We start from the raw sequence: 71,101 nt of genomic DNA on the forward strand, positions 1-71,101 counted from the left end.
TGGAAAAGAGGGTCTGCTTTTGTTTCCACAGAGAATGAGAAGCAGTGGATTCCTTCCAGGTTAATATGGTTCCATCAAGGAAGACCCCCTGAGGTCTCCAATTGGATCTATGGCCTAGATGATCCAACATCCAGAACAGCTTCAAGACAACTGGCTGAGATGACACAGCTTCACAAACTAGACCTCAAGACTTGACCATAGGCCGGGCAGTGGTGGCGCACATCTTTAATCCCAGCACTTGGGAAGCAGAGGCAGGTGGATCTCTGGAAGTCCAAGGCCAACCTGGGCTACAGAGTGAGTTCCAGGAAAGGCACAAAGCTACACAGAGAAACCCTGTCTCAAAAAAACCAAAAAAAAAAAAAAAAGACTTGACCATAATTCTAAATTTTCTCAGGATCCCCATAAGATTGCCAGTGCCCCCAATCAGCAGGAAGTATTATGAAAAGCTATGCCCAAATTCCGAAAATACTGTTTATAAATGTTTATTTTTATTTAAAGGGGGTTGATTATAAATGCAATTTCTTTATAAAGAAGAAAAGGGGATACAGATATGATAAGATAGTCCTTAGAGACTGGATCCCCCTGCAGCTAGAAAGGCTAGATTCATTCTTAAGGTGCCTCTGAGTCTTTTTTCCATGAATTTGAGTGAACCCACACCTGGGCTGTGACACATATCTGTGGTCTCCTAAGGACCACAGTACCAAAGAGGGTAGCAGTACTAAAGAAGGATCTTGAACAAGCTGAGCAAGGGAAGAACGTGGCTAGCTTGACAGCAAAGGCCCCTCCCTATCCTCTAGAGAAAGTGCTTGGAACTCCAGCTTTGGGTCAAGGTGAAGAAGAGTTACTCTGACCTTATCCTCACCTTGTTCTATGTTCCTCACAGCTCTACAGTGTCTGCCTTGATTTACAAGTAGTGAATCTCTGTTGTTTCTGAGCCACCCAGTCTGCAAAGTCTGACGCAGCAACAGAAAGGCACACAGAGAGATGCCTAGCACCTACACTGCGTACACCTGCACACTGAGCTAAATAAGGAAGCCAAATGGTACCTGGTGTGTTACTAAAAGTGTTTGAGCAGAGTGTGGTGGTACACACCTTTAATCCCAACAAAGGCAGATGGAATCCCTATGGGTTCCAGATCAGCCTGGTCTACATAGTGAGTTCCAGAACAGCCGGGGTTATGTAGAGAGACCCTGTCTCAAACAAACAAACAAAACAAAAAGATCCACCACCAACAACAACAAAAAAAATATAACAATCAAGCAAATACACAAACAAAACTGTTTGACCTCAGGACACTATGAAGGCTCCTTGGCTCCCAACCCCAGCCACAGTCAGACTCAGTAGCAGATGTGTGTGTGTGAAGAACCTGAAATAAGCTAGCACTGTCACAAGGGGCATGTTTTTACAAGTTAAATTTGGTTTCTTCCATAGTTTTCATCACAAGAGACAAACACACAAATTAAAAAAGTGTTTTTATTTTAAATCAAAGTACCAAGCAGATACTTACTTAACAACATACAAAGTAGAACTCAAAGAACTCAAACTTGCCCTTCCCTGCATGCCTCCTGGGCAGGCGTGGAAAGGAGCTTGCACCCTCTGCAAAACCAAATCCTGTCCTATTTCCTCAGAAAACAAAACTGAAAGCAGCCACAAGCACCCATGTTTGCATGTGAAGGGGAAGACTTTCCTTCCTGGATCCTGAATGGCCCAATGGGCAGGGAACACAGCAACAGAGGAGTCAGTAGGAACCACAAGAGGCAGGTGCAAATAAGTGGTGGGGCAATGATCACACTTCCTCCCCAAGAACTGCAAGTTCCATGCAGATGGGACTACTGGGCCTTCTCTGTCCTGCAGAACCCTCCCCGGCCTGCCAGGAACAGCCTTGGAGGGTGAGCTTATGGACAGCCTCTGGGGACAGTGGGAATGCATGGTGTGAACTAATTCTGAAGCTGATTTGAGGATTATTCTTGTATGTCTCTGAAATGAACTTCACCTTCCACCAGTACCTCCATGCTCTAAGGGGCAAGGGCTAAAAGGTTTCAACCTTGCTCTTATGAAGAAAGGAAACTGGCCCACATCCCAAAAAGCAGATGGCACCTGGGACTTGTGCCAAGGAAAGGCTCTTGGTTCCCAGGGCAAGAAGGTTTTATTTGTGATGCTTATACAGTCTTAGCTTGTAGAGCAGGGACTTCTGGGCAGTACCCACCCTGCTGGTCCTCCCAATGCCTCTAGAGTCACACAGCTGCATTTAACAGGACTTGTAACTCAAGCAAAGTAAGTTTTCAAAAAGGAGTATATACATAAACAGGTAAACATCTGCCAAAACCAGTCGATTCATGACCACAGTGAACAATGATGTAACAGAAGGAAAACAAGAGCTAGAACCTCAGTAGCTTGACACGGTGTGAGAGTAGGGGCAGGCAAGGTCCCAGTCTCCGCAAAGGTGAAGGGATCTGTGCACTCAAGGGGATGGATGGATGGACAAAAAGTTAACCAGTTCCCTTCAAAGCAGATAAATGGGACAGTGGTCCCTTCCTGCTGTGGGGCCCTTGAAAGGAAAGCCTTCAGTTGACAGAACAGGAAGTTTAAGAGGCACCTTAGGACTATCCCAGGACATACCTTACCAAGAGGCCAAAACTCTGTTCCCTGAATTGTTTGGCTCCAAGGACTCTGGCCTAGAGGATAGCCCCCTGCATGGACCCAACGAGACCTATAAAAACTGCCTGCAGACAGCCTTCCATGGAACATTCTGGATCCTATCTCCCAGCTGACTGACCCTCCAACTCTAAACAGCCTTCTCACACACCCTGGGGCTCTCAGGATAGAGACACTGAGTATTGGCCAGAAAGGCCCTGCTCTACCTCCAGGGAAAATTTAGGGGTGCTACTGTAGGGGACTATAAGAGCAGGCTGCACATAGGGAGTCATTTGAGCTACCCCAAATCTCAGGCATACCTCCATACAAATCCTCCAGAGCTTTCTCAGGGAAAGACACTACCTAAGACCTCTAGCACCTGGCTAGGTGTATGTATAGGTGCTCTGGGTCCCTCCCAGAACTGACTCAGGAGCCTAGGCACTCAGCATTGTTTTGGTTGAAAACACTATAAATTTAATTTTTCCTAGAAGCCTACTAAGCAATTTACTTAAAAACACCTGCAGCCCATGTGCAAAGGGGTCTAGAACACACCAGGTCCATGAAATCCCTTCACCACCTGAATGCCTGTGGGATAAGGAGGGTCTTCACTGGGGTCTGCACTCAGCCCCAGGGCATGTTCCCACAGTGAAGGAACATGGACACTGGCCATACTGAACCTACAGAGAACTGTGGGAAGAGACCAAATCCATAGGATCTATGGCTTCCACACTCAGGCATGCTGCCCAAGACATGTGTCAATAATGACCCAGCAGGCTCAGCCCCATTGGGGTGCAGGCACTAGGACTTGTGATCAGTTGGGCTCTGGTGCTGGCTCTGCAGCTGTGCCAGAAGCACCCAGGCCTTCTCCTGGTCACTGACCCCCTGGTTCCTGCTCAAGGCCCAATGTGTAAACAGGATTAATAAGCAACAGATGGAAAAGAGTATTTCCCACGAAAAAAGGGGAGGAAGTTTAGAAGCTGAAGACTGATTTTCCAGGTTGCTGGCATCATTCTGCCCCCTTTTCTTCTCTTGATTCATCCGGCAATCCTCTCTTTGGTTCAGCCCATCAGACCTGCCTGTGCTGAGCCAGTCCTGTGGCCTGTGTCTGTAGTGGCCTCTGCCTGCAGTGGCCTGAGGAGAGGCAGCCAGCCAAACTTGGAAGGATCTTACCCTCCCTGCCAGCTACTTATGCTCATGGTCATCTGCTACAGCAGCCACCTCAATAGTGGCTGTGTGTTCCTCAGGTCCAGTAGCAGCTGCTGTGGGCACTGTCATGATGGTGCTGCCTGCAGGTGATGCCTGGGCCACATTCTGCAGGGTGGGTCCGAGACCAGGCAGAGTGAGCAGCTGCAGTGGACTGACCACCTTTAGTACTGTACTGCCATCCTGCATGGCAGCTGTGCTCAGAACTGTGAGGCTGGATGTGTCCGGATGGATCTCTACCGTGCTGGGGAAAGTAGAGCCAGAGGAGGCCAGGACTGTGTAGCCCCCAAGCAGTGGGGAGGCTGGTGAACTGGCTGGGGCAGCTTGAGGAGAACCCTTACCCAGGACAGTGGAGGGCAGTGTAGACACCACTTTGCTAAGTGGCATACTGGTCAGCTGGGACACAGGCATTCCTGGACCAAGAGCAATCTGTGCAGACTGTGTAAGCACCTGGGAAGCCACAGCAGCTGGTCCAGATGTAGCTCGTGCAAGACGGGGCCGCTTCATAGGGGATGGCAGGGAGACTGGTGTCAACGTCATGAGCACATTGCTGAGGTGCTGGGACTTGTGCTTCAGCTCCTTGGCACGGCGACGGTGCTCATCACACTGTTGTTCCAGGGCTGCAGGAGATACACAGCGTCACCACAGAGAACAGAGATGGAGGCAGATGGTGTTCCCACAGGGACAATGCAGACATATACAGTCAGTGAGCAGATCATAAACCAACAGCAACCTGAATGAATGAAGGGCTGCTTGCCAAAGGAAAGGTTAGTAGCAGTAGGTCCCTTAATGGCCCTCAGGATGACCCAAGAGCACAGTTCCAAAGGGAAGTTTTTTAGGCCAAACATTCCCCTCAGCATCAAAGTGTTCCATTCAGTTTCACATGAAAGTTGTTGTTAGGCAAGAGCAAAGAAGTAAAAGGCTTATTTGCACACACACACACACACACACACACACAAAGACAGACAGACAGACAGACAGACACACACTCAGAGTCACATGCAGGGCATACATTTAAGTAAAAACACCAGGGAAAACTTATTACTAATATACAAACACCACAGGACAATCCAGCTCTGGTTGGAGCAGGTGATTTTTTCCATTCCCTTGTCATATTCCTTTAAATTAAAAAACTTGGTTCATCACAAAAAGGTCAGTAAAGAGTGACCTATCCTTTCTGTACTGGCAAGTCTGGCCACGGCCACTGGAGTTTCACTGACTTTTCCATGTACGATGCCTGTGTTCTTCTGACTTCTTGGTCTTCACATGAAAAGCTCACCTATGTGGCTGTGACTGAAGTATGTGGACACATGACTAGAGAGGTGAGCCTATGGGCTCCCCACACCCCACACTGCTGCTGGGCATACCTGCCAGGTCCCGGGCATACTGTTCCCGAGAGCGGTCCATTTGACATTTATGGCTGGCCAGCACCTTCTTCACAAGATCCAGCATGCCAAAGTTTTGCACGATGTTGTTGAGGAGGACAGCATCTTAAAGGGACAATGCCAACACTTAGTAAAAATCTGGGCCCCTCCCAGAGTTCCTGAACTCCAGTGCTGGGCTGACTCCTGAGGGACCAGCCAGTGGGAGGAGCCAGCTCCACTGAAGTTTAGGATGTATACCAAAAGACTCTCCCACTGACAGCTCCCCTCAGCACAGTAGGGTCCTGTGTTCAGGTTCAGCTTTCATCCCAGCTACATGGCAAGACCTAGGGATAACAGGAGGGAGAATCAGGCCCCTTTACCTCGGAGCTGCAGGGGTGGGTCCTGCACTCGCTGCTGCAGGCCTTTCATGGTTTCCTCCAGTTCCTGTTGGAATTCCTGTATGACCTCATCCAGTAAGCCCGCATCCTTCAGTCCCCGCCAGAATGCAAATGTGTCATCTATGATGGAAAAAGAGTCAGATAGGCAGGAGATAAATCGATGTATGGAGTAACTGACAATAGGAAGTAGTAAAGGACATCACCTTAGGAGGCCAGCACATGAAGCACTGAGTTCCATATTACAGCCCATATGTCTAGTGGGTCAGTGGTTGGATCCCGAGCTCAGCCAGGATCAGATCATTGGTAGATAGTTCCTGCCATGGGCCCACCTGTATTCCCAAGAAGCTGGGGGAATATACCTCCAATGGCTGTGGTCCAGTCACCAGGGTCCTCACAGGTCTCTATGGTGATGGTAGCAGGTGAGCCATTCACTGCAGATAAGGCAGAGCTGTGGGTGAGTGTTGCTCTATATTACAGCCCCCAGAACTAAAGTCCGGATGATCCTTCCAAGGCTACATCTGAATCCTTCTTCCCCACCCATTTTCACAGAACTGAGAAGCACAATACACTAGTACTAGTCAAAGTACTCTCTACTTCATAGTGAGTTTATTTTTAATCACAGATGTCTTTAAACACACAAAGAAAGAAGAGCCTCTGAGCCATCATCCAACTTCAGCAGCTCCCAACATTCTGCTCCTCTGGTTCTATGTGCAAGCCTCTGTGACTAAGCCTTGGAAAACTGGCAGTGGAACTCTCTGCCCACCTTGTTTTCCTCTCCTTGTCCTATGGGTCACCTTTACCTCTTGTCTAAATTTTACTGATGCCATAGCAATCTTAGAACTCATCATATTTACAATTTTTTTAATATTAAAAGAGACAGACTATCCACTCTAGTATATCCCCAAGTTCATATCTGGCACCTACAAATCCAACTGTCCACATAGTTTACACTTGGAAGTTCTGGAGTTTCTGACCATGGCTTCATGCACACACCTATCTCAGAGGCAGACTCAGAAACAGACATATATTTCAGAAGATATGGAATTGTTGAGGAGGACAGCATCTTAAAAGGATAATGCCAACACTTAGTAAAAATTTGGGCCCCTTCCAGAGTTCCTGAAGGGACCAGCCAGTAGGAGGAGCCAGCTCCACAGAAGTTTAGGATGCATGCCAAAAGACTCTCCCACTGACAGCTTTCCTCAGCACAGTAGGGTTACCAATGTTGTAATGCTTGTGAGTCCTGTATGCCTGGAATCAACTAAACAGGAATACCTCCCCCTGGCTATACAATATTCAAGCCAAAGGCTCATAAAAATTCTAAGCTAAAGAAACCAAATCACCAGAAGAGCTAAATCCTAACCTCAGTTCTGCTTTTCCCAGGAATCACAGTCTTGCTTAGGGGGCTCAGAAAGCCCACTTGCTCTGTCAGGAGATGGCACTAGTGGTTCCTATTTGTCCTGGCCTGTCACCTACAACCAATGTTCTTTCTTCAGGAACTGCTATTTATTGGCTATTTACTTTAAAAGATATATATATAGGCATGAGACCTACAAAATAATCCCATGAAATTGGCATTCTGGCTGGTTACCATCTCACTAAGGCTTGCAGGAATAAGCTAATAGGTGTTCTTCCTGTTATGATGTGGTTACACACTGATAAACACACCATCAGTTGGAAACACTACAAACCCCATAGTTCAGCCAACTCTAAGTGTACTTAAAACACCTCACTAGCCTCTGTTGGGCTGTGACTAACTTTAATAAGGCAGGCCAAGGCAGCCACCAAGACCTGGACCACTCACTCTCCACATTGCCTTTCATTCTGATGTGTCCCCAGAAGAGCTCTGTCCTGACCTCCTAGTATACCTGGCGCTTTGAGTCCAGAAAGGAGCTAAGCAATAGACACCCTCAAATCATGGTAAACCATAAACATGGACTGAGGAAAGAGCTGACAAAGGTCAGTCCCTATGACCCTGGGTGTCCCTGGGTTTCTCAAGAGAATTCAGTACTATCAAAAGAGCTGAATCCTAACCCTGACTCTGCCTAATCTTGACCAACCAGTCTGCAAGAAGCACTCTGAAAAGAAAATGGGACAGAACTCATAGGGCCTCACTCTCTTCCCCCACCCCCAGATGAGGCTCTTCAGTTGGTCTGGTTAAACAGCAGGGGCATACATAGTTGATCACACGGAAGCACGTGCCAGCTTAACATTGTAGAACGACAGCTTAGGGCGGTCAGTGACACTGACAGAAAGATAACACAGACCAATTTCACAATAAGGAGCTCAGGACCCAACTTCATTCTCACCTCAGTTTTCAAAATACCTCACTCAGAACTGGATAGAGTTCTAGAAAACTGCCAGGTGGTGGTGGCACACACCTTTATTAATCCCAGCACTCAGGAAGCAGAGGCAGGTGAATCTCTGTGAGTTCAAGGCCAGCCTGGACTACAAAGCTAGTTCTAGGATGATCAGGGCTATACAAAGAAACCTTGTCTTGAAAAACCAAATTGAATGAATGAATGAATGAATGAATGAATGAATAAAAAGAAAGAAAAGAGTCAATCTTTCTACAGCTCTGAAGGATGGATATCTGTGGTGATATATTGTGTACCCTAATAAATTTGCCTGAAGATCAGAGAACAGAACAAGCCACTAGATTAAACATAGATACCAGGCAGTGGTGGCACATACCTTTAATCCCAATACTTGGGAGTCACATGCCTTTAATCCCAGCACTAAAAAGGAAGTGATATGGTGGGTGGAGAAAGGTATATAAGGCATGAAGGGACAGGAACTAAAGTCTTTTTGGCTGAGGAACCCTTTTTGGCTAGAGGCCTACCGGCTGAGGCTCTAGCAGGCTGAGGAATTGGTGAGTTAAGAGGTGGCCTGCTCTGCTTCTCTGATCTTTCAACTTTCACCCTGATATCTGGCTCTGGGTTTTTATTAAAAGACCATTTTAACATTCGAACAACAGATATTAACAGAGAAGAATATCCTAAATTGTCACCCAAAATCCAAATATCAGGAAAGACCTGCATCCAGATACCAATAAAACGTCTGAAAAGTCACCAAGCACCAAGGAAAATGTATCTCTACTTTAGGCAGGCCTTGAGTGATCGACAGCAGGCCTAGGGACACAGGTTATTCTTAACCATTCTTTATATCCTCTCTATATGTGAATTACTATCTTAAATGAAAATGACTGAAGATGCTTTAAAATTCCCCATTAGCAGCCAGGCAGTGGTGGTGCACGCCTTTATTAATCCTAGCACTCTATGAATTTAAAGCCAGCCTGGTTTACAGAGTGAGTTCCAGAACAGCCAAGGCTGCATATAGAAACCTTGTCTTGAAAAACAAACAAAACAAGCAAACAAACAAACAAAAGATCCCTCATTAGCAAACCCAACAAATCCCCAGATATGCTTCTAGAAAGAATACATGGAAGAAGGCTGACTCAACATTGTAGAGCCCTGTGGAAGGAGTGTTCTTGGAGAACAGACAAGGTACATGGCACCCAGTGAGGGCTGGTTAGGACAGCTGCAATGACCTGCAAGACTGGCAGCCTCTTGTACCTACCATCAGCTGCGGCTGGTGTGAGTGGGATGTACTCTGTGGATGTGGGGCTGTTCAGGGACACACGGGCCCCTGAGAGGTCAATCTTTGTGCTGCGACAGGTATTAGAGCAGACTTTGTCATGCTGGTAGAAATCTAGCTCCCCAGAGTCCATGATCTTCCTGTGGAGAAGCCAGAGCAGTCCAGGTGAGACCTAACTGAGAATACCTCATCTACCACTGTGACTTCGACTGTCCAACTGCAGGGCATAGGTTCCAGCAGAGGTGCCAACTAAGGCTAGGCTCCTCTGAGGTAGGAGATGGGCTGCAATTTTCACTATGCAGAAAGCTCAAATACAAGTACAGTACAGGTGGCACAGCCACCTCAAGTCACCTACACAGCGTTCTGTCCATAGGAAGGAAATGAAGGCACTTGTGGTGATATTGTGTTCCCCAATATATCGTGCACCCTAATAAACTTATCTGGTGTCAGAGAACAGAACAGCCACTAGATATAGAGGCCAGAAAATGGTGGCACATACACCTTTAATCCTAGCATTCCAGGGGCAGAGATCCATCAAGATCTCTGTGAGTTCAAAGCCACACTGGAAACCGCCAGGCATGGTGACACACACCTTTAATCCCAGGAAGTGATGGCAAGAAGCAGAAAGGTATATAAGGTGTGAGGACCAGGCTCTAGAGCCTGGTTAAGCTTTTAGGCTTTTAGCAGCAGTTCAGCTGAGATTCATTCTAGATGACAACTCAGAGGCTTCCAGTCTGAGGAAACAGGATCAGCTGAAGAACTGGCCAGGTGAGGTTAGCTGTGGCCTGTTCTGTTTCTCTGATCTTTCAGCGTTCACCCCAATACCTGGCTCCAGGTTTGTTTTTATTAGTAAGACCTTATAAGATTCGTGCTACAGGCACTGGCTAGCAAGTACCCATACTGTGATGGTGGACCTAGGGGCAGACCCACAGCTAACAAAGGTGGTGAGCAACTCAGTCCTGAGGCAGGGAATTAAGAATCATTTCCAGGGGAAGCTTTGCTTTTTGGAAGGACAGGGAAGGAATTCCTCAAAAAACAATTTCTAAGGCTACAGTCACTTATTCTCACCTACCAGGGGCTTCCCTTCTAAGTACTCCCTCTGGCCTCTTTGAGGTCTTGAATCAAAATTCAACCAATCTCAGCCAGACTACCATAACCCATAAACATAAGGCCAGAGGCTCTAGTTTCACTCAGCCTATGGGCAGTGGTGGCCTCAGGCAATCCTAACACACTTCTCTCAGCCTGTGGTCTCAATAGCTATCCCATCAGACATATTGTAGAAAACAGAGGGTTTCTCAGAGGTATAAGGCTGAGAGCTATGAGAAAGCATCCAGAGTTGACTACTCTGACACAAAACAGTGTACCTTAGGGAGTGCTTAGGAAGTGAGGTAGCTGATTGATGGAACACCCCCTAGGAGAGCTTGCCAGTCTCCAGATACACAGAAACGAGTATGGCTCTTAGGTCATAAAGTATGTAAGCCTGGCATGTCCTAAGTACCTGTGTACTTCACAAGGGACTTTCATAAAAAGTAATAAAAAAGACAGAAGGGTCCCAAAAAGCACTGTCAAAAAAATTAAACTTAAATGTCTATGTAAAAACACCAGGTTATAGCCTTAATTTTTAATAGTAATACATTCAAAATATACATCCACACCACCACCACCAAGAAAAGAATTAGTGGAAATTAAAATAAAACTCATATAATTCATCTTCAAAGATCCAAAACCAAATGAAAAAGCAATGGCTGTGAACCCCATCCCTTCCCTCCCATCATCTCAAGCTGGTCAGATGCCCACCTGAGCATGATGCCATTCATCCGGATGGCTCTCTTCCAATCCTTCAAGGTAGATTTCCCTGCCAGGTGCACAAACTCCTTTGGGCTGATCACATGTTCATCATACTAGAAAGAAACACAGAAGTACAGGACCTTTTCAGACTGACACAGGCCTGGAGAAACTGTAGCACAGCCCATTCTCCCTTCCAACTCCAGCCTTCACCAGGGGTTCACAGGAAGGAATGACATGGCTCTACCAGTCACAGGCCTCAGTATAGAACACTCTGATACAGTGCTTCATTGGAATATGCCCCAGTAGCCAGTGGCCAGGGTGAAGGCTAGCTCTTTACCTGATACTTAGCATGCTGTAGCCCCACAAAAGTGTACATGTGCCAGATGAGGGGACAGACCACAGCAGAGAAAGCTTCTGGTGTACTCTCCCACCAGAAAGGACACAACAAGTCACTTATTGATTATTCCTTAAGTGATATGCACCCATTATCACACCAGAAAAATGTGATATTAATCAAGACATAAGCAAATAGCCTGCCTATGATGTGAATGGCCCCTTGCCTAAGAAGCCACAGAAACATAAGATGCACCGTGCCCTGCCTTGCATAGTGCTCATACATATCCACCTCAAAGTCAAGAGAATTGCCCTCTTGATTCAACACTGTTCTGGGGCTTACTAGGGCAAAAAGCTTGAAAAAGTAAACATACTAATCAATGTCCTGAAGCAAACATCTACTAGAACTAAAGAATGAAAATAAAGCTCAGATGGACCAGTTGCAGGGCTCCAGAAACCACCTCTTTTCAGAATTCCGCTTCTTAAACATAGAGGACTTCTGCAGGTAGTATTGTCACAACTGTCATGATCAATCACAACTGCAATGGCCATCTGCTGACAGAAATGATGTGCCTAAATTCCCCAAGAACCAGTGCAGCTTTTGTAATCCAGAGCAACAGCAAAGAACTCTCTTCACATTGCTGATCAGGGCAGAACTGGAAGACTACTGTAGCACCCAGCATCTAGCCCTTCATTCTGCAATTACCTCTGTTCTTCTGACCTTGCCTTCCTGGCTTGATCCTGTTCAAGTCTGACACTTGGTTCTAGGAACCAATTCTATTTGTTACCCCTTTCCTTTCCTACCCTCATGTGGGATGGTGGCTATCTCTACTTCTTCTCTACATGTTCTATGCTGGGCCCCGAGTATATCATGGGTTGGCTATCAAAGCCCACCAACCACTGAGCACCACTGTGTAATTCCCCCTTTTTATTTATTTATTTATTTATTTTTTATTTTTGAGATAAGATCTTGCTATGTAGCCATGGCTGGCCTGGCAATTGCTATGTAATCCAGGCTGGTCTCAAACTCACAGCCATCCTCCTGCTTCAACCTCTCAAATGCTAGGATTACTATTAGCATTTGCCACCATGCCTGGCTACCCAACATTTCATTTCCATCAGTGCTGCCAGTTGACCATGAATCTGCCCTCATATCTCTTACCCTCCACTCCTCTTTGTATCCTACATTTCTGTTTGAGATCTCTTTTCCTCTGCATGAAACATATCCAGAGCATTCTTTGCAGAAGATATACTGATGACAATTTAGTTTTTCTTGAAAAATATCTATTTCATACTTATTTTCAGAAATAACTTTACAATCATCTCTCTTATCATAGGGAGAATCTTGCACTATGTAACCTCTGGCTTCTCCTGAGCAATCTTCCTCGCTCTCTAGCCATTTTTGTTTGGGGAACTTTTGTTTGTTTATTTGCTGAAGATATAGTCTCACTATGCAGTCCTGGCTGGAATTCTTTATGTAGACCAGGCTGACCTTGAACTCAGAATTCTGCCTGTCTCTGTTTCCTGAGTGTGTGCTAGGATTAAATATATGTACCATCATGCCTGGCCCTTGTTGTTTTGTATTGGGGATTGAAACCAGGGCCTTCACATGCTAGGCAACATCTCCAACTTTCAAGCCACATCTCCAACTTTCCAGCCATTTAAAAAATCTTCTTTGCCCCTATAATTCTAGTGCTTTACTGTGATGCCATCTATGGGACATTTATTTTTTATTTTGATATAATTAATCTTACAGAATAATTGCAAAGGTATTCCAGAAAATCTACTACACTTTCTTCAGAATCACAGCTATTTCACTTGGCCCTTCTGCACCACTGCCATCTACAAAGACATGTATATGCATGTGTTCTGGACTGGTGAGACCCTCGACTCCCTTCCTCCCTTTTTTTTTTTTTCTTCGAGACAGGGTTTCTCTGTGCAGCTCTGGCTGCCTTGGAACTTACTCTGTAGACCAGGCTGGCCTCGAATTCACAGAGATCTGCCTGCCTCTGCCTCCCAAGTGCTGGGACTAAAGGTGTTGGCTACCAACCCCCAGCAAGACCCTTGACCCTTGACCCCATAGTACATAGACACAGACTGCCTAGGAACAAGGTACTCTGACACAATCATGAAACAGTTTCCCAGATCAGGATCAGTACATTATTAGTGTCCACCTGCAGTCCATATTCAAATACACCAACTGTCCTGATTACAGCCTTTCTCCCTGTTTTGTCTTGATATAAGAATGACTACAAGGTTTATCATAGTCCTTCATAAAACCACCTCCCAACCTGCTTTTATCTTTCTTTACCTTTGCATTTCTGAAGCATACAGGTCAGGCTTTTGTTTTGTTTTTAATTTTACTTTATGTGTATACTGTTCTACCTGTATATATGTATGTGCGCCACATGTATGCCTGGTGCCTGAGGTCAGAAGAGAGCATAGGATCCCTGGAACTGGAGTTACAGGATGGTTATGAGCTGCTATGTGGATGCTAGAAACTGAACTTAGATATCTTAACTACTGAGTCATCTTTCCAACTTTGTTTTTTTGTTTTGTTTGAGGGTGGTGATCAAGACAGGTTTTCTCTGTGTAACAGCTCTGGCTGACTCACTTTGTAGACCAGGTTGGCCTCCAACTCAGAGTTCCACCTGCCTCTGCCTTGGAATGCTAGGATTAAAGGTGTGTGCCACCACTGCCCAGCTGGTTTTGCTGTTTTTTTTGTTTTTTGTTTTTTTTTTTAAAGATTTATTTATTTATTATGTATACAGTGAGTGTTCTGTCTGCAGGCCAGAAGAGGGCACCAGATCTCATTGTAGATGGTTGTGAGCCACCATGTGGTTGCTGGGAATTGAACTCAGGACCTCTGGAAGAACAGCCAGTGCTCTTAACCTCTGAGCCATCTCTCCAGCCCTGTTGTTTTGTTTTTAAAGCACCCACTCACTCTTTATTTTTATGACAAAGCTGTCCCTCCACACATCTGCTCTGCCCTCTGACCCTGGCATTTACTTCAAGTAAACATGCCAAATGGGGAAGAAAAGTGATGGGTCAGAGAACAGCACTTGAGGGTTAGGAGTCACCAAGTCTTTCACAAAGCAAACTTAAAAGCGACAATTTTGTCAAATGCCTCAGAGAGTTTCCACAGTGGAGAGGTGGTCCTTAATTGTAGATTTTCCTTTCAGGGTCTGATGGATTTTGGTACATGTGTCTAATGGCTGATCTTTTTTTTAAAATAAATTTATTTATTTTACACTCCAGCAGCAGTTGCCCTTCCCTCCTCTCCTCCCAGTTCCTCCCCTCCACCCTCCATCTGTTCCCCCTGCCAATCCACTATTCCTCCATTTCTGTTTAGGAAAGGGCAGGTCTCCCGTGAATGAATATCAACAACATGGGATATCAAGCTGCAGTAAGACTAAGCACCTCCTCATGATTTTGTATTTTTAAAGGCAGGGCTTCACTGTCTAGCTCTGGCTGGCTAAGAACTTGCTATGCAGGCCAAGCTGACCTGGAAACCACAGAGATTCACCTGTTTCTGTCTCCATGTGCTAGGATTAAAGGCAGGTACCATGATGCCTGGTCCTGAAGGTTAGGTATTTTATTATAGTTCTGTCTCCTAATTTGTGTTTGAAGTTTTTCTCAGGAGTAAAGTTAGGCTGTGAGTTTTGGGCAGGAATACCCATAGGTTCTATCAGTTCAGTGGTTGCCTACCCGAAGAATTCTAATCCATCTTGACAGTTGCTTATCCTAAAGTCAAGGATATAGACATTGGCCCCCTAGACAGGGAAGCATCTCAAAGCTTCTTCATGGCAGTCACATCACTTTGTGTTAGTGTAATCTAGAAGGGATGCTCTGACTGCTCCTCACTCCACTTCACAGCTAGATTTCCTAGTCCACCACTCCTTCCATATTCACTGGTAGACATTCTCATGAAAACGCCACTTCTCTCTCTGAACATACCTAACAGAAGTGTACTTAATGTAAGAAAAACTACATGAAATATGTTGTAATAAACTTTATTTCCCAGTCATTAAGCCATTGCTGAGGACTCAGTAGCCTCCTCATGCCCCTTTCTTCTTAACACTCTATCCCAACTTCTGCCTGTCTTTTCTTGCCGTACCTTTCACAAACTGTTCTACAGAGGAAAAGAAATTGTGTTGCATGTACACTATCCATATCCTACACTCTTTTGAACTCACTGTCAATACAAGTAAAGATCATGACTAGCTTCCTATTAGCACTGAGTTATATCTGTAGGAAAATTAACAGAAAAATGCAGGAGGACCCTTACTATTGTCCAAGGGATCACTGATGAATAGAATCAAAAGATCAGTAAGGAATTTTTCTGGTGTATGTGTGTATGTGTGTGTGTGTGTGTGTGTGTGTGTGTGTGTGTGTTTATACACATGTATGGAAACCATATGTGGTTTGAATGAGAATATCTACCATAGGCTAATATATTTGAAAACTTAGTCCCCAGTTGGTGGGACTATTTGGGAAGGATTGGAAGATCTGGCCTTGTTGGAGACAGTGTGTCACTGGGGGTGGGCTTTGATTTTTCAAAAAGTTCACACCATTCCACTCAGCTTTCTCTCTCTCTCTCTCTCTCTCTCTCTCTCTCTCTCTCTCTCTCTCTCTCTCCCTCTCTCTCTCTCTCTGCAGTATACCTGTAGTTCAGGATGTAAGTAAGTTCTTAGCTACTGTTCCAGTGCCATGCCTTCCTACCTGCTGCCATGTTCCCTACCATGATGACCACGGACTCTAACCCTCTAGAACTATGAGCTCCAATAAATTCTTTCTTTTATAAGTTGTTTTGATCATGGTGTCTCTTCACTGCAATAAAAAAGTAACTAAGATATTCACCAAACCTGGACCTCACCAATTTGGAAGACTAGCTAGTCAGCAAGTCCCACTGCCTCTGTCTCCATAGTGTTGGGAAGACAGTATACATCATGATGCTTTTGTTTGTTTTTGGTTTGGTTTTGTTTTTTTGAGACAGGGGTTCTCTGTGTAGCCCTGGCTGCCTTGGAACTCACTTTGTAGATGAGGCTGGCCTTGAACTCACAGAGGTCTGCCTGCCTTTGCCTCCTGAGTGCTGGGATTAAAGGTATGTGTCACCCCTGCCCAGCTAAAAGGGTTGTTTTCTTTGGGGAGGGGAATTTTAAAATTATAATTTAATTGCAACATTTCTCCATTCCCTTTCCTCCCTCTAAATCCTCCCAAATAGCCTTCCTTGCTCTCCTTCAAATCTACGGCCTCTTTTTCCACTAATTGTTATTTCATGCATATGTATATACATATATATTTCTAAATATAACCTGTTCAGTCCATATAATGTTACTGGTATGTATGTTTTCTTAACTGACTGTTTGGCACTGGACAACCAATTGGTGTGATCTTCCCTGGGGAAGACCACCTCTTCCACTCCCAGCTTCCTCAGGTGCCTACAGTTCTTTGTATAGGGTTGAGGCTTCATGGATTTTCTCCATCCAGTTTGGCATGCTCATCCCTGTTCAGCTAATATTTGAGCAGTCATGTTGGTGAGACTTTATGGGTGTAGCTTCTGATAATACTAGGAGACACAATCTCATAGCAAACTCGTTGAGGGTGCTAGGGATTTTAACTCAGATCCTCTTGCATGCATAGCAAGCCCTTTACTAACCGAGCCTTCTTCCTAGCACAAAGATGTTTTTATTTGTTCGTTTTTTTAGGTGGTACTAGAAATTGAATCTAGGGTCTTTTGGTTGCAGACAAGTTTTGTGTGTGTGTGTGTATGCTTCCATACATATGCATTGAGTTATATCCCCAGCCTGTAGTAAAGGAATTTAAGAAGAAATTTGCCTGCAATAACACCAGAGTTCAACATCCAGAATTCAAATGAAATAACTCAGCAACAGGGTAACCAATAAAAGAACATTTGCCAGCTCTTTGACAGAGATTGAACTTGCTAAGGATGATCAGCTAAAGGCTCGTAGGCCTTAGATCAGTGATTCTCAACGTGAGGGTTGAGACCCCTTTGGATATCAACTAACCCTTTCACAGGGGTTGTATTATCAGAAATCCTGCATATCAGACATTTACATTATGATTCATAACAGTAGCAAAATTACAGTTATAAAGTAGCAATGAAAATAATTTTATGATTGGGGGTCACCACAACATGAAGGACTGTATTAAAGGGGTTACAGCATTAGGAAGATTGAGAACCACTGTTTTAGATGCTTGTAGTTCATGAAAGGTTAAATCAAGATTTCCTTGTAAGGCATAGAATTTCCCTTCTGTCCCTTGATACAAATTTAAAAGCATCACGGCTTATGTCATAATCACATGGAGTCTGCTTTTTAACTTAGTATAAAACATTTATGCAATAAACTGAAAAGATAAGGGGAACCTTATCTTTTTTTTTTTTTTTTTTTTTTTTTTTTTTTTTTTTTTTTTTTTGGTTTTTCGAGACAGGGTTTCTCTGTGTAGCTTTGCGCCTTTCCTGGAACTCGCTTTGGAGACCAGGCTGGCCTCGAACTCACAGAGATCCACCTGGCTCTGCCTCCCAAGTGCTGGGATTAAAGGCGTGCGCCACCACCGCCCGGCGGGGAACCTTATCTTATTCATGTATTACTACTTATTTCTCTCTTGTCATGCTAGGATTAAACTCCAAGCCTTATACATGCTAAACAAGTGATCAGCCTGATGTTATTTATTTTAACATTAAATTATTCCAGATGGGAGCCTTTCTGTTCATCTGGGGATCATTCAGGTCTTTCAAAAGATGGACAGCAGTCTTGCCTCCTCAAGAAGTCTTCAGGCTCCTTCCTTGCAGACAGACATGTCATATTTTTCTCCTGCTTCTATCTGCCACTTTCTTGTATCTATGAACTGAGATTTGAATGAAGTTTTTGATTCTATCCTCCAATTCACTAATCATCACTTCAGCTACGTCTAATCTCTGAAACAAATCAATAAAATATTTAGTTTTAAATTTATTCATTTCTAGCTAATGTTTTTTTTGTTTTTTGTTTTTTGTTTTTTTTTTATTTTTTGAGACAGGGTTTTTCTGTGTAACTTTGCACCTTTCCTGGGACTCACTTGGTAGCCCAGGCTGGCCTCGAACTCAGAGATCCGCCTGGCTCTGCCTCCCGAGTGCTGGGATTAAAGGCGTGCGCCACCACCGCCCGGCTCTCTAGCTAATGTTTTTGTCAAATTTGCTCATGCTTTACACATATTCAGGCTTATCTTTTATTATTTGAGATGAATTTTAAATAATTATTTGGAGTTAAGGGATGGCTCAATTGGTAAAGTGCTTCCTGCATAAACATAAAGGATCTGTTTGGATCCCCAGCACCAACATAAAAATCCCGGTACAGTGGTTCATGTCTGGAATCCCAGTGATGAGATGATTCTGTTGCCCAATGTTTCTGCACATGCTCATCTAAGACACCTTGCTCCCTTGTGTCCAGTGCTTTGGTTTTCTTTTTCTGTGAGGTACTCCCCACCCCTTCCTGACTTAGAATTTTGTAGAAATTACATAAGGTAAATGGATTTCTTCAAAAAGGATTTTTCAACTATTTCTGTCAAATTGTGGGAGAAGTCAGCCTAGAAATTACTTAAAACCAAGCTATCCTCTGATGGAGGTTTTAACCATACTGTCACAGGTCAGTGTTCTAGAGAGCAAGCTTCTATTCTCATTGCTTAAATTGGGAGTGCCAGCATTCTGCTCAGGATGGGCAGAGGTGGGCTGATGTCATGAGTGTCATCAGTATCAATTTTAGAGACCAGCCCCTCTCTAAACACATGCTATGAAGAACCCCAGGTTTTACCTTTTTGTCTACAGCAGGCAAAACTTAGATAACTCATATCTTGGGCAAGAGCAAGACTCATCATTCTGTCTGGGCACTATACCACACTTTGACCCTGGGACTAATGACTTTTACTTGTTTTCTTGCAGAGGACCTAAATTCAATTCACAGCACCCACAATCATTCATAACTCCAGTTGCAGGGGATTTGATGTCCTCTTCTGGCCTCCTCAGTCACCAGGCATGCATGTGGTGCACATACATACATGCAAGCAAAACACTCACATATAAAACAGAATAAATTAAAAAATTCAAACCAGCTTTATGAATATACCTTAGTGTGAATTTTGGGCTGTTTCATTACAAAATGAGTTTAGGTACTAACCTACCATGGTGCCAGAAATAGAATACCTTTCCCACTCAATATCCCCTAGCTACTAAATGAGGTCTCTTCAGGGCATACCTCAGTCTGTCAAACAAAGCCATTTGCAACTCAGAGGCCATAGCTTCCACCATATACCTAACAAAAGTAAGTGTACTTAATATAAATAAGAAAAACAACTTGAAATAAACTGCCATAAACTTATCCTCCTTCAAATTAGGTATGTCTTCTTACCAACCTGTCTCTGTTACTTCACCTCAGCAGAAACTAAATTACTCTTGCTGGAGGCTTTTTCTCACTGTATTCATCATTCCTAGAGGTTATCTGCTGTGCCTCCTCTGTCTCCCCAGGCCCATGAGACTCAGCTTCCAGAGGAGTGTCCTGCATAGGACACTGCCACCCCCAACACCCAAGCAGGAGGAAGTGCAGGTAAAGGTGTGCGCCTCACCTGACCCTCACCTGAACACATTTCACATTGATGCCAGGGCACACAAACTTCCTCCAAATGAGGTTAGCTCTGCTGTCTCCGCAAGTGATGGGGTACACAATTTCAGCCTCTAAGTTCTCCCCCTCTTCAGCCATCTTCACTTCTCACAGACACATGGACAAGAAAAAGTAGAAAGAGAAAATCAGTTACAAACTTTCCAAAGCACTTCCTGCAAATGTGGAAAGCAGCTGCCAATCTGAAACCAAACTGAGACCCAAGAAGGCCTGAAACAGAGCCCAGAAGCAAGGTTCCCATCAAGCCCATGGAGAATTTCAGATGAATCAACAAAAAAGACTATTTATCAGTAACTATTAACTATTAACAATATTAATATAAGCTCATTAAACAATGGCCAATTGAAGAGCAATGTTAGAAGACAAAATCAAGCCATAGTTGAAACACTGCTAGGGAAACATGTCTTAGGCATCCCAATTCTTTAATCTGACTGACACAAGGCCGCATAGATAATAAATGAACACCTACAATCATCACTATAGACAAAGGAAACAGGGGGAGACAGTGGCAAGACAACAAAACACAAAAGAGGAGAAAGCTGCAAAATTTGAGATGACTCTTCTTTCTTTTCCCACCAGTGGCTGGTAGAAGTCGTTCTCATTTAAGATACAATGTGCCCCTCCCTCTTAAGAAGACCTGGGATCTGGTCTCTTATATGTTGGGGAACAGCCCAAACAAGGGCCTACTTAGCCCTTGCTGTTACCTCAATTGTGGGACTGTCCTGTCCTCAAAACCAACAGAGTAGGCAGAAGGCAGGCTTCCCACCTAATGCTGCTTCCCAGTCAATAGGGTTTCCTACCTAACACGGCTTCCTTGAGCTGTGAGGAGGCTGTAAAGGCTGCAGCAGCTGCAGCTGCTGCATTTTCTGTTTCCATGTTATCTTCTGTCAAGTCACCCCTGGTAGACAGAGAAAAAGAACATCAGAATCAGCAAGTGCACATTTTGTAGCCCCTGGCATACCTAGAGTGTGGAAGGATGAATCTCATTGCTAACAAACCAATTATACTTTGCTATCTTTATTCAGAAATTGTGGTGGCTATGCAGTCAGAGAAGAATACACAGACAAGTACTTATGCCACCCTCAGGAGAACATGTAGCTTGCATTCTCTGTTCCATTTTTGCCTTCCACCAGTGCCAAGAATGGCATGGACAAGCAAAGCCAATGTGAAGAATTTATAAAAGCAACAAACACTCATGTAGGAACTCAAAAGCATTATTTCTTTATTTAATAAAGTTTTCTATTTCCAATATAATAATTTTATACTATTATACAAAGTTGCTAAAAAATATACCTTTTATACAGTTTTAGAGCGCAAACTCAGGCCCCCAAGCATGCTAGGCAAATGTTCTACTGAGCCATATACTCAAAATATACAAAATTTTTGAAAGAGGAAAAAAATTGACCAACTTTATCTTTTTTTAATTTATTTATTTATTATGTATACAGAAGAGGGTACCAGATCTCATTATAAATGGATGTAAGCCACCATGTGGGTGCTGGGAATCGAACTCAGGACCTATGGAAGAGCAGTCAGTGCTCTTAACCTCTGAGCCATCTCTCTAGCCCCCAAGCAACCCTTATCTTATACCAAAATAAATTATGAGCAAACCAAAAGCAAAGGCAAAGGTGAAACCCTATAGTATTGAAATTTTTTAAAGAGGATTAGTAGTAGTAGTTATAAAATGGTAAAGGTTTTTCTTATATACAAAATCCAGAATCACAAAAAAAAGGATACTTTTGGCTTAAAAATAAAAATATTTGGGGATGGGATGCATCTCAGCTGGTAGAGTGCCTACCTAGCATGTGATTTCCCAGTAACACATAACACTGGGCATGGTGGTACATGCCTGTATCACCAGAGGGCAGAATAATCAGAAGTTCAAGATCATCCTTAGAAATACACAGTAAGCATGAGGCCAGCCTGGGCTATAAGAGATCCTATTTCAAAATAAACAAACAAAAACAGAAGCAGGGCCAACGAGACAGCTCAGTAGGTAAAAGCACTTATTGCCAAACCTGACCACCTCAGATTAATCCTCAGAACTTAGTCCTCTGACTTCTATATCTGCGCACATGGGTACACACACACATACACAAAGCATATACTTACCATTTCAACACTCAAGAGCAGAAACTGGGGAATCGCTACAAGTTCCAGACAAGCCTGGTCTACTTAGCTCTTTCCAGGCCAGTTAGGACCACATAGCAAGACCTTCCCTCAAATTTTCTCCAAAATTTAAAATATAAATAAATAAAATTAGGAGCTAGAGAGATGGCTCACTGGTTAAGAATACTTGCTGCAGTCGGGTGGCAGTGGCACACTCCTTTAATCCCAACACTCAAGAAGCAGAGCCAGGGGGATCTCTGTGAGTTTGAGGCCAGCCTGGTCTACACAGAGAGATCCAGGACAGGAACCAAAACTATAGAGAAACCCTATCTGGAAAAAGCAAAAAAAAAAAAAAAAAAAGAGAATATTTACTGCTCTTACAGAGGACCCTTGTTCATTCCAGTATCCATATGGTGGTTCACAACTACCTGTAACTCCAGTTCCAGGGGCCCCAATGCCCTCTTCTGACCTTTATAAGCACTGCATAAGCATGGTACACTTGAATACAAGCAAGTGAAAGACATTTACACACACAACAAAAATGTAAAAAATCTGTCTCTTTGTTTTGTTTTGTTCTGAGACAGGGTCTCACTATGTAGCCTTGGCTGGCCTTGAACTCATAGAGATCCACCTTCTTCAGTCTCCCAAGTGCTGGGATTAAAGGCATGTATCATCATATTCTGTCCCAAAATAAATAAATAAAATTAAAATCTTGTGTTGGTTAGATCATCCAGCCAGTAAATGCACTTGCTATGCAAGCTTGATGACCTGAGTTCAATCTCCAGAACCCATGTAAAAGTGTGAGGGAAAATCAACTACTCAAAGTTGCTCTCTGAGTTCTACAAACACAATAAATTAAAAACAAACAACAACAAAAAAAATCCTTTTAGCACAGGGCAAAAAACACTATGAGCAACTTTTTAAAAGAGAGAACACATGAATAGTTGGAGGACAGTCTACCAAGGTCCAAGACCAGAGCCATGAGAAACCTGTGAAGAGACTGCTTTGAATTCCTAAGAAACACAAATGAGGACTATGTTGAGAACTGAGATGGTCAGTAGTAGAGTGCTTACCTAGTGTTATCAAAGGCCTGGGTTCAATCTCCAGTACTGGGAGAAAAAAAAAGATGAGTGAGAAACCAAAGATGAAGTATCTACCACCAAGATATTTGTGGGAAAAGTTGATGGGGTGATAATACAGGTGTGAAACAGCAGCACTCCAGCATAGCTAGAAAACCGCAAGAGGGCACACGTCATGGTTTAGATATAAGGTAGCTCACACAAAAGGTTTGTGTTGAAGGCTTAGTTCCCAATAGAGCAGTATTCAGAGCTGGAGCTTTTGGGGAAGTGACTGGATCATAAAGGCTCTGACTTTTCAATGAACTAATCACTTGATGGATGATAATATGATGATATTGAGAGATGGTAGAAAGTAAAAGATGGAGTCTAATTAAAGGAAGTAGATCATTGGGAGTGTGGTCTAGAAGGGCGTACCTTGTCCCTGGCTCTTCCTTTCATTTTCTCTCTCCTAGCTGTCATAAGATGAGAATTTTTGCCTTGTCATCTCCATTCACCACAACTTTCTACCTCACCATGGCCTGAAAATAATGAAGCCAACTACCATGCTCTGAAACCACTTTACCAACAGGTAAATGGGAGTTAAATAAAAAAATACAGCCAGGTGGTGATGGCGTACATCTTTAATCCCAGCACTCTGGGAGGCAGAGCCAGGCAGATCTCTGTGAATTCGAGGCCAGCATGGGCTACCACATGAGTTCCAGGAAAGGCACAAAGCTATACAGAGAAACCCTGTCTCGAAAAACCAAAAAAAAAAAAAAAGAAAAAAAAGAAACTTGGAATCTGCTTTTTGGGTTTTTTTTTTGGTTTTTTTGTTTTTGTTTTTGGTTTTTTTGTTTTTGTTTTTGTTTTTGTTTTTCAAAACAGGGCTTCTTTGTGTAGTCCTGGCTGTTGTACTGGAACTCATTCTGTAGACCAGGCTGGCCTTGAAATCACAGAGATCCGCCTGCTTCTGCCTCCCAAGTGCCGGGATTAAAGGCGTGCACCACCACCACTCGGCTATCTGTACAGATTTTTAAGGTAAACCTCCTGGCTTGGAATCTGCCTTTTGAGACATTAAGAATGACTCTGAACCAGCCATGGTGGTGAATACCATTAGTCTTAGCATTCAGGAGGCAGAGGCAGGCCTGATCATCATAGAAAGTTCTAGGCCAGCCAGGACCATTTAAAGCAGTGGTTCTCAACCTTCCTAATGCTGAGATCCTTTAATATAATTCCTCATGTTGTGGTGACCTCCAACCACAAAATTATTTTCATTGCTATTTCATTACTGTAATTTTACTACTTTTATGAATTGTAACTATCTGATATACAGGATATCTGATAATGCAACCCCTGTGAAAGGGTCAATCAACCCCAAAAGGGGTCATGACCCACAGGTTGAGAGTCTCTGATTCAGAGAGACCCTGCCCCAAAAACAACAACAAAGAATGACTCTGATATGAATAGTAATATTAAATGGGAACACCTGGACTCCAAAAAGTCTGCAGGAACTTGGAAAGGAAGCTATCCTCCTCAGCCAGAACTTTGGACAAAGCAGAGGGCAATGACAGAACCAGAATGCACACCCTGTCCAAAACACATTCTTCCAAGGAAGGAAGTCAGGAGTGGGGAAGAGACCTGAAACCCCTAGCTGTGCCATTAGCAGAGACTACAGCTCCTGACTTACAAGGACATTAGCAAACCAAGGGCCAGCATTCAATGTAGACAGTTGAGGAAATCAAAGTGAAGACTGAGGGGAAGTATCTCCATGGATGTAGTACAGTCCCTCAGCAGCACAACCTGTAAAAACTATGTCTCCAATCTCAGCAAAGATGCTAACAAATTGGCATTTCTATTCATGTCACATAAAAAAAGTATACTTTCCCTAAACATATGAACTCCTGGCTTTCTATTGAAAGCTGCTTTCTTCTCTGCAGTAGGCAGACTTTGCCACAGAATGGTGGTGAACAGGAATAATTCTGTCAGGCTTTCTGAGTAAAGAATACTCCCCAGGTCTTCCCAAATCAGGAAGGAAATCATTTCCCACAAAGAAATTAACTAGCCTCTCCTTCACTTTTTTTTTTCCCCCACACATTAAGAGTTAAGTCTCAGGGCTGGAGAGATGGCTCAATGGTTAAAAGTACTGACTGTTCTTCCAAGGGACTCAAGTTCAATTCCCAGCACCCACATGGCAGTTCACAACTGTCTATAATTCCAATTCCAGGGGACCCGACATCCATTGCAAAACACAATGGACATAAAATAAAAATAAATTAATTATTAAAAAAGAGTTAAGTCTCAATTTCCAATTAGCAGGATAATGGAAACTGTTCCCTATCAAAAATGGAAAGTTCTCCAACCTTCAGGATAGATCTACTTTAGGGGCTATATGGGCTCTTCCAAAGGAGGAATTCACAGCCTTTCCTGTTCTGCAGAAAGGACTGACCACTGGGGCAACATGCTAGCACCCTGGTACTAAGGCCACAGATGGAAGAGTCTTTCTGATCCTTCATAGTTTTCCCATCAAATGAGTCATTTATTATTCTCCCACTTAACTCAGGCAAACTTTGATCAGCTTACTAATGGGATGGAGAAGAGTCTATAGTTCCCAACTCTGCTATTAGAACCTTCCACTATGAAGACACACTCAGGTAGGTACCTTGATGGTGACAGTCAAATGAAGAACCTGTGTTCTAGGTATAGAGAGGCCACACAAAGGAAACTCAACATACCAAGAAAGCAAAAAGCACTGGTTATCTAGTCCATTATGTTCTGTGATGGTCTGTCATATAATTTCTGTAGCTAAGACAGTAATGATAGTAGAGTGGAACTGCATTTTCTCCCTAAATAGTATAGAACCAGGACTGGAGAGATGGCCGGTGGTTAAGAGCACTGGATGTTCTTCCAGAGGACCTGGGTTCAATTCTCAGCACCCACATAGCAGCTTACACCTGTCTGTAACTCCAGTCCCAGGAGATCTGACACCCTCACACCAATGCAAATGAAATAAAATTTTAAAAAAATTTAAAAAAAAATAGTACAGAACCATCAGCAGAGGCTTGAACAAAAGGGGACACTGCAACTACTGGGCCTCATGGCAGAAGAAAGAAATCTGTCTCTAGGCAATTTAGAAGGTGGAAACCTGATTAATGTTTGAATCTCATGAGGTATCTTAGGCAAAAATGTAGAACTTATAGAGAGTACAGGGACTGAACGATTTCATATCTCCAACTGTCAAAGCTTTAGGGCACCAAAACAGTGTGTGCCTATGAGGACTTCTACTTTGCTTTCCAAGATTCAAGGCAGTACCTGGCCAAAAGCTCCAACAACCTTCAGGACCTAACCAGAAAAGCAGACAGATGCCCACCTAAAAGAATTCATCACGTGGCCTTGAAACAGGTCTGCTCCCCTGGCTCTCCCCTCTGTATGCTAAGTACACAGAGAGGAAGTGTGCAAGCAAATTTTATGTCAACTTGACAGAACCAAGAGCTATTTGGGAAGAAGAATATATTCAATTAAGAAAATATTCCCTGTGTGAAAGCCTGTGGTACATTTTCTTTATTGGTAAATTATGTGGGAGGGCCCAGCTCACTGTAGGCAGTGCTACCCCTAAACTGGTAGTCCTAGATGCTATAAAAGAAGGCAGGCTGAACAAGCCATGAGGAAGCAAACCAGTAAGCCTCACTTTTCCATGGCCTCTACATCAGTTCCTGACTCCAGGTTTCTACCTTGAGTTCCTGCCTTGATTTCTCTCTGGATGATGAACTATAATGTAGAACATGAAATAAAACCCTTCCTCCTAGCTGGGTGGTAGTAGCATGCACCTTTAATCCCAGCACTCGGGAGGCAGAGGCAGGCAGATTTCTGTGAGTTCAAGGCCACCCTGGTCTACAGAGATAGTTCCAGGACAGCCAGGGCTGTTTTATAGAGAAACCCTATCTCAGAAAAAAAACAAACAACAACAACAACAAAAAAAAACCCCACTCCTCCCCATGTTGGCTTTGGTTATGGTGTTTCATCACAGCAATAAAACTTTAAGACAGGGAGTAATTTTGTTTTTAATTCTCAGGTTTATGATCAAAAGGCATTTAAATTTACCTATGAAATCAAGACTTGAGGCCTGGTGCCATAGCTGGACATGATGTTGAGGGACCTTTGGGGTGTGGAGGAATGAACTGTCAAGGAGATAATGTCAGATTGTAGAGGCAGCCATGGTATCTTTGTAAATATTGGATATCAAGTGTCCCACTAAAATGTTAATGTGTTGGGGATGGCTTAACTGGTAATACTATTTTGGGAGGTGGGAACTACACGAAAAAAGTAGGTCACTGGAGGAAAGTCCTTGGGAATATTTTGTCCCTGGTCCCTTCCTGTCTCCCTACCTTGCCTTCATGTTTCCCTTTCTCACCCTCTTATCTCCCATGAGGCAAACTGCGTCTTCCTCTACATATTCCCACCACCTTGATGTACTCACTGAACCCTCTGAAAACCATGAGCCAAAGTACATCCTTCCTCGATTGAGCTGTTTATGTCAGGTATTTTGTCACTGTAACAATAAAACTAATGATCTACAACTTTTCTGATCCTGAAGTAGTCTTGGTCCACCCAGGTGGGACTAAGAGCTAGTGCATGGTTATATAATTTGCTCTAGTTGTTGGGAAATGAGAACACACAAGGCATGAGATCATCAAGGAAAGTCCAGGCCAACTAGTTGGAAGATTTAGAGAGGCTGGCAGACATAGGGATGCCCTCACTACAGCTATCAAAATAGCCTGTCAATGAGACATGACTGAAGCCATCTTGACCAGCCAACCCAATACAACACATGACAGTGTCAAACAAGCAGGCTAATGTTGTAGAATATTATTTTAAGATGTGTTACATTTGTTTATGTTGTGGGCCATTTGTTTAATGATGCAAAGATGTGTTGCATTCTTTTATGTTGCATTTGTTTAACTCTGTGAAGCTGTGTTACTGTGCCTGTCTAAAACACCTGATGGTCTAATAAAGAGCTGAATGGCCAATAGTGAGGCAGGAGAAAGGCAGGGCTGGGAAGCAAAGAGAATAAATAGAGGGAGAAATCTGGGAGGAAGAGATCAAGGAGCAAGAGAACAAGGAGAGGAGGATGCCAGGGGCCAGCTACCCAGCCAGCCAGCCAGCCAGCCAGCCACGGAGTAAGAGTGAAAGTAAGATATACAGAAGTAAGAATAGGAAAAAGCCCAGAGGCAAAAGGTAGATGGGGACAATTAGTTAAGAAAAGCTGGCCATGCCAGGCGGTGGTGGCACATGCCTTTAATCTGAGCACTTGGGAGGCAGAGACAGGTGGATCTCTGTGAGCCAGCCTGGTCTACAGAGTAAGTTCCAGGACAGGCTCCAAAGGTACAGAGAAACTCTGTCTTGAAAAACCAAAAAAAAAAAAAAAGAAAAAAAAAGTGAAAGAAAAGCTGGCTAGAAACAAGCCAAGCTAAAAAGGCTAGGCATTAGCCAGGCAGTGGTAGTGCACACCTTTAATCCCAGCACTTGGGAGGCAGAAGCAGGCAGATTTCTGTGAGTTCGAGGCCAGCCTGGCTACAGAGTGAGTTCCAGGAAAGGCACAAAGTTACACAGAGAAACCCTGTCTCGAAGGCTGGGCATTCATAAATAAGAATAAGATTGTGTATGTTTATTTGGGAGCTGGGTGGCAGGCTCCGTAAAGAGTGAAAACAACCAACTACAGCCTAAATCATAAAGCTAGAGCCAAATGAAAGAATTAGAAGAAATAATAAAAATTTACATATTAAACCCCTGAATTTTGAGATGGTTTCTCTCCCTTCCTCTCTTGTTCACGTCTTCCCCACTACTACATAGCCTTCACTGGCCTGGAACTCATGACTCTTCTACCTTAGTCTCCTGAGCAATAGGATTGTAGGCGTGAGCCACCACATCTAGCATGTGGTAGTTTCTTACTCAGCAAAAGAAACTAACATACTAGTAAACAAGGCAAACAAAGAACTGACCAATTATACTCTTGCTAATTCTCACTACTGTTAAACAATTATTTTAAGTCCTTGGTATATGCAGACTCTTGGCATCCTAGGAAAGCTGCTCAGTGTTGATACAGCAAAGGTGACCTCCAGAAATCACCTTTCTAATGAAGACAAAAGTAGCAAATGTGGACACCCAGATGCTACAGAACTATGCTGGCCTAGTTATGCTGGGGCTATCATATCTAGGATAGCCCCAGAAGTTGATCTCTCTTACAAGATGGCAAAATTCCCACAAAGGATAACTCTAAACCCACAACTACATGAAAATAGCCAAGAAGACAGTAATACCCAGCTATGTGTGGTGATGTCTGCTTTCCATTAGTCAGGAGGTGAGACAAGAGGATCCCCTTTCATTCCAGGCTATAGTGGGCTACATAGTGAATTCCAGGATAGATTACAGAATGAGACCCTGTCAAAAGAAAGAGATTGGGGGAGGGGATGTAATATTGAAGGGTCTTTGACGTGGGACTATTTATCACAGGTTATCCCAAATCTAAGGGAAAAGGTGGGTATGGCTTTTGGATAAGGTCAATGGCTTTTGGATATGGCTTTATGAAAAGGTCTATGGGAGGTGTCAGAAAATACAGTATACCTAAAATACATTCACAGGAAACATCTAATCCAAGTATCAAGACACTGATGTGAATCAAGGAGAATCAGTAAGCTGGGTGTGGCAGCACTTTAATTCCAGCACATGGGAGGCAGAGGCAAGTAGATCGCTATGAGTTTGAGGCCAACCTGGTTTACACAGTGAGTTCCAGAACAGTCAGGGCTATATAAAGAAACTGTCTCAAAAAGGTGGTGGTGGCACACACCTTTAATCCCAGCACTCGGGAGGCAGAGGCAGGTGGATCTCTGTTAGTTCTAAGATAGCCAGGGCTACAAAGAGAAACCATGTCTGGAAAAACCAAACCAAACCAACAAAAAAAAAGAAAAGAAAGAAAAGGAGACTCAGTGGAAAATGCTATTGGAGGTCCTACTTTACTAAGGTCTTGTACTATGTCCACAAAGCAGGAAGGATCATACATAATTCAACTCAGAACCACCCAAAGCCAGCCCTGCACAGCTAGGCATACCAGCTTCAATTTTTTCCCTGAGGAGGAAGGCAATGTCAGACCTCCCAAACAGAGCCCAGATTCCTACTCTGTAGCTGACAGCAAGGCATGCATATGAAAAGACACAGTCTCCTTAATAGAGAGGGCCGCAAGGATTGGTCTACAAACTTTTTCTTAAAAATTCACTGTCAACATGTTGTTAGTGAGCCAAAAGCTCACCTAGGCTCCAGGAAAAGTCAAGTTCAGTATGACAATACTACACACAAGATGCACCAAAGAGAGGCCAAAAGTCCAGAGACCAAGTCTCTCAGGGGAGAAAGAACAAAAAGTCCCACAGCCCCTGACTGCTGCCCTCCTCCTATACAAGAGGCAAAAGAAAGACAAGAGTTTGGTTAAGTATGACTTTTTAACCAACTCTCAGTTCTGACCTCTAGAACAGGAGATGATAAAGAAAATATTCAGCTCTCATTGTTTCATTGATCAAGAGATATCATCAAGAGATTTAGAACCACACTGCAATGATGAGCTGAAACATCACCCTAGAGCCTCTGTGATCCTCTTTCTTGACACACTTTGTACTTCACCTGGGTCCAGTCTTAGAATCTTGATGCTCATCCCTACACCTGGCATGCCAAGCTGTGCCACCGTAACATGGCAGGACCAAGGTTTAGTTCTTACCCATGAGGAGCCAGATTTGTTGTTACAAGCACTGTCTTCACTTCCTCCACACCACTGCCATCAACTGCAGTGTCTGGAGTTGTCACAACCACCACCTCTTCCATGTGGACGCTCACATCTGGGGTTGCCATGGCTTAGTGGAAGAAGATGCCTGAGGTAAGCAGTGTCACTCCTCCAGGGTCTCAAATCCTAGAGCAAACAAAGCAGGGCACAGGTTATAGGGTAGTTTCCATACTGCAACAACAGAATAGTTGAGGGCTGAGGTGTAGCTTAATAGAGCACTGTCGAGTATGTGCAAGGCCCTGGGTTACATCTCCAGCACCGAAAAAAAAAATTGCTAACATAGTACATAGCAATTGATGGTCTTCAATATCACCTAAGACTCTCCTCCAAGTCCCCACCTACTGTTCTCTGTCAAGAAATGGCAGTAATGCAGGAGCCCTCTGGGGCCCTGGATTGGTAGGTGCCATGGATAAACGCAATCTTTCCTCCTAAATAGATGGGTCACACTCCTCCACTCAATCCATGTGAACATGGAAGCTCAGAGGCAGCAAGCAGCAGGATATGGAAGGAATACAGACTCTGGGTGATTTTCCTGAAGGAAGGCTTCCAAATTACTACTTTTCCCTCTGTATCTCCTGGCTGAACTCAAAAGTGGTCTGAGCTCAAGTATAGATAGGAAGCACCTGACCTTAGGAAATCCATATGACACAGAAAGGGGGAAATGTCCTGTTTTTAGTAGTAGTAGTAGTAGTAGTAGTAGTAGTAGTAGTAGTAGTAGTAGTAGTTTCTGTCTTTGCTGGCCCTGCCCTAGGCAAACTCAAGCTCTAACTCTATGATGGTGGTAGTAGCTTCAAAAGCACAAAATTGGGTTGGGGATTTAGCTCAATGGTAGAGCGCTTGCCTAGCAAGTGCAAGGCCCTGGGTTCGGTCCTCAGTTCTGCAAAAAAAAATTTAGAAGGAATGTCTTCCTCACTAGACGACTGTGTCTCAAGAGCCTGGAGATTGTATTGTCTCATACCCCAAGCTCTATGCCAGGCCCGGGATGGACCCAGTCATGAAATGTTGGGGCAAGCACAGCATGGACTTCCAACCAGAGGACAAAAAAGAGGCCCTAAAGTTAGGAGTTGGAATGGGACATGGTATAGACAAGAAGTACATACAGACAGGCCTATACATAGCTACACAAGAATGTGTGGGCTATCCTGAGATGTTGTATGTATGGACCTAAGCCTACATGGCAAAACTAATGGCTTTGAGTACTGACCTACAGGGCAGACTGCTGTAATAGTTAATGTTAACTTTCAACTTGATAGACTCTATAATCACCTGAGAGATTAGCCTCTGTCCATGCCTAATGGGGGATTATCTTGATTACCTTAATTGATATTAGAAGACCCATCTTAATTATAGATGGGACTACTCCCTGGGCAGGGAATCCTGTACTATATAAGTAGAGAAAGGAAGCTAAGAAGCACACATGCATTCATTGTGTCTTCCTTGTGACTAGCCACTTCAGGCTCCTGCTGTGTGAACTGAAATAAATCCTTTCTCCCTTAAATTGTGCTTTTTTTTTTTTTTGGTTTTTCAAGACAGGGTTTCCCTGTGTAGCTTTGCGCCTTTCCTGGAACTCGCTTTGTAGACCAGGCTGGCCTTGAACTCACAGAGATCCGCCTGCCTCTGCCTCCCGAGTTCTGGGATTAAAGGCGTGCGCCCTCCCGGTAAATTGTGCTTTTGTTAGGATATTTTATCACAGTAACAACAGCAACAGAAAACTAAGACAATCACACTTAGGCTTCAGACTGGGCTATGGACAGTATTCACAGGGTGGGTGTCAGGATCATTGCAGAGACTCTAAAAATGGACCTGAGCACAATATGGCGGAGTAAAGTTACTCCTTGGCTAGGTGTGGTGGCACACACCTGTAATACCAGATTTCAGCAGCTAAGCAAAAAGGATCCCAAGATAGAGGTCAGAATGGATTACAGAGTGAGATCCTGTCTCACTCAGGACTGACCAGATGGCTCAGGGAGTAAAAGCACCTTTTGCCAACATTGACAACCTAAATTTGATCCTGGAGAGCCATCTATGGAGGAGAGAACTGATACAAGTTATCTTCTGATGCCCACACATGCATTATAAAATGTATGTGCATGTGTACACACACACATGCAAGCACACACTCTAAATAAATAAATAGATGCAATTTTTAGAAAGTTTAAAGTAAACCACTTGGCCTGACCAACTAGGTCCAGCCCCTACTTCAGGAAAAGTTTCCTCACTCTGTGAGACTGAACAATACAATAACATTAAAAGTATACATGTGTAATTCAAAACTGATTGACAGTTGGGTGTATAAAGCCAGCACTCAGGAGGCAGAGGTAGGTGGATCTCTCTAAGTCCGAGGCCAGCCTTTTCTACAGAGCAAGTTCCAGGATAGCCAGGACTACATAGAGAAACTCTATCTCAAAAAAAACCTAAATAAATAAATAAATAAACTGCTTAATATACAAAAAGCTAAGAAACCCTGGTTACTCCCAGGGGAAAAATAATCAAGAAACACTTATTCCTATAGTCAACAGACTTGTAGACAACTAAGTGTACCACCCTCCAAGATAGTAAGCCAAATATGCCTGAGAAGAGGTCTGGGCACCAAACAGAAGTTACCACCAATCAAAAGTCTGAGAATAAAAAATAAACAGGACTGTAGATACTTGAGTGTAGAATGCTTACTTAGCATGCTCAGGGCCCAGGGTTCAATCTTAAAATGTGTGTGTGTGTGTGTGTGTGTGTGTGTGTGTGTGTGTGTGTGTGTGTAAAATAAAAGATCAATAAAAAATAAATACAAAATAAAACAACACTGGATGGGCTCCATGGTAACATGGAGACAACAGAAGAAGGAGACAGGGAACATAAGACAGAGCCTCAGAAATTATCCAATCTGAGCATCAGGGAACAGGCTGGAAAGCAGGCTGAACTGAACTTCACAAAGGTACAGCAAAAAACAATGAGTGTCACTGGAGTCCTACAGCAGAGAGAGAAAAGCTTTAAGCTGAAAAAAAAAATTTTTAAGATACACTTGCTGAACATAGCCAGACATGGTTGTGCATATTTGCACACTAGTAACCTCAGCACTCAGGAGGAAGAGGCAAGAGGGTTGCCCCATAATTCAAGGCCAACTGAGTGACATATCAAAATCTTGCTTCGAAGAAAAAAGAAAAAAAATTGCAAAATGTTCTCCAAATTTAATGACAAACATGCATACCCTAGAAGCTTGGCAAACCTCCAGCAGGCATATCCCAGTCAGAATCAAGCTGGAAAAAAAAATGAAAAATCTCCAAAAATCAGGCAAAAGCTATGCTTTACCATATGTTAACTGGAGTTCTCACAGGAAACCACAGGGACTACAAAGTAAAGAACAATTTTTTATTTTATTTTATTTTATTTAGGTCCTGGAGTGCTGTGGAATAATCCTTCTGTACATTGTGAATATGTATTACTCTCACTGGTTAATAAAGAACTGACTGGCCTATAGCTGGACAGGAAGAGACTGGGTGGGAGAGCCAGACTAGGAAAGAAGAAGGACCGGCCAGGCGGTGGTGGTGCATGCCTTTAATCCCAGCACTTGGAAGGCAGAGGCACATCAGCCTGGTCTACAGAGCAAGTCCCAGGACAGGCTCCAAAGCTACACAGAGAACCCCTGTCTGGGGGGGCAGCGGGGGGGTGGGGGGGGGTGGGGGGGGAGGATGTATTTGTTTTTATTTTAGGTTTGTATTTTGCTTGCAAGTATATATATGCATCATATGGGTACCTGGTGCTCACAGAGGCCAAAAGAGGGCATCAGAACCTCAGGAACTCGAATTACAAATGGTCATGAGCTACAATGTGGTTGCTGGGAGCCCAACCCAGGTCTTTGGAAAAGCAGCAAGTGCTCTTAACCACTGAGCCATCTTAATCATCTCTCCAGCTCCTTGTTTTTATTTTTTGAGACAATGTCTCACCAAGTAGGCCAAACTGCCTTTGAACTTGCAATTTTCCTACCTCAGCTTTCAGAGTTGCTGAGCCAGTGCTACCAGATACTACAAAGAATAATATTTTTAGTGTGCTCAAGAAAACATCTGGAGCCGGGCGGTGGTGGTGCATGCCTTTAATCCCAGCACTTGGGAGGCAGAGGCAGGCAGATCTTTGTGAGTTCGAGGCCAGCCTGGGCTACAGAGCGAAAGGCGCAAAGCTACACAGAGAAACCCTGTCTCAAAAAACCAAAAAAAAGAAAGAAAGAAAAGAAAATATCTGATCTCTGTGAGTTTGAGGCTAGCCAAGACTACACAGAGACTTAGCCAACCAATTTTGATGGCTTACATCTGTAATCCCAACATTCTTAACACTAAGGCTAAAGCAAGGGGATCACCATGAGATCTAGGTCAGCCTGAGCTATAAAAATAAGATCCTGTCTCAAAAAGAAAAATAGGAAAAAGGAAGGAAGGACTGATGGGTGGGTTGGCTATCTACCCAAGTATGTATAACAGGGTCAGCCAGGGGCTCAGCAGGTAAAGGCACCTGCCTCCAAACTGGTGACCTGAGATGGATACCTATGACCTATATGGTAGAAGGGAAGAACTGACTTCCTCCAAGTTGTCCTCTGACTTCAACACAGGTATTGAGGGACACACACACATACACATTTGAAAAATAAGCAAACAAATAAATATGAATAACAAGGGCCAGAGATTATAAAGTACTTGCCTAGAATGCACAAGCCCCTGGATTCAGTCCCCAGCACCTTATAAATCAGGTATGGTAGTAGCACATGCCTGTAATCATGGCATTTAGGAGGTAGAGAAAGGCAAAAAGATCAAAAGTTTAAGGAAATCTTCGGCTACATAGGGCATTCAAGGCCAGCCTATGTTACACAAGACCCTGTCCCAAAAAGGAAAAAAAAAAAAAAAAAGCATAATAATCTGGCTCTAATAATGGTAAGTACCTGCCATCCAAGCTAAAGTAGGACTGCTTGAGCCCAGGAATGTGAAAAGAACCTGGGCAACAGAAAGAGACCTGGTTTCAGGGAAAACAAAACAAAATTATACTTGTATTATAGCTGAAACAAAAAATTCTAACACTGTCTGGTATGCAAATAAATATATGAGAACTACTACTGAAAGGGTGTGGAACAGCTGGGCGTGGTGGCACAGGCCTTAAACCCCAGCAATTGGGAGGCAGAGGTAGGCAGATCTCTAAGTTTGAGGCCAGTCTGGTCTACAAAGTGAATTCCAGGACAAGGACAGCTAGGGCTGTTATACAGAGAAACCCTGTCTCAAAAACCTTAAAAAGAAAGAAAAGAAAAGAAAAAGAAAAAGGTGGGAACTATTACCAAAAGTGCTACGAGCTGCAGGAATGTAGTAAAAATTCCACTGACTATGGTAAAGCTACACCTGGAAGAATTAAGGAATTCTTCCAGAGAAAAAGCCAAATCTCAGGGAGTATTTAGTGTTATTCGGCTTTTAATATATCAGCTGTTTCCTGTTATGAATTTCTTGTGTGCTCTCATACCTTCCCCAAGAAAGTCTAACAGTGTATTTTTATCTGACATACTTTTCTAGCATCCAAAGCCAAAGGCAGACAGGACAGAGCATTTCAGACCAACCGCTGAGTCCCCTAAATTAAGGTAAACACCCTTATGGAGATACCGCCTATCTCCTAGGCCTAGGAGACAGGCAAAGTTAGGTGCATAGCTTTGTTTCTTGTGCAAATTAGTCTCAGATCCCCTTTCTTATAGAGGCTTAGTGGTATTTATACTAACATTATAGACTCCTAATATTTTACCTAACCTCTTCTAGGAATGTAGTTTGAGCACATAAATTCCCTTTTTCTGATATATTAACCAATTTTAGCTCTTAGTTGACCTCCTCCCTTAACCACTCCCCTTTTGGGTTGTAAAAGAAAGCCTGACAGTCACTGCCTGAGGAAACTCTTATCTGCCTTTATGACCCTGTAAGAATTCAAACCTGGTGACCTTGCCTTAGCCAGAGCATTGCTATTGCATGGGTATATAATTGTAAACCTCAGAGACTTGAAGGACTAGATAGGATGAGAACTAGAAGGATGAGATGGAAGATGAGGAAAAGCCAGAGGGGGAAGAACTAGGTGGGTAAGAACGAGATGAGAAAGACCAAGATGGGGCAGAACTAAGATGAAAGAATTAAGATAGCATTTAGAGGGAACAGCAGAAAGAGGTAGAAAGAATCAGGCAAGAAAGAAGCTAATTATGACAGCAGAAAAGAAGCTGTGTAGAGAGAGAACTGACTCAGAAGAATAAAGTGTATGGACTAAAGAGATTCGTGTGCATAGATTTATTAGTGAACCCCTGAGATTAATCTGCCGCTGGTAGTGTCTTTTCTGGAACTCTGGGTAAAGGCTATCGAGGGGCTGGACCCAAATAGCTTTAGTTACAAAAAGGTGGGGAAGGGTTCTGTATAGTAATCTTTTTGCTATTCCCTACAATGGTACCATATTCTTTTAGGGAAAGCTAGGGCTAAAAAGCATAAAACAAACAAAAATACATATTACTCAGTAAAAGAAGCCATACACTGTAGGATTTTCCTCTCTGACATTAGGGAAAAGGTAAACTATGAAAAAAATAGTTCTGGAGTGGGGAGGTGGGGGTTGGGGTGATGATGAACAGTGGAATACAGACTCTCTTGGGTATTGAAGTTATTTTACACAATACTATAAGGGTGGACCATGTAGTCATGTGTCATCAGAATTAGGGTTAGGTTCTACAAGAAACCTACTATAAACTGTGGGCTCTGAATGATATGTCAGTATAGGCTTATCAGCCTCTGCAGAGATTCTGTGGACTTTCCCAGTGAGAGAAGCTGGGGAAAGGAGAGAAGCATATGGGAATTGTTACTGTGACAAACTTCTTGTTGCTATGATACAGTTCATAGTGGTAAGGAAGTCAAGGCCACAGGAGCATGAGGCAGCTGGTCACACTGCATTTGAGTCAGGAAGTAGAGAAAAATGGTGGTGCTCTAATCCCTTTCTCCTTTTCATTTAGTGTAAGTCATCAACCCATGAAATACCCATAGTTAGAGTGGTTCTTCCCACCTCAACCTAAGCTAAATACTCCCTTCAGAGGTTTGTTTCTTCAGTGATTCTAGATCCTGTAAAGTTGATGATATTAAACACCACAGGGAATTTTATGCTTTCCTCTCAAATTTGCCATAAAGCCTACACTACCTTAAAATTAAGCTACTGACTAGTTTTAAATGTGTGTGTGTGTGTGTGTGTGTGTGTGTGTGTGTGTGAGAGAGAGAGAGAGAGAGAGAGAGAGAGAGAGAAATGAATGGAGAATACAATGTAGTAAAAAACACAGGACACAGACTGAAAAAAAAATTTACAAATCTTGATTCTAATAAAGAATTTGCAACTAGAATATATAAAGAACAAAAAGAAAACAAACTACCCAATTTCAAGAATGAGTAACGGATTGGAATAAACATGTTTTCATGAAGACACAAGGATGGGAAATAAATATATAGAAAAATTCAATATGGGCTAGAAATGAAACTCTAGGTGGAGCCTGTGAAAAGTCCTGAGTTCCATCTTAGCACAGCATAAAACTGGGCGTGGTGGGAAGTGGAGGCAAAAAGATCAGAAGAAACAGAAACTCAAGGTCATTGAAACCGAAAAAGCAAGTTCCAGGGCAGCCTAGGACACAGGAGATCCTGTCTTTTTTTGGGGGGGTGGGGGTGGGGGTGGGGGTTGTATTTTGAGACAAGGTTTCTCTTCTGTTTTAGCTCTGGCTGTCCTGGAACTCATTCTGTACAGGGCTGAACTCCAACTCACAGAGATCCACCTGCCTCTGCCTCCTGAGTGCTGGGATTAAAGGCATGAGCCACCACAACCAGCTCAGAATTTTTTTTAATTATTTATGTGCTTATTATTTGTGAAATTACATGCTTGTGTCACAGAGCATGGACGTCAGAGAACAACTTGGTGAGATAATTTTCTCTTCCCACTTTGAGGGTCCTGGGGAATCAAACTCACATTGTCAGGTTTAACAGTAAGAGCCCTTGCCTGATGATCCCTGGCCTCAGAATTTTCTTTCTAAAATAGGGTCTCACTATTTAGACTTTGCTGATCTGGATGGAACTCACTATGTAGACCAAGCTGGCCTTGAACTCTCAGAGATCTGCCTCTCTCTGCTTCTCCAGTTAAAGGATTAAAGGTGTGTGAGTTATCATGCCTAGATCAGAACTTGATTTTTATCATAATAATTGTTAATGACTAGCACTCACCAAGCAGCAAGTATGTCCAAGGACAGAAGCAGTTCTCAGACTCCACCTCCACAACCACACTCCAGCCTCTACAATTAAGCCTTTGGTGATAGAACCATCTAACCAAACAGCCAGTCACAACACATCCCCTTACAGAGCTCAAATTCTTTGTTAAATTATATATCCAACCCTTATATTCCCAGCACTTTTTTTTTTTAGAGAGAGAAGATCTTGTTATGTTACTCAAATTAGCCTCAAATCTGTGACCCTTCTGCCTCAGCCTTCTGAGTGCTGGAATTACTGATGTGCACCACCACTACCACTGCACCTGGCTGCAATCCTCAGCACTTGAAGGCTCTTTAGAACTTCTGCTGGGGAGAGAAATGCAGAGTTTTCAGATTCCCCTGGTTTATTTCCTCCCTGCAAACATTCCAATCAATGATCTTGGTTCTGGGTAGGACCTGGGTCTCTGGAGGATTTCCAAGGGCCAAAGGGAAGTAAAGGTTAGGACTTCTGGGCTACCAAACACCAACAACATCTAGTCCCTGTAGTACCCTTGACCCAAAGATCCAAAGAACCAGGAAATGTAGGCTGACTAAAAGCAAAGTTTGTGGCAAGGAAACATTCACAAAGAAAAAGAAGCAAGAAGAAACAAGGGGCCACTTTCCAAAATAATCACAAGCTGGTTAAAAAAGCCCCACATAGAGGATCTGGTTGAGTTAGAGTAAGAAGGAAAATCATTCAAAGCCAAATCCACAAGGAAACACATTGATTTTCCTACAGAGAATACACTGAACATGTGTAGAATGCATCGTTTTGTTTGGGGGAGAGCAGAGAATACAAATGCAGGAGCATGGGTGCCACATTGCTTGTGCATAGGTCAGAGGTGTTGGCCTCAACTTCCACTTTGTTTCAAAACAGGATCTTTTTGTTTTTCACAGCTTCATATTCTAGGCTAGCTAGCCTGTGAGCTTCTCAGGATTCTCCTGGATCCATTTCCTGGTGCCCTGTAATGGGCTAGGATTACAGACACTCCTGCTACATGTCCAGATTTTATGTGAGTTCTGGGGATTTGAACCTATGTTCTCACACTTGCAAAGTAAGCACTTTTACCCACTGAGGCATTTCCTCAGCCCCAACAGAATATATCTAAGTACAGGATACTAACAATTAGAAACCATGGATAAGGCAGTACTTCTCTTTCTTGATTAAAAAGGTATAGAAAATGAGCAATGGAGAGAAAAACAAAACTAAAAAGAACAAGAGAAGGAAAAAGAAGTACTAAAAACAGAAAAAATATTTTCAAAATTCATTGTCAGAGTACTCGTGAAGCCCTGAATGAGGCCATAAGTTCCATCCCAAACACTGAGAAAAAATTTCAGAACATCTTTAAGTATAATCTTTTTACTATCACTCCAATATAAACTGGAAGCTATCCAACAGAACGAGGAACATTAAGTCAAGGTAGGGGGCTCACATGTGAACTTTTTCCAGCTATGAAAGAGTTTCTGGAAATCCCCATCCCCAGGTTAGGCCAATCCAGGTCGGCAAAGACAATCTTCAAATGCTCCTCAGGTAGAAAAGCTACATGCAATCCATGTACATTGGCAGACTTCCTATTTCTTTTTTTTTCTCTTTGTTTTTTTTTAAGATTTATTTATTTATTATGTATGCAACATTCTGCCTCCATGTAACCTTGCAAGCCAGAAGAGGGCACCAGATCTCATTATAGATGGCTTTGAACCACCATGTGGTTGCTGGGAATTGAACTCAGGACCTCTGGAAGAACAGTCAGTGCTCTTAACCTCTGAGCCATCTCTCCAGCCCAGACTTCCTATTTCTGAAACAAAGTTTTTCACTAATGTAGTGTTTGAGAGCTAGTCTTCAAAGCAAAGACCTTTAAACAAGCCTCAACAAACATTTAAAATTTTTTTTCTTTTGTTGTTTGTTTTTTGAGACAGGGGTTCTCTGTGTAGCTTTCCTTGGCTGTCCTAAACTAGCTCTGTAGACCAGGATGGCCTCGAACTCACAGAGATCCACCTGCATCTGCCTCCCAAGTGCTGGGATTTTAAAGTGTGTGCCACCACCATTAGGTTTTAAATTTCACTTTAAAAAAGTATTGCATTGAGAGGCTGGAGAGATGGCTCAATGGTTAAGAGCACTGGCTGCTCTCCCAGAGGACCCAGGTTCAATTCCCAACACCCACATGGCTGCTCACAACTGTCTGTAACTCCAATTCCAGAGGATCCGACACCCTCATAGACATGAACGCAAGCAAAACACCAATGCACATAAAAATAAACAAATAAATAATTCACTTAAAAATTCCATCTAAAAAATATTGCACTGAATAGGACATGGTGACACACACCTATAATCCCAGCACTCAGGAGGCAAGTCTCAAGTCAGCCAAATCTACATAGTAGCATGATCCTATCAGAAAACAATATATATAATATATTCTATAATTCCAGCACTTGGCTGAGGCAAGAGGAATGATGATATGGCTATAACAAGACATTAAGACCATCCTGGAGCTGGGCACAGTGGTGCATGTCATTAATTCCAGCATTCAGAAGGCAGAGGCAGCCAGCCTGGTCTACATAGTGAGTTGCAGGACAGCCAGGACACAGAAAGACCCTGTCTCTCAGCCGGGTGGTGGTGGCGCATGCTTTTAATCCCAGCACTCGGGAGGCAGAGGCAAGTGGATCTCTGTGAGTTCGAGGCCAGCCTGGTCTACAAAGTGAGTTCCAGGAAAGGTGCAAAGCTACACAGAGAAACCCTGTCTTGAAAAACCAAAAAAAAAAAAAAAAAAAAAAAAAGACCCTGTCTCAAAATAAATAAATAAAAGATCCTAGATCAGTTCCAGGCCAGTACTAGGTTCTTTGTTGGTTTGTCTGAGACAGGGTTTCTCTGTATAGCCCTGGCTGTCTTGGTACTGGATCTGTAAACCAAGCTGGCCTTGAACTCAAGATCCACCTGCTGCAGCCTCCCAGCTAGAAAGGCAGTAAGGGAGAAGGGAAGGAAAAGGGAGGAATGGAGTGAGGGAGCGGACCAGTAAACTTCACCATATGGCAGGCCCAATCCATGTGAGTTTGTCTCCTAGCACTGAAGGGACACCTAAATATCCTCCCTTTCCAGGTGAGTCATAAAGAGAGTCTATGTGGTGGTGGTGCACGCCTTTAAACCAGCACTTGGGAGGCAGAGGCAGGCAGAGTTTGAGGCCAGACTGGTTTACAAATGGAGTTCCCGCACAGGCAGGGCAACACAGAGAAAATATCTCTCTCTCTCTCTCTCTCTCTCTCTCTCACACACACACACACACACACACACACACACACACACACACACACAGACGTATTTGTTGTTTGCATTCTACATAAGTCCAAATGCTATGTACGTATATGTGTACTCCAGGATGTCTTCCCAAAAAGTTTTGCATACTTTCTATGAAAAAATAAGCTAAGCAGGCAGTCGTTCATTTAATTTTAACTTAGTAAGAATAATGTGATTGAAACTGTTGTATTTGAAATGTCTGCAAGAGAACCGGTTCGGCAAAAAAGTTATCAACTAAATAGTAGCTAAAGATGTACCCAATTATGGCTAAAAATGGGCCAAACTGATTAGGTTCCCACCGATAAGATTCAATTCCTACCGAGGAGTTCTTATCAATATAGTTTCCACTGACCACATAGTTCTACAAATGGGTCCCAATGCAGTTCCCACCAACAGGTCCACAGTGACATGGTTCCACTGACGATGAGTCCCTTACAATTATGCTCACGGGTCTCTGTGTATTCTGTTCCGAGTCAAGGGTCCATCAATAAAGGTCCCATCAAAGGGTCTACACCGGTACGAATTCCCACCCATGAGTCGTTCCTCAGTCTTTCCACCCTCCCTCGGGGACCCGATCCATTTGGCGCCCACCGAAGGATCCCAAGCAACACCACTCCCGCCTACCCCACACCCCACTGTCCCTTTCCGCCTTGGCTTTCACTGGTGATCCGACCCTGCCTCCGGCGAAGCCAAGATGGACGCCGGAAGCACAGCCGCCTCCGCGAGCCCTCTCGCCAGGCGCCCGCGCCCGCCCGCCCGCCTGACGCCGCCGCGCCTGACGCCGCCGCCGCCCTCGCGCGCCCGCCGCCCCTCCCCCGACCTCCCCTCCCCCCGCCGTAACGTCCTGACGCTCCGCAGGGACCCCTGACTGGACGGCGGCGCGTGAGCGGCGCGAGAAGCTTCGCCGCGGGGGTGCGCGGGCACGCCGAAGCCGCTTACCTGGGCCCACACCGGCCTGCTCTGGCGCCCGGCTGTGACGGGTGCGGCGGCGGGTGGTGGCGGTGGCGGCCGCAGGCTTCGCTCCTTGTTGGGGATTCGGCGGCGGCGGCGGCGGCGGCGGCGGCGCGGGCGCGCGCTTCCTAGTGACGCAGACACCAAGGCCGCGCACGCACGGGTCGGGCGGGCTTGGAGACTTATTTTTCGCCCGGCGCGGAAGTGAACAGTGTGGTGAGATAGTACCCGAAGGGCCCTGGCGCGCGTGCGTTTGTGCCTTGCCTCTGTGCTCCGTGGTTAGGTGTTCCGTGGCTCCAGTCCAGGTTGGTGTTTGGTTTGTAGTCCGCGTGTCGTCTCCACTAGGGAGCCGCGACCGACACGTCCGTAGAATTGGAGTGCGACGACTGAGTGTGGGCGTTCTTATCCATTTCGGGCAGAATCGTGTTTTCTTGTTTGAAATTGAAGGCTTTGCGAATTTGCTTTTTGAAATTGAAGGCTTTGCGAATTTGCTTTCGCAACCTGCTCATTGAGGAGCGGTGTTTTCTTGCGGTTGACCAACCGACATTGCAGTGGATAGTCCAAACGGGGACTTCTATGTAGACCAGGCTTACTTGGAACTCTTTGAGATCTGCCTGCCTTCCGAGTTCTGAGATTAAAGGCGTGTGTTATCTTGCCTGGCCCATTCTAAATTTTTAAATGAAAGTTAATAAAAGTTAAATGTCTGACCGAGAGGTGGTGGCGCACGCCTTTAATCCCAGCACTCGGGAGACAGAGGCAGAGGCAGGTGGATCTTTGTGAGTTCGAGGCCAGCCTGGTCTACAGAGCGAGATCCAGGAAAGGCGCAAAGCTACACAGAGAAACCCTGTCTCGAAAAACCAAAAAAAAAAAAAAAAAAAAAAAAAAAAAAAGTTAAATGTCTCAGGTATCTTGAAGCCATAAAAGGTTCATAGAGTGTCTTGGCTGCCCAAAGAATTGCTTCTTTTATTTTTTTATTTTTCTAACTTGTAGGGAAAGGTCTAGTATTTAAGATACCTGGATTTTCCAGAACATAAGAATCCCTCAGCCAACATTTATTTTGTTTCTTGCAATTGAGAGCCAAAGACAAGCAGTTCTTGTGTGGTTCAAAGGTAACAATGCCCTAGCGACACGAGCTGTGTTTATCTTGGCCCTGGTGGAGCCTGGGCACCATGTTAGACACTGTGGTCTTGGCAGTAAAACCCTTACTTTCCCAGCCACAGACCTACTAGCTGAGAAAGCCAATTCTAAGCACCGGGCTAGCTCTCCCAAGGTCTCAGAATGTGGTCACTAGACTTTAGTCAAAGGTTTCAGGACCCGTGTTCTGCCTGTCCTACAGTCTTCAGAGAATTGAGCTTTCATTCTGAAATGAGGAAATCTTCAATGCTGTTTATTTTGGTTATTATGTGATAAACATGCAAGTTTGCCATTGCAGAAATAAATGCTAATGAAGTTAAAGGGTAAATCTAGAGAAGAGGTGGAATGGAGATCAAAGCCTGCATGAGCAGCAAGAGCTGATGTCTGCTGCTACCAGTAGGTAAGTGGAATGAACTGGTGCCCAGTCTGAGCATTTGTTCAGGGAAGCTGAAAAGTGTAGTTCAAGACTACCACCTTAGTTAAAGATACATGTAAACTCTCCCTGCAGGATCTAGCAGATGTAAAAATCAGCTTCTCCCACCTGCTCAGACTCACAGACTCTGATCACCAAGGCCTGAGATTAGTCCTGCTGTGGGCAACCTTCATCTGAGCAGTGCCCTCCCTGTCTGTGGAGGGAATGAAGGGTGTTATCAGCTGGTATTGATGTTTGTCCATGACCCACTCACCCCTTTTACATGTTGAATCCTAACTCCCTAACAAGATAGTAGAAAGTAGGGGTTTGAGGAGGTGATAGGTGCCATGTCTGAGACAGGAAGCAGTCCTCTTCATGTATTACACCATGCCTTAATCTTGGACTGCCAGCCTCCAGAACTGTGAGTGATAAATTTGGGTCATTTATAAGTTACCTACTATATGGCTATTTTTGTTGCAGTAGCCTCAGTGATCTAAGCCTATGTTAAATGAGTTCCTGGCAATTAAGGAAATACTCCCAAAGCAGATAGCCCTTCACAGGGAATAGAGTAGCTCAAAAAAACCCCACCTGTCAGAGCTTGGTCCATGTGAGCACCAACTCATGATATTAGTGTTTCATTATGCCCACAGAACAGGAGATTGTGTTTGTTCAGATACTTCATAAGTAAAGAGGAGACAGGACAGTTCCCTGCTAGAGTTCTGATTACTAAATATAATAGGAAATGGGGGAAAAAAAAAAAAACCATTACTTTGTGGCAGACAAAATCCACTGGATAGTTTTGAAAATTAATGAAACTTTGAGGTAAAACAAGTTCTGCATGATTTCAAGATACCTCCCCTAAAATAATTTCTATTACTACTGTTAAACAACAACAACAACAAAATTACCGAAGCCGAACGGTAGTGGTACACACCTTTAATCCCAGCACTCTGGTGGCAAAGGCAGGTGGATCTCTGTGAGTTCGAGGCCAGTCTGGGCTACAGAGTGAGTTCCAGGAAAGGCTCCAAAGCTACACAGAGAAACTCTGTCTCAAAAACAAATAAACAAAAAACAAAAATTAACAGTCAGTCAGATCCAACCAATGGTTGGCATGTCCTGGGAAAGCTTGTTCTGCTGAGCCGGGAGACAGTCTGGGAATAGCGGGAGGGATCCAGAGAGTGAATGAGACAAAGTTTAAGAAGATTGTACCTAACTCCAGTAAAGGCCTAAAGTTTATTAAACATTACATTGCCTTTCAAACTCATTTGTGTATTCATAGTAGAGGTTGTTCACACAGCATGTCCAGCCCTAGACCATGGTTTCACCTCACTTGGTCATGGTTTTACACTATCCCTGCTTGTCCAAATGAGTCATATATGATGGTCCTGGACTCCTCCTCTGAAAAGGTAAGCCTTCAATAAACTATTTCTAAGTTTAAAAAAAAAAAAAAAAATCAAGCCAGGTGGTGGTGGCACACGCCTTTAATCCCAGCACTCAGGAGGCAAAAGTAGGTGGATCTCTGTGACTTTGAGGCCAGCCTGGACAGAGTGAATTCCAGGACAGCCAGGTCTACACAGAGAAACACTTATCTCAAAAAACAACAACAACAACAAAAAAAAAAAGCACTTCAAATTTAGTGCTTTAAAAGTACAACTTTTAGGTCAGATGTATCACACACGTATAATCCCAGCACTTAGGAGACAGAGGACACAAGATTGAGAGTTAAGTGACAATTTGAGTTACATGACAAGACCTTGATCAAGCAAACAGATAACATGAGTTTATTCTCTTACTCCTCTGAAAGCCAGAATTGAAGCCCAACCCAAGATCAGTGAGCTGAAGCCCATGAGCTCCAGGACTGGTGCCTTCAAGATGAAGGGAAGGGGACCCTTCATCTTTAAAGCCAGCTCTCCTGTCTCCCTTACCTACTTTTTTTGTTTTTACTTTCTTTTTTTTTTTTTGAGATAGAGTTTCACCATGTAGCCCTGGCTGTCCTGGAACTTGATCTGTAGACTAGGCTGTCCTTGAACACAGAGATCTGCCTGTTTCTGCCTCCTGAGTGCTGGGATTAAAGGTGTGCGCCACCACTGCCCTGCTCTCTGCTCTCTTACCTACTTTTAAGGACCCTTGTGAGTATATTGGGCCCATCTGGATAAAGCCTAAGACCCCCCACTTAAAGAGAGTACGTAGCCAGCCTGGACTACAGATCGAGTTCCAGGACAGCCAGAACTGTTAAACGGAGGTAGGGTGGGGTGGGGTGGACGTGGATGACACATGGGACAGTGATCTGGTGCCTTGGTTGGTTTTATGTCAACTTAACATAGCTAGAGTCATTTGAGAAGAGGGACTATCAATTGAGAAAATGCCTGTATAAGATTTGCCTGTAGACAGGTCCATAGTGCATTTACTTGATTAATGATTGAGATGGATCCTTCCCATGGGATGGAAGGGGGGCTGGTAGTCCTAGTTGCCTAAGAAAATAGGCTGGCCGTGTGGCAGTGGCGCACGCCTTTAATCCTAGCACTTAGGAGGCAGAGATGGGCAGATCTCTGCGAGTTCGAGGCCAGCCTGGTCTACAGAGCAAGATCCACGACAGGCACCAAAACTACACAGAGAAACTCTGTCTCGAAAAACCAAAAAAAAAAATAAATAAAATAATAATAATAATAATAATAATAAATTAATTAAAATAGAAAGAAAGAAAATAGGCTGAACAAGCCAGTAAGCAGCGTTTCTTCGTGACTCTGCTTCAGTTCTTTTTTTTTTTTTTTTTTTTTTTTTTGGTTTTTCGAGACAGGGTTTCTCTGTGTAGCTTTGCACCTTTCCTGGGACTCGCTTGGTAGCCCAGGCTGGCCTCGAACTCACAGAGATCCGCCTGGCTCTGCCTCCCGAGTGCTGGGATTAAAGGCGTGCGCCACCACCGCCCAGCCTGCTTCAGTTCTTATCTTGAGCTTCTGCTCTGACTCCCCTCAGTGATAGACTGTGATCTGAGAGTTGAAAAGTAAAATAACCCTTTCCTCCTCAAGTTGCTTTTGGCCATAGTGTTTTATCACAGCAGTAGAAACCCTGACACCTAGCAACCTTCTTCCTATCTACTTCAATTCCCCTTTGTACATAACCAAACATACTCATATTCCATGGATGAAAACATGGACCTCTTGTAGGGTGATAATTCTGCCTTCCCAAAACTTATAAACCATAAAAGGAAAGATAGTAATTTTTTTTTTAAGACAGGGTTTCTCTGTGTAAAAACCCTGGTTGTCCTGGAACTTGTTCTGTAGACCAGGCTGGCCTCGAACTCACAGAGACTCACTTGCCTCTGCCTCCTGAGTATTGGGATTAAAGGTGTGTGTCACCATGCCCAGCTCAATAAAATACTTTTTAAAAATTAATTATAGGAATGAGTGAAGTGATCTTAAAACAATGTCTACTCCTTCATGAGTTGTCCCTTGCAGAGCTGCTTCCACTCTTGACTGGCTTCTAAATTCTGAAGAAACACTGCACCTAATGATTAAAATGTTAGCTGCTAAATAATCTTTCTTTAGACTTAACAAAACTCAACACATCTGGTGAGCTTTAGAATGTGTAATGTAATGCTTGACTTGCAGAAAAGTAATGTGTTTGTCTAAAGACACTAGCCTCAGGAAACGTAGTTTAGGTCTACTATGATATTCTAGCCAAAGTAATAAAAAGAAGAAAGGGGGGGGGGGGGGAGACACACTGGATGAAGAAGATCCTGTTCAGAATATAGCCTTTCTGCCCAGTGTCCAATTATACTTCCTTTCCTTCCCTGTAATAGCTCCTCCACTTAAGTTCTCCAGGGTGATCTTTTGAGAGATGATGATAACACCCACTTTATCTTCTCAGGATATCAGCCTTTGGATGATTCCCTTCCTACTAATCTCTCTTCCTGAATATTTTGGCTTTTAAATGGCAAGCAGACAGACTTTGTTCCAGTAACAGTCCATTGAAGGAAACAACCATTTCTGTGGTTCTGTTGCCAAGAATGTCTAAGCCTGATCCATCTTTGAGAAAACATCAGACAAATTCATACTGATGAAATCAGCAATATAACTGATTGATGCTCTTTAAAAATATACAAGGTCATAAAGGACAAAATGTGGTGTGACAGTTGTGTAGCTTGGTCTGTTTGTGCGGCTCCTAGCAGTGGGATCAGGACCTGTCCCTGGATCTTGAGCTGGCTTTTGGAAACTCAATCTCCAAGCTAGGTTGCCTTACCTGACCTTGATGCAGGAGGAAGAGCTTGATCCTGCCTCAACTTGATGTGCCTTGCTGTGTTGATTCCCATGGGAGGCCTGCCCCTTTCTGAATGGAGATGAGGGGTGGTGGGGGGCTGTGGTCAATATGTAAAATACATGGAAAAAAAAAACAGAATGAGAAACTACCACAAATTGGGGGAGGCTTTAGAGACCCAAAACCAAAGACATTAAGAGATTCTTGCAGCCAGGCAGTGGTGGTGCATGCCTTTAATCCCAGCACTCAGGAGGTAGAGGCAGATCTCTGAGTTTGAGGCCAGCCTGGCATACAGAGCTAGTTCCTGGACAGCCAGAGAAACACTGTTTCGAAAAAAAATTAAAAAGAGAGAGAGATTCTTGCAATATTGGTGAAATGCTAGTAAAATTTGCATAAGATCTTTGGTTTAGTTAATAGTGTGCCAGTGATAATTTCTGGTATCAATAGCTGGACTGTGGTTGTTAAGATACTTGCATTAGGGGGAGCTGGGTAAATGATATGTGGAACTACTATCGTATTTTTCCAACTGTTATATGTATTTTGGCTTACAAAAAAAGTTCCAAGTTTTTTTTGGTGCCTCTGTGTGCACATACAAATGCTATGGACTGAACCCACCGCCTCAGTGCATGTTGAACACTTGATACTTGAACACTTGATCTACCACCAGACTACATCAAGGTCACCAAAAACATATTCAGTGAACACCAGAACCAGTTACTCGGATTTTAGGTAAATAAGATGGTAGGAGTCCATGAGAGGATCAACAAGATACGTAGCTGGGGAGAAGTACAGAAGTAGGAAAGGCTGCTGTTATAAAAAGAAAGTGAAGAGTTGGGTGTTATTCAAAGAAAGCCTTGGAGAATATAAGCAATGTGGGATGAAAACAGAAACCCAATTTAAAATCCAAGCTTTACAGTCCTAGTTAGATTGTTGTGCTTCTCCAAGGCCACCACTCATGTGCTGGAGGTACAAACTGGAAAGCATGCACCCCCAGAAGACTATGCTCTGACCCGGAAATGAATCCATATACCCCTCTGGGAAATTTTGGGCTGAAAATACTGCTCTAGACAAGCATAAGATTCAGAGAGACTCAAAGCATGTTCAACTTCATGAGGTTGAGACAACTCATATAGCCATATAGCGATTTAAAAAGTCAAACATTCTAAAAATAAAATCCAAAGATACACAAATCTGATATATACTAAGGAGTAGGAAAATATTAAAAATCCATTTTCCATAATTACCATTTCTTTTCTATAAGAGAGAAAACTTTGTATGTACAGTAAAAACAATGCAATGTATAGCATACAGTAGTCTCAAATCTAACCAAAGTGTTTCAGGCAGGGTTCATTGCTGTTTTGTGTGGCTTGATGGCACACAACTGCAAAGTGTTCATGTTGTATGTTCAGAATGAAGGCTACAAGCAAAATCTCAGGATATAATATGAGAGTGTTGCCAGAAACCATTTGGATTCATTAGGCCTTTTAGTTTGAATTAATTTTGGTCATTCATCACACATTCAGAAACCTTTTGCTGTTGCCAAAGAAGTTGTGACCCCCACATTCTATTATTCTAACATATATGTCTACTACTCACAGTTTAAGAAGCTATATATTAAAGAATGATAAAGTCATGATTTAATTGTCTCTGGAAATGCCTTTTTAGACACCCCAGAGGTGTGTTTTATTGATCTCCTAGGTATCTAATCAAGTTGATGGTAAGATTAACTGTCATGAGCTATCATGATGGCTCAGCTGGCAAAGATGCTTGCCTGTTTGGTCGCCAGGTCCTATATGATGGAAGAAGAAAGCTGACTCCAATAAGCTGTCTTCTCACCTCTACACATGCTATGGCACAAACAAGCTCCCACTACCACATACACATATACGCACTAATGTATATTAAATGTTTTTAAAAAAATTCTAGACATTTTAACAGAACATGGTCTTAATGTAAGTACAATTAGTGAGACAAAGACAGAACTCCATACCAAGGAGGACCTCGCACATAATACGCATACTCTATCACTCAACTACACCAACAGTTGTCTATAAATTTAACATGATAAGGGACCCTGTTGAAGCCAAAAGTTTACAACTTATCTTAAAAGTTTGAATGTTTCCTTGAAGTTTTATTACACCAACAAAATAGATATTTTTGCAACTATTAAGATGATGCCCTGGGGGTGGCAGTGAGGCACTTGGGTCTCTGGGTTGGAGTCAGCCTGGTACTTCAACACAGCCAGTGAACTGCTCCTGAAGAAAGACCCTGTCATGGCTGATCTGTCTTGAGCAATCCAAAATGAGTTAACACACTTTAGGTTGTATATAGAGAAAAAGGCTAATGTCAAAAGATACTGCCTTATCCTACTTTCTTCAATAGATATTGTGAAGCTTAAAACACATTTTAAAGAGTTTTGAAAATAGGAGACTGGAAAGATGGCACAGAGGTTACAAGAGCTTGCTTCTCTTGAAGAGGACCCAGCACCCTCATCAGGTGACTTACAATTACCTACAACTCCAGTTACAGGGGATCCAATGCTCTCTTCTTACCTCTTTGGGCACCTGCACTTACATATGCATACTCTTAGAATACACACACATACATACACATAAATAAAAATACAATCTTTTGTAAAGAGCTGAAGGCTGGGTATCGTGGGGAATGCCTTTAATCCCAGCACACAGGAGGCAGAAGCAAGCAGATCTATGGTAGTTCAAGGCCAGCCTGGTCTACATAGTGAGTTCCAAGCTAGCCAGAGCTACATAGAAACAAACAAATTTACTTTGAAAATAATAAAAGTTTTTAAAAAATAAACTAATACATCAGTTTTTTTCTTTACATTTATCATGTGTATGTGAGAGTGAGTGCGTGTGCACACTCACACCAATGGAGTATGTATGAACAACCATGTGGTTCATGGTCAAACTTGAGTTGTCAGGCTTGGCAGAAAGTACCTTTACTGGTTGAGCCATCGCCCCAGCCCCCATGATCAGGTTCTATTCACTAGCTACAAATTTCAGAGAACTGTGAGCACAGCTCATTACTACAGGGCTGGCAGTCGAGTGTTAAATAAGATGGTAGAATGCTTACTTCGATGAGAGACCCTAGGTTCTACCCCAATATGGAATGGGGGGTCCTTTAATTCAAGGTTTGGTGCTATAATCCCAGCATGTGGGAGGTTAGGCAGGTAGATCATAAGTTTGGAACCAGTTTTGGCTACATAAGAGTTTAAGAGCAGCTTGGATTACACAGTAGGAAAACCCTGTCTCAAAAGAGGAAGGAAAGAGGGCTAGTAAGATGGATCCTTGGTTAAAACACCTGCTGCTAAGCCTGAGGATCTGAGTTTGATCCCCAGGACCTACATGATGGAAAGAGGAAACTAACTCCTGCAAGTTGTCCTCTTACCTCCCCATTCGTGATGTGATGTGTTCTTGTACACACACACAATAAATAAATGTAACAAAAAAATATTAAGGGTGAGAAAACAAAGGACAAGGGAGATGGTTCGGTAGGTAAAAGCACTTGCGTCACAATGCATACCTGATGACAAATCCTTGGAACCCACATAAAAAGACAGAGGTACATAAAGATGGGAGGTGGAGACAGGAGAATCCTCAGAAATTTGTAGGCCGGCTGGCTTGGAGTATGTATTGCAATGGCAAACAACAGAAGAGATTCTGACACACAAAGAAGTTCAAAATAAGTGCCAGAAGTTGTCCTTTGACTTTCGACCCCTATGTGTGTGCATGTGCACCTACTCTCAGAAATACACACACACACAAACACATTTTTTTAAATTAACAAAATTTATCTGTTGAGGTAAAATAGCACACATATAATATGCACTCAGTTTTTTTCTAAGTACTTGAATGTTCTAAGCATATTTAATTTAGGCAGTCTATAGTTTAGTCTTGTCATTTTTTAATGCATTTATCTTTTATTTGTATGTGTATCTGTATGTGCTTGTGTAAATTATGTGCCCTATGTGTGCAGAATCTACAGAGCAGAAGAGAACATCAAATCCCCTGGAACAGGAGTTACAGACAGTTGTCAGCTGCTATGTAGGTGCTGGGAATTGAACCCTGGTCTTCTGGAAGAGCAGCCAGTGCTCTTAACCACTGAGCCATCCCTCCTTCCCCTCAGTCTTATTGTAACTCAACTTGTGACTTTATCCTATATGAAAGTGATATTATGGAGTTAGAATTTTCTATTTTTTGTTTCATTTTCTACAAATGAAATGCTGGGGATTAAACCCAAGGCCTCATGCATGCTAAGCACATACTCCACCACCAAGCTGTATAGCCTCTGTGCTCCAGGCTAGTGAGGTGTGATATGATATACTCTCACATCTTTGGACAGCTTGTTATGTATTATGTGGTTCTGAACACTCATGCACACCCTACTGTGTTGTCAATAGTGTGATGGTTAATCGTACTTGTCACCTTGATTCCATCTGAAATCAATTGAAAGACAAGCCTCTGGGTGCACCTGTTAGGTATTATCTAGATTAGATTAACCTCTGGGTGCTGTGGGATGGTCTGTATGGCAAATGTGTTGCTCTGATTGGTTAGTAAATAAAACACTGATTGGCCAGTAGTCAGGCAGGAGGAAGTATAGGCGGGACAAGGAGGAGAAGAATTCTGGGGAGTGGAAGGCTGAGTGGGAGACACTGCCAGCCACCGCCATGACAAGCAGCATGTGAAGATGCCAGTAAGCCACGAGCCACGTGGCAAGGTATAGATTTATGGAAATGGATTAATTTAAGATATAAGAACTAGATAACAAGAAGCCTGCCACGGCCATACGGTTTGTAAGCAATATAATCTCTGTGTTTACTTGGTTGGGTCTGAGAGGCTGTGGGACTGGCAGGTGGTAGAGATTTGTCCTGACTGTGGACCAGGCAGGAAAACTCAAGCTACATCTGGGCATGGCTGTGAGGGATTTTCTCTTTTAAAAAAATACTTTTATTGCTGGGCAGTGGTGGCACATGCCTTTAATCCCAGGAGGCAGAGGCAGGTGGATTTCTGAGTTGGAGACCAGCCCAGTATACAGAAGGAGTTCCACGACAGCCAGAGCTACATAGAGAAACCCTGTCTCGGAAAGAAATTTTTAAAATTATGTGTAGGTGTGTGTCTTCATGTGGGTTATGTGTATGTGAGTGCAGGTGCCCACAGAAACCAGAGGTGTCAAAGGATCTGGAGTTAAAGACAGTTGCAAACTGCTTGACCTGTGGGTGCTTAGAACTAAGCACTTGTCCTCTGAAAGAGCAGCAGCAAGTGTTCGTAACTACTGAGCCATTGCTCTAGCCCAAGGATTTTTATTACATTAGCTGAAGTGGGAAGACCCACTTTGACTGTAGGTAGCACCTTCTAGCACCAGCCACAAAACAAGGGTTTGTTTGTTTGTTTTTACTTGTTTGCTTTTTTGTCTGGTCAGTGAGCTCATCTTCCCTGTTCATGAGTTCACTTACATTGGTGCTGCTGTTGTCATTGCTGCTGACATCAGAACCCAGCTTCTTCAGCCTTTCATCCTGAACTGAAGACCAATGGCTCTCCAAGAATCTTCTGGGACTTTAACACCATATTGGGACTACTGAGGCTCCTAGCTGAGTAGATGGAGCAGCTAACAGTTCTCTCTTTCTCAAGTGTTAAGGCAGCCATTGTTGAATTACCTAAACCGTATCCTGTATGTCAATCTAATAAATCCCCCTTTCTATATCCATCCTATTGGTTCTGTTTTTCTATACATACTCAATAAATTAAGACATCCAGTACTTTGTTTTTATTTATTTGTGTGTGTGTGGTTGTGTGATGTGTATCAGAATCAACTTTATGGAAACAATTCTTTCACTTGTTCATGTGAGTTCTAGGAACTGAACTGAAGTCATCAGGATTGCATCCATGTGTGGCAAGTACCCTTATCCATTGAGAGATCTTTTTTATTTTGTTTTTCAAGACAGAGTTTCTCTGTATAAAAGTCCTAGCTGGGTTGGGGATTTAGCTCAGTGGTAGAGCGCTTGCCTAGCAAGCACAAGGCCCTGGGTTTGATACTCAGCTCAAAAAAAAAAAAAAAAAAAAAAAAAGAGTCCTGGCTGTCCTGGAACTTGATTTGTAGACCAGGCTGGTCTTGAACTCACAGACATCTGCCTGCCAGAGTGCTGGGATTAAAGACATGTGCCACCACACCTGGCCCATTGAGACATCTTGATGATGCCCATCCAACACTTTATTATAAGGTAGGTTCTGTGTGAGTGACTGTCCAACTCTCAGCTAAGGTGTCTTCAGCATATAAGGATGGCTATTGTATTAGTTACTTTTCTCAATGCTGTGAAGAAATGCCCAACAAAAGCAACAAAAGGAAGGGAGGATTTACTTTGGCTCACAGTTTGAAGGTACAGTCCATCATCATAGTGGAGAAGTCATGTGGCAGGTCACACTGCATCCAGAGTCAGGGAGTAGAGAATGATAGATACTGATGTTCAGTTTTCTTTCTCCTTTTTATTCAGTCCAGGACCCAAACTCATAGAATGGTGCTGCCCATATTTGGGGGTATTGGTACTTACCAATTCAATTAATTCAATCTAGAAACCTCCTTGTCTTCTAGGCATTTCTAGTTCCTGTTGACAACCAGTGTTAACCAGCACAGTTGGGATAAGCTGTGTTATTCATAATTTAGGCACATTAGATGCATTTTCAAGCCAGTAGTGGGCACATGCCTACAATCCCAACACCCAGGAAACAGAGGCAAAGAAGATCAGAAATTCCAGGCCTGCCTGGACTACATAGTGAGACCCTGTCTCAACAAAACATAGCAAACAAAAAGATGGCCTGAGTTTGATTCCTGGGACCCACATGGTGAAAGGAGAGGACTGATTCCCTCTGTAACAGCCCAGACCTTAGCACGACTGACTCCATGATGGAAGTACCATCCAGGCCATACAACTCAGCACATAGACAGCACCATCTGCCAAAATAAAAACAAAGATCTAATCCATCAAAATCCATAGTTACTGGGAAAGTTTCTAAATGTACTAACCTTGCTTTGTAGTTCTGTTCCTGGCTAGCCATTCTTGTTAACTGAATTATGTCAACCTAATTATCGTGACATTTTAATTGTACTGAAATGTGATTTTATTTGTATGTTAATAAATAAAGTTGCTTGGGGGTCAGAGCTAATAGCAAGCCATAGCAGAAACTGGGCGGTGGTGGTGCACGCTTTAATCCCAGCTATTGGGAGGCAGAGCTAGGTGGATCTCTGTGTATTCAAGGATACAGCCAGCATGGAGACACGCGCCTTTAATCTCAATACCAACCATAGAAAACCTGGAGGTCTGTACAGACAGGCAGTGACGAGGAGGTCATGTGGTTGGGTTTACAACCAATGAGAAGGCAGAATAGAAAGTCTATTAAAAAAGACAGACAGGAAGTAGCTCTCTTGCTGAAGAGGACAACAGCAGCAGTGAAGGGTAAGGGTTTTAGCTCTGACCTCTTGGGCTTTCATCTCTGCATTGGCTCTGTGTTTCTTATTTAACAAGACCGTTCATCTACACCTAATATATGGTTTTTGTGCTTGAAAGCTCACCTTGAGAAAAGCTTGGGGCTACACTGGGATCCCAAACACCCAGTGTAGTCACTGGCCAGTTAATAAAGGCTTTCTATTGGCTTCAACCCATGTCTAAGAAGTCTTCTCCAGTGAATACCCTACAACACCTCAAGTTGTCCTTTGACAATTTGTCCTGTTCCCTCCTCCCCCCACTGCCTGCACAGTTCTAGAAGTTGAGAAATACATGGCCCAGGTACCAGCTGCATTCTCTAAGATTGTATTTTTTTGATTTATTTTATTTTGTGTGTGGGAGTGTTTTGCCTACATGAATATATGTGCATCATGTGTGTGCCTGGTGCCCATGGAAGTCAGAAGAGGGAATTGGATCCCTAGAAACTAGAGTTACAGATGGTTGTGAGCCACCAGTGAGTGCTGGAAATCGAATCTGGGTCCTCTGCAATAACAAGTGCTCCTAAAGGCTGTGCCATCTCTCCAGCACTGAGACTGTATTCTTACGTTGTAGAAGAACAGGAGAGGTGCAAGCCCTGTTCATGGCAGCATTAATCAATAGGTAAGAACAGACTCTCCAGGAGTCAAATAAATGCTCTCCAAAAGGCCCCACACTGTTGTCCTGGGATTATGTTTCCAGCACTGAGCTTGAGGTACACATACAGATTTCAGTAGTGACTTCAATCATAGCATTTGAAGTGACTCCAATCATAGCATTTGAAGTCACTTTCTTTTTGAGACAAGATCTCTCTATTATATAGCTCTGGCTGTCCTGGAACTTGCTCTATAGACCAGACTGGCCTCAAACTTACAGAGATCTACCTACCTCTGCCTGCAGAGTACTGGGATTAAAGGTGAACACCACCACAGCCTTCCCAGTTTTGAAGTGACTTTAAAATATGCCCACAAAGCTGAGGACAGTTGCACATACCTTTAAGCACATGCCTTTTAAGCTCATGTCTGCAAGAGCTATAAAGTGAAACTTTGTCTAATCAAGAGTAAAATTAAATAGGACCACAAAATCTTTGGCACTCCCTTGAGTGTGGTCTATTCTTATTGACTCAGTTCTGGCAAACAGAAGTGAATGACTCCTGAAATGAGTTCAGGCATCTTCTTTCCCATCACTTTCTGATGGCTCACTCTGGGGGAACTAGGATCAAGCAGTTCAATGTTGGCCCATGTCCTGCTCGCATGAGTCGAAGTAGTCCTTCTTGGAAGGGACCCTTAACTCCAGGGCAGCCTCAGAATGATCAGAGACTGTTGACATTCTGTCTGTAGCTTAAGTCATAGATGCTCAGCAACTGTATCTGTACTTATGGAAACAAGATAACAATGATGTTTTTAGTTGCTCCTTAGGATAATACGTTATATATAATAGGTGACACATATATCCTGACCAGCTTCCCATAGGAATCCCATTTTTATTTCTGTTCTTTGCTAAGAAAAAATGGAATCAGTCTGAAGGATTCCCATCCCTGTTTGTTGTTGGAGGCTCCACATAGTGACTGTTACAAGTACCATCTTACCCTTGACATTTTACCAAGTTCCTTCAATTCCCTAACATGCAAACCAAGAAGTTCTGGCCCATGATCAGATCTGCTACGCCAGAGCTAGGTATGCTGTTCTGGGATATACAACATTGATACCGAGAACCTATGCAGGCAGATTCATCTTTGTATGATACTCCAGTGTACCCCTTTCCTCCCATCCCCTCCTGAACAATTCTCATGTTTCTGTTTCCTCCAGTGTCTTACATTCTGACTGACCCATCCTTCTTGGGCAGGAGATAGAAGAGTGATGTCACCAGAAATGATGTTACTCTTGTGCTTCTCCCTGAGTTGTGGAAAGTAGGCATCTTTCTAGGGACTAGGCTGGAGGCCTACATATGAACCTGAACAGAGGCATGTGTCCTTTTTAGCACATGATTCCCACTTGGCATCTCCAGTGACTGTTTGGGTCCTAAGGAAACAAGTATATTTACAAAATCAGTCAAGGTATCTTCTCACTCCCTGGAGCCTGGAATGACCAGCTGTGCAGTGGTGACCAGGGACAAGTCCACAGAGCTATAGGGCAAGTCCCTGACAGGCAGTTCCATTTTAGGAATCCCTTAAGCCCTGAGCCTCAAGACAGAATTTTTTTTTAAAGATTTATTTGTTTACTATGTACACAGTATTCTGCCTGCATGTGTCCCTGAAGGCCAGAAGAGGGCATCAGATCTCATTACAGATGGTTGTGAGCCACCATGTGGTTGCTGGGCATTGAACTCAGGACCTCTGGAAGAGCAGTCAGTGCTCTTAACTGCTGAGCCATTCCTCCAGCCCCCTCAAGACAGAATTTGATTCAGACTTTAGACTAGATTCTATCAGCAGCAACTTACCAGTTGGAAAGCCCCAATCCAATAGGATACTTCTTAGAGAGGTTCCTTTTTGGGAGATCAAGGGTGGTCCCTGTAGCAGCCAGGCTAGGCCTCAGGTCTGACTCTATCTTGTTCCTGTGGCATTGTGTTGACATACTCACTCCTCAAAACAATTGTGATTTAAACATATGATTGACAGCTGGTGTCAGTCTGGAGTTGTATCCAATATAAGCATTCCCTTACAGTGACCTCACAGGGTTCCTTTGCTCAACAAATGGCGGACATCATACTGGGTAACATGGCTATTTCTAAACACACAGGATATTTTTTTTAATTACATTTATTTATTTATTTATTTATTTATTTATTTATTTATTTATTTTGTGTATGTATTGTGAGTGTGCATGCCACAGCATGCTTATGGAGGTCAAAGGAAAAGGACAAGGTGTATGAATTGGTTCTCTTCTACAATGTGAGTCCTGAAGATTGGACTCAGGTCATCAAGTTTGGAAGCAAGTGCCTTTACTTGCTGAACCATCTTGTTGGTTCAAGGTCTCTTTCTTTGTTTCTTTGTTTCTTTCTTCCTTCCTTCCTTCCTTCCTTCCTTCCTTCCTTCCTTCTTTCCTTTCTTTCTTTTTAATTTTTATTTTATGTATGAGTGCTCTGCATGTATACTTGCACACCAGAAGAGGGCATCAGATCCTATTATAGATGGTCATGAGCCACCATGTGGTTGCTGGGAATTGAACTCAGGACCTCTGGAAGAGCACAGCTAGTGCTCTTAACCCCTGAGCCATCTCTCCAGCCCCTTTTTGTTTTTTCAAGGCAGGATTTTTCTGTGTAGCCCTGGCTGTCCTGGAACTCTCTCTGTAGACCAGGCAGCCCTCAAACTCACAGAGATCTGCCTGCCTCTGCCTCCTGAGTGCTGGGACTAAAGGCGTGCACTACCACCACCCAGCTCAGGATCTCTTTCTTATTAATTTAATTTGTACGTTCACTATGTGGATGGGATGGGTACATGTTACAATGGGCTTTGGCTACTTAAGAGCTGCCATTGGAAGAAATCTAGTCTCAGTTCCTTTCCCTCTTCCCCTTCTGAGTCCCACAAAAGCCACTTGTGGGCACTGTGGAGTTCAGGTTCTGACTGTTGCTTCCTCTTGTGATTATCCTACTTCCCCTGAGCCACTGAAATGTTCAGTGTCCATAGACTTTGGAAGACCATTCCCAGTGCCTCTGCCTGATGGAAGGTGAGGGTACTCATGGCCACAGCCACCTGGTTTCTGGAGCCTTGATTCTGGGTTGCTAAAGAACATGTTATGCGCTGGGTGGTGGTGGCACACACCTTTAATCCGAAGAGCCAGGCGGATCTCTGTGAGTTCGAGTTCAAGGCCAGCCTGGGCTACCAAGTGAGTTCCAGGAAAGGCGCAAAGCTACACAGAGAAACCCTGTCTCAAAAAACCAAAAAAAAGAAGAACATGTCATGCATCTTTCTTACACTTCATACCAGGCAGATCAGAAGGTACCCCGCTTCTGGAACTCAGTGGTGGAGTGGGGCTTCATAGAGAAGAGAGAAGATGTCACAGTGTCACAAAAGCATGGGATCCCCAGTATGTCCAAGCAGGTGACCATCTTCAAAGGCCACCATTGGGACATTTGGAGCCCCTGGGCTGAGAGAGAAGAAAGGACCCTGCTTAGATGCTAAGCAGGAGAGGACTGGAGCCCGGCTTTCTGCCTTTGGTAAGGAATTCCAGGATGGATATGGAAAGGGTGACTTGGGAATTCTGACCTTTCCAGCATCTGAATCTGAAGGCAGCTGGTCCTAAGGAACCTCCCACCCCCAAGAACTCCCTGAGAATTCATGGCTGCTACTTTCTCACACCTGGCCATGACTGCCAGCAAGTGAGGTAAAATTCCACTGTCCAGGAGCATTCTTAGACCAGAGCACAGGACGGGAGGAAGGAGGCAGGATTCCAAGGGGCTATAAAACCCCTGAGGGGGCAGGGGCATTGAGACTGGCTCCACAGAATACCTCAGCTAAGGTGTTGCAAAAAGCATGCACTTTTGAGACAGTAGGAACATTAGGAGGTGTCCATGCTGCCCATAACTCTCCTAACCACAGAAACTCATGGGCTCTTGGTGGAGAATACCTACTCCAAACCAACTCAGGTGAGATAATACTCCACCATAGTCCTTGTGCAGTGACTATAGGCTCTAAGGTTGGCCTAGGGTGCCACTGGACTAGGTGACCTCAGGACTCCTGTGGAACCGTTACATTAGAATGTTGTAACTCTCACTCTCTGGCCATAATGACAGAGCAGGCCCAACCTACTCCGGGGTCCTCAGTTTTTCTCTGCCCTCTATAGAGTCTCTCCACAAAGTTTCCCATAAAATTATGGGCAGATGCTGCTGTCTGGCCTTGCAGAAGTTGGGAGTCTGAGAACCTGAATGAGAATCCACACGTTTGTGCCACTGCCACTAGTTTTATTAAGGTTGCCAACACATCCACTAAGAGGGCCATCAGGAAAGCCTCAGCCGCACCTGGCCTGGTGTCTGAACAGGGGACCATACCTCCTGCCTAGGGAGCTCCTTTAGGGAGAGCCCAAAGTCAGACACGTTTTAAGGACTAGACAGTTCAGTGTGGGAAGAGAAGCAGGAAGCTGGGGGTACAGGGAAGCGGGTAGGAGCAGGAACAAAATTTGCATCTAGACAGAATTGAACAAAACAAAAACAAAACCCAAAAATGTTCTCATCGCTGCTGGGTCCAATGCTCCTTAGCCAGACATCTCCTCCCGCTGCTCCTTGTTCCTGCGCACCTCAGCAGCATGCAGCTCCTGTGAAGAGAGGTGAAGCCCTGAGGAGCGGCCAAGGGTAAGGGTGTCCCTAGGAACTTCCAGATATATATACATATATAGTCGGCAGGCATCACTGCACTCCAGGAGCGCTGGAGCCACAGTGTTTAGGGATCAGACCAAGGGACTGGGCATCTGACCTCCAGCGTAAACAAGTTCCATTCCCTCTTGGATCTGAGCCCCGTGGGGATGCAAATTCCTTCAGAGCACTTCATAATTAATTTAACTACATATTACTGTTATTGCTAAATATGTCTCACTAGGACCAGATTCTGGGCTCTATTCCAACGCTGAGGGAAGTGCTCAACTTAAAAAAAAAAAAGGCTGTAAAGACATTATTAGGACCCCCTTCTTCACGCCTGGAGCCTGCCCAGCCGTGATCACGCCCCCAGCCCTGAACCCACCTTTTCGCGCAGCCGCTCGCGCAGCGCTGCAAGGTGAGCCTCGCGAATCTCCTTGCTCAGCTCCATCTTGTAGTTGAGCTTCTCCTCCGCCAGGCGGCTAAAGTTATTATTTTCTTCCAGCGCCTTGTGCAGCACCTCACGCTCGTGCTCACGCCGCTCTGCCAGCTGCTTCAGCACCTGAGCCTCCTGCGTCTGCGCAGAGCCAGGAGTTAGTGAGCAGCGACTGAGACCCCTCCTGAGCCAGGCCTTCACTCTCTGGTGCCCAACCGCTAGACAAACCTTACGTGCCTCACCTGCCAGGACATGGACTTAGCTCCATCTAATATCCATCAATCACTCTTCTCTCCGTCCCTGGGACTAATTTCTGTGAGCTCAGGGACCTTACACTATCCTGCATCCAATCCGCCTGGGACTTCTGGGGCCTTTGCACTGAAAATCCTGCTTGCCAGGAGGCCCCTCCAGAGCCAGGTGAACCGCAGTGGCTTGCTTTGTGCTACCCTTAGCCACAGTCTCCTTGTTGGACTGAGAACTCCCGAGCCCACAAATGTTGAAGAAGCAGGGTAAATTCTGAACCTTGAGCTGTGGTGGCTTCTCCAGACCTCTCCAGACAACTCCCTGTTGAGCACCGAGCAGGTATAGATACAGCTAGGGCAGCTAAGTTCCCAGCTCCCCACTATTGCTCAGCAAAGAAATGTGTGCACAGGGATCTGGGAAGGGACATTGTGGTGCTACACTGCCCTACCCTGCTGGGGAAAGGAATTTCTGATGACTGCTGGGAAAATGGATAATGAGGAGAGCAGGGATCCTTAGGGTGATTAGCTCCTGGCCTAGGCTGCCTCCTGAATGATGCTGGGGACCCATGGGTACATCAGTTTTCAAGATAAACTTGTTGATCCTGGGTCCTTCTGTGCATGGATTAAGTAATTTCTCCGGTCCAGAGGTCCACTTTGCCTCTGGGATCTCAATCCTAGAACAAATCTTGTTCTCTGTGTTTCAGTTATAAAGAGGCTAGTGTGAGGAGGGGCTGGGAGCCCCATTCATACCTCCCAGGGCCCGCTGAACTACCTAACCAACCCAACTAAGGATCTTCAAATGTGAGACCTTTTCTTCTCACTCCTCTGCCTTGAAAGAGTGCTAGCCTCCGCTTTATATCCCCAAGGCTCCTCCTGGGGGAACACAACCTGACCTCCCTCTGCCATGATCAAAGTTGAGGTCCCCCTCAAGAATGTGGTTCGTGATGTTTGTCACCGTCTCAGCACCCTCCTTCTCTCTCTCATCCCAGTTGCTCAGCAGCAAGTCAAGCAAAGGGCCTGGCCATCGATGCCAAGTGTATGTGGAGAGTCCTTGCCTTCCTCCGCTCCTCAGCTGCCTCCAGCCGCTTCTGCAGCTCCTCCAAGGAAGCATCCTTCCTCTTGGGGGGAGAGGAGAGCACAGGGCTCTCTGGAGATAGGTCAGAAGGAGACTTGAGGATGACCTCGAAGCTCTGGCCAGAGGCTCGCTTGTCCAGCTGTTTCACTTCCATATCTGCAGGGAAGACCAGATGGGGACTTAATGAGGCCTAGCCAGAGGATATAGGTAGTATGAGAGGCTTTCTCCCAGCACACATCTTAGCAAGGGTTGAGAAAGGGGTGCAGTTGCTCAGGTAGTACTCTTGGGCATGGGTCCCTCCTCCCAGAATGACTCTCTGCAGCAGCCAGCCAGGCCACAGTATTACCAGAGGTCAGAAGAAACAAGAGAAGTAAGGTGGTCATGCCCTAGCTGAGCAGGGCTAGCAGCTGTGTGGATACACTCACCCCCATACTGGTAGATGGTGTTGGGGTGGGGCTGTGAGTAGAAGCAGGAGCAGATGAGAGACAGCACAGACAACTCCTTCATCTTCTCCTTGTAGGCTGTGGATATGAAGTCAAGATGAGCAGGTACTATGACCATCCTGACATTTCTGTGTCTTCCTTTTCTACATTGCTCTTTATCTATGTGCATATTTGTTTTTTGTTTTGTTTTGTTTTGAGACAGGATCTCATGGAGTCCAGACTGGCCTTAAACTCACTATGTAGCCAAGAATGACCTTGAACTCTTTTTTTTTTTTGGTTTTTTTCGAGACAGGGTTTCTCTGTGTAGCTTTGCGCCTTTCCTGGAACTCGCTTTGGAGACCAGGCTGGCCTCGAACTCACAGAGATCCGCCTGGCTCTGCCTCCCGAGTGCTGGGATTAAAGGCGTGCGCCACCACCGCCCGGCTCGACCTTGAACTCTTTATCCTTTTGCTTCCACCTCCCAAAAGCTGAATGTATAGTTGTGCACCACCATGCCTCTGTTTTGAGACAGTCTTGTTATATAGCCCACGATGGTCTGGAACTCATTACATATACCAAGCTGGTTTTTTAACTCATGTTCCCTGTCTGGCCTGTCTCTGTCTCTTATATTTTTTGTATGTTTCTCTCTTCCTTCTGTGGTCTGAATGTTCTCTTCCATGTTAGGAGGTGAGCAGGTCATAAAGGTGCAAATTGGAGTAAAGCCTTGCCTGAAATAAGAAAATCAAAACAGTTTTGGGTTTTGTTTTGTTTTTGTTTTGTGCAGACTCTTGAATGAGATAAATGACCTTACTGCACAGTATCCATAGTAATTCTTCAGCTCTTCTAACGTGTGAGGTCACAAGGACACACCTTCACTAGACAAGCAAACCTAGTGGTGCCTTGACCTGGAGCTTTTAGTCTATAGAGAGATAAATTTCTACTTCTTAGAAGAAACATCCAGTCTAAAGTTATTTTTTTCTGATTAGTCTGAACAAACTATAACACTTCTGTCAGGGTCTCTGTCCTTCTGTCTTTTTTACTTAATCACTATTCTTGTGTCTTTTTCCTTTTGGAATTTTGCTTGCTTGTTTTGTTTTTCTTTTTTTAAACAGGGTTTTGCTCCAGTCCAGGCTGGCATTCAGCTCCCAATAATCTTCCTGCCTCAGCTTCCTGTGTTAAGATTACAAATGTGCCAGGCAGTGGTGGCACACGTCTTTAATCCCAGCACTTGGGAGACAGAGGCAGGCAGATCTCTGTGAGTTCAAGGCCAACCTGGTGTACAGAGTGAGTTCCACGACAGGCTCCAAAGCTACACAGAGAAACCCTCTTGAAAAAAAAAAAGACTACAAATGTAAGCCACTGCACCCAGCTTCTTTGGGTCTTTCTGTATCTCTGGTTACAGGTGTTCAAACTATTTATTTCTCTGAGCATCTATTTCTGTGATTACTTGTAACTTTGTATCTTTGGTTTACAGGGTCTCACTATGTAGTCTTGGCTTGCCTAGGACTCCCTATGTAGATCAGGTGAGCCTCAAACTCTCAGAAGTCTGCCTGTCTCTGCTACGATTCTCATGACCAGGACAAGTACAAACGTAGGGAACCCTCCCTGTAGCCCTCCCTTTCATTCCTGCCTCCCTCCCTTCTTCCCTTTTTTCCTCCCCAAAGACTGGATCTTCCTATATTGCTCAAAATGGTCTTGAACGCTTTGGTTCAAGTGATCCTCCTGCCCGCAACTCCCAAATAGTTGAGACTTCCACCTGTAGGGCATTTGTCTCTGGCTTGTAAACTTAGCTGTAAACTTGCATCTCAGATACCACCTCCACATCATTTACCACTTTGAGGTGAATCTTTGTTCTCTCCAGACATCCACTCACTGCCCTTTCAGGTAGTCTTGGAACCCACGTTCCACCAAGGAAAAAGACAAAGGAGATGTCCACTCAGCCCTACAAACCCACTGCTTCCTTCCAGTTCAAGTGCCAACCATCCAGTGCCCCTGCTACCCAACCAGAAAGGGAGGCAAGCCTGATGCTATGACCCTGACCCCAGATGGAAAAAAAAAAAAGACACTCACCTTTTTTGTTTGTTTTGTTTTGTTTGTTTGTGTGTGTTGTTGTTTGTTTGCTTGTTTTTGTTTGGTTTTGGTTTTGGGTTTTTGAGACATCGTTTTCCTGTGTAGCTTTGGGTGTCCTGGAACTTGATCTGTAGACCAGGCTGGCCTTGAATTCACAGAGATCTGCCTCCTGAGTATTGGGAATAAAGGCATGCACCACCACCACTACCTGGAGAGACACTTACTTTTAAAATGTAAGTAATCTTACTGTTGTGAGACCATTCACTTGTGAACCAGCTCCTTGGAGACTACTGTCTTGGTAAAGTTCAACAGTCCTGCAAGCCCAGTACAGTTATTCCATTCCACAGGGCAATACTAGGTCTTAGTTTACTGGTATGACATTAGCAACATTCATTGAAATGCAATTCTAGATTATCACTGTTCTTCCCTCCATCCTAGCAATTCCCAAAGTCTGGTAGGCTATGAGACTCAGACCTAGGTCTCTAGATAGACACAGGAAAAAGAGGAGGAGGAGGAAGAGGAGGGGGAAAGAAGAAGGCTGCTTCCATGTCAATTATCTACTAGCACCCTTTGAGGGAACAGACAAGAGGAACCTGGACAAGCATTTAGATAGACCAGAAACATTCTGATCAAGTTTTACCCAATAATTTTTAAAAATTGAGTTGGGTCAAGCAGTGGTGGCACATGCCTTTAATCCCAGTACTAGGGAGGGAGAGGCAGGTGGACCTATGAGTTCAAGGCTAGCCTGGTCTACAGGGTGAGTTCCAGGACAGCCAGGACTACACAGAAAAACCCTGTCTGGGGTGGGGGGAATGAGTTGGCATAGAATTAAATATATGGGGTAGAAGTGGTCAAAACTTTCATGGTAAGTTTTGTCCTCCCACAACAAGCACAGAGAATGCTGTTTTGATTTAAATTTTCTAATAACTCAGATTTGTTTGGAAGCAGCATGGAGCCCAAGTCAAGGCTAGTCATTGTCTTAAGAAGAATTTGGGAAGGAAAAGAGATAGAGGCAAGAAGGGGCAGGCCTCAAAGCGGACTTCATGCTTTTTATTTTTTATTTTATTTTATATGTATGGGTGCATTTTTTCCTCCATGTACATCTGTACACCACATTTGTGCTTGGTGTCCATGGAGGTCAGAAGAGTGTGGTCAGACTGGAGTTACAGAGGTTTGTGAGCCACCACCATGTGTGTGCTGAGAATCAAACCTGGGTCCTCTGGAAGATTAACCAGTGCTCTTAAGCTCTGAGTCATCTCTCCAGCCCCTTGCTTTGTTTTTTCTTCTCTTCTCCTTTCTACTCCCTCCCTCCTTTTTTCCTTTCTTCCTTTCTTTCTTTCTCCTTTCTGGGTTTTTTTTGTGTGTGTGTGTGCGTGTGTGTGTGTGTGTGTGTGTGTGTGTGTGTGTGTGTGTGTGTGTGTTTGTTTTTAAGACAAGGTGCCAGCGGTGGTGGCACACACCTTTAATCCCAGCACTCTAGAGGCAGAGCCAGGCGGATCTCTGTGAGTTCGATCTCTGTGAGTTCGAGGCCAGTCTGGTCTACTGAGCAAGTTCTAAGACAGGCACCAAAACTACACAGAGAAACCCTGTCTTGGGAAAAAAAGAAAAAGAAGAAGAAGAAGAAGAAGAAGAAGAAGAAGAAGAAGAAGAAGAAGAAGAAGAAGAAGAAGAAGAAAAAGAAGAAGGTATAATGTAGCCTAGGCTAACTTTGAACTCACTATGTATTGAAGCCTGGCCTTGAACTCCTGATCATCTTGCCTCCACCTCCTGAGTGTACTGTGCTTAGCCAAGTTTTGTTTTTTTCATAAACAACATCTACTCATGTATTTGTGCTATGAAAAGTTTAATCCAACAAAGGAGGTAGAGGGGCATGCTCCAGATCATGTGATAAGTAGCTAGAGAATTTGAGAGATTAACAGCAACAAGTTAGTAGATATCTTGTGCATCTAGAAGATGTCAGTCTTGTGCTAAGGAGACAGGAGGGCAGCAGTAAGAAGAGGGTCTTGGCTAGGGCAGGACAGACCTCCTGGACCTGGGAGAGGCCAGAGAGGAGTTTTGTTCTTGTCAAGTCTGACGAGACTAGCACCCACCCCCCTGCCAGTCCTAGTGTTTCATATTATCACTTCTCATCTTGTATCCAAACCCCTGATAGGCTGTCCTCAAAGGTCAGGCCGGGAACTTGGGGCCTGACAGTTGCTCAAAGGTCATTTCTGCTTGAGCCTGAAACATTCACAGGGAAAGGACGGCAAGTTCATAGCAGATAGTATCAAGTTTAAGAACCAGTACTAGGAGGCTGTCTTCTAGATAACTATCACTTCATCATGGGGAAGGCTGGCAGGGATTCAGGGAGCAGTACCAGCCTGGACAGGTGTGAGCATCTGGAGAGAAGGGTAGGGTGCTATCCACCTGGGTCAGAGATCCCTGAAGTCAAAGCTCGAAAAATAAGGGTTCAACTGGCAAGTGAGGTACCATATATTGTAGCTGCAGTCAGGGGCACAGTGTCTGGTGGTCATGGACATTCCTTGGTATGGTTTCTCTCAGTCTGATAGACAATGAGGAACTTTCTTCCCATAAGACAGATCTTCAAGGAGCAAATAGAAAAGTGACCATAGGCAGGGCCTGCTCTATGATCTGGCTGCAGAAAAGTGAGTATGTTGGGGAGGACAGGACAACTGGTGAGGAACTGGTACTTAGAGACAATAAGCAAGAGGAAGACCTTGCCTGTGGCTGATGGGCAAGGTCTGGCTATAGCACAAAGCTGAAGTTGGGTCCATGTTTTTGGAGCTTAAAGGGTCTTTTACACACCTGGGTCCCGTCCCCCCCCCCCCCCCATGATACTGAAATTCTCTGGGCGTGAGGGGTGGGATCAGGGCGGGACCGCGTGATGGGTGGAGTTTGTACCAAGGTCCAAAGCCAAAGAGTGGGAGAACCACGCATTGACCTATTTGACCGACGAGATCAGCCTCCTGGACTGAGGGAAGGAAAGGCAGCAAGAGCTTGTGGTTCTTAGAAGAAACCAAGGTCGGGGGTGGGAGGTCATGGGTCCTGCAGTCTCAAGCGCCCAGAAAAAAAGACGAAGCCCTGCTGGGGCTGGGGACTGGGCGGGGCATCCAGTGTGGGAGGGGCTGTCCAGCTTTAGGTTCTCAGGTCAGGAAAGGAGCCACAGCAACCACCCCGGAGCCTAGTATCCTCTTGGTGTCCTCCCCTCCGCCTGCTTTCGACCCTCTATGCAGTCTGAGGTGTAGAAGACTCCCTACGAAAGCAGACCTCACCACACCCCAGAAAGGTTTGGAAATGCAACAGCCTCTCCTTCACTTACACCCAGTGGCGCAAAGGGCGGAGATTTTTCTGGCTGGAGCAGGTGGCCCTAACGTCGCAGAAGGTGGTCCCCAGTTGCAGCGGTCACAGAGGGAAATCGAGGTGGAGAAGCCTCGCTTGTTGCAGGCTCAAGCCTCCCTCTGAGAGCTGTTGAGAGGTCCTCTCCTGTGTTCCCGAGCCCCTCCCCCACTTCTCAGGGACCGAGGTCCAGGCTTCTGCGGAAGGTCCCACCTCCCCCTCAACTCCCTACGAAGACTCAATGGCACTGAAATCCAAGGTTTCTGGAGCCTTAGAGGACCTCCTAGCTCCACTGCAGACACTTTTATGTGTCTGCAAGCAAGAATCCGCAGAGCCACTCTGCCGCAGTCGCACCTTGGCCCCGCACCCCGGCGCCCGAAGGGGCAATGCGCCCGGAGCCCGACTTCACGCAGTGATGCCTAGGGCGCGGCTGCTGCCCCGCGTCCGACTGCGGCTCCTCCCGCACTTGAGTCCCCTCCCGCCCTTGAGGGCTCCGGACCCCACGTTCTTGCACAGCCCAGTCTCGCCATGCAAAGGTTCAACATAGGAAAAAACGGAGTCAGTAACTTGTTCCTGCGTCAGGCAAGGCCTCTGCTTAGACAATGGCCTCTGCTCAGACCCACCAGGCCCCCGAGTCCTACCGGATACGGTGCTGGCCATGGTGCTGGCGGTGGCTGGGGCTGCGGAGGCCGGAGGGATACGGGCGGCGTCTGGGAGCTGCAGTCGGCGAATGCTGCAATGCTGTGGAGGGGAGGGAGGAAGGGCGGGTGCGGCAGGAGGGGGAGGGAGAGAGGGATGGATGGAGGGAGAGGGGGTGGAAGGAAGGGGAGGGGAGAGGAAGAAAGAGAGGAAAGGGGGAGAGAGAGAGGGAGAGAGAGAGAGAGAGAGAGAGAGAGAGAGAGAGAGAGAGAGAGAGAGAGAGAGAGAGAGAGAGAGAGAGAGAGAGAGAGAGAGAGAGAGAGAGAGAGAGAACAACCGAGGGTAACAACTATCAAAGGAAAGACAGTGGGAGGGGATGGAGGGAGAGAAGAGCAAAGGATGTAGCAAGAGGCCTATGTTTCATCTGCAGGCAACCATGGATGACACTTCTGTAATATGGCTTTGTGTGTTTTGGAGGATATGGAGACAAGACTCATTCCCCAGAACAGTCAAGGAAGGAACAAGGCTAATGTGGACCTGTTCCATAGTCAGGGTAGGTGACAGAGGCTGCTGGAGGCTGGATGACCACTTAGCCCCTGTCTGTGCCAAAAGGAAGGGATTCACTGGTTTGCAGGGGGTGATACTGGCCTGCAAGAATGTCTGAGGTAACTCTGTGTCCAGGGAATGAGCAGGTTCTGGTTAAATAAGGGGAATGATGAGGCTTATGATTTGATGTGACTTCAAGTCAGGTTCTAGCACCAGCTTTGACATTCTCTATTTGATGGATAAACAATATCTAGCCTCTCTGGACCTTTGCTTCTTTGGTGT

The 71,101-nt window shown here is 44.3% G+C and overlaps 2 protein-coding genes and 1 long non-coding RNA gene across 6 annotated transcripts; 1 reads left to right on the plus strand and 2 right to left on the minus strand.

The window, feature by feature from the left end:
- Positions 1-1,455: 1,455 nt before the first annotated feature.
- Positions 1,456-43,589, minus strand: Gmeb2 (glucocorticoid modulatory element binding protein 2). Of its 4 annotated transcripts, none has more exons than XM_052722547.1 (10): positions 43,464-43,589; positions 30,913-31,101; positions 20,787-20,884; positions 19,945-20,072; positions 10,991-11,094; positions 9,176-9,333; positions 5,959-6,030; positions 5,582-5,719; positions 5,205-5,327; positions 1,456-4,457 (listed from the first exon to the last, which is right to left on the minus strand). In XM_052722547.1, the coding sequence occupies exons 2-10, from the start codon at positions 31,041-31,043 to the stop codon at positions 3,817-3,819; spliced, it is 1,593 nt and encodes a 530-aa protein (XP_052578507.1). In that variant the 5' UTR covers positions 31,044-31,101; positions 43,464-43,589; the 3' UTR covers positions 1,456-3,816. The 4 variants fall into 4 exon arrangements, with proteins under 4 accessions (XP_052578507.1, XP_052578508.1, XP_052578509.1 ...); XM_052722548.1 differs by lacking the exon at positions 43,464-43,589 and adding an exon at positions 42,961-43,081; XM_052722549.1 differs by lacking the exon at positions 43,464-43,589 and adding an exon at positions 23,169-23,204 and having other exon boundaries at positions 30,913-31,000.
- A 769-nt stretch (positions 43,590-44,358) lies between these two features.
- LOC128100414 (uncharacterized) lies at positions 44,359-55,062 on the plus strand. The gene is made up of 2 exons (XR_008214789.1): positions 44,359-45,009; positions 53,272-55,062. It is a non-coding gene; the product is annotated as an uncharacterized LOC128100414 (long non-coding RNA).
- Positions 55,063-61,645: 6,583 nt separating this feature from the next.
- Stmn3 (stathmin 3) lies at positions 61,646-70,427 on the minus strand. The gene is made up of 5 exons (XM_052724507.1): positions 70,276-70,427; positions 64,232-64,327; positions 63,787-63,962; positions 62,439-62,630; positions 61,646-62,016 (listed from the first exon to the last, which is right to left on the minus strand). Exons 1-5 carry the CDS (start codon positions 70,292-70,294, stop codon positions 61,957-61,959), a joined length of 543 nt encoding a protein of 180 aa, XP_052580467.1. The 5' UTR covers positions 70,295-70,427; the 3' UTR covers positions 61,646-61,956.
- Positions 70,428-71,101: the final 674 nt, after the last annotated feature.

Source organism: Peromyscus californicus, unplaced genomic scaffold, assembly GCF_007827085.1.
Source record: "Peromyscus californicus insignis strain IS unplaced genomic scaffold, ASM782708v3 Scaffold_7__1_contigs__length_154581171, whole genome shotgun sequence".
In the NCBI taxonomy this organism is placed as follows: Eukaryota; Metazoa; Chordata; class Mammalia; order Rodentia; family Cricetidae; genus Peromyscus; species Peromyscus californicus.

What these genes read in the sequence shown, in the direction of transcription:
- Gmeb2 (XM_052722547.1), bottom strand. Translation starts at nt 31,043, where the DNA reads ATGGCAACCCCAGATGTGAGCGTCCACATGGAAGAGGTGGTGGTTGTG. An exon ending in CCCACCCCTGCAGCTCCGAG is followed by an intron (nt 5,328 to 5,581) that starts GTAAAGGGGCCT and finishes TGTCCCTTTAAG; the next exon opens with ATGCTGTCCTCCTCAACAAC. An exon ending in GTATGCCCGGGACCTGGCAG is followed by an intron (nt 4,458 to 5,204) that starts GTATGCCCAGCA and finishes TATCTCCTGCAG; the next exon opens with CCCTGGAACAACAGTGTGAT.
- Stmn3 (XM_052724507.1), bottom strand. An exon ending in CACCATCTACCAGTATGGGG is followed by an intron (nt 63,963 to 64,231) that starts GTGAGTGTATCC and finishes TCTTCCCTGCAG; the next exon opens with ATATGGAAGTGAAACAGCTG. An exon ending in CAGCTGAGGAGCGGAGGAAG is followed by an intron (nt 62,631 to 63,786) that starts GCAAGGACTCTC and finishes GGCTCTGCGCAG; the next exon opens with ACGCAGGAGGCTCAGGTGCT.